This window comes from Lissotriton vulgaris, chromosome 6 (assembly GCF_964263255.1).
Source record: "Lissotriton vulgaris chromosome 6, aLisVul1.2, whole genome shotgun sequence".
Classification (NCBI taxonomy): domain Eukaryota; kingdom Metazoa; phylum Chordata; class Amphibia; order Caudata; family Salamandridae; genus Lissotriton; species Lissotriton vulgaris.
Genome location: NC_141694.1, coordinates 233,661,442 through 233,733,530, shown reverse-complemented (window position 1 = coordinate 233,733,530; position 72,089 = coordinate 233,661,442).

The window sequence follows — 72,089 nt, the reverse complement described above, 5'->3', positions numbered from 1 at the left end:
CAGGATGATCTTTTATTGCAGCAGTCCTCTTCCCCAAATACTTTTCAAAACACCAAGAAAGCTCCGGGTAAGAGCACAAAATCATTCTTAAGAAATATTTTTAGTAAAAAAAGTATTTATCCAAAAAATGTTTCAGTTCAGAAAAAGAAAAGCAATTTAAATGGAAAGGAAAGACCCATCAAAAATGTTACTGGTAGAGGAAGAGATAACTCTGTGCATGATAGTAGAAGGAAACAACAGTTTAGGGACATTCGAAAACGAATGTTCCGTAACAGGATAATAGTTAATTTATTAAAAAATATTAAGAAAGGCCAACAGAAAGTGGCATTTTATAAGAAGAAGAAAAATGTAGAGAAAATTATTGATCATGCTTTTGAAATTAAGCGAAAGTTGTTTATTTTGGTAATCAATAGAATTAGGAAACTAAGCAAGGTAATTTCTGATTTCAAAACAAAAAGTAGATGGAAGAGAGTAGTAAATCGTAGTAACTTTTGTGAAGTTTTTTCCGGAGAATGGATGCATAGTTCAAGTTGTGAGGCATTTTTTAATGAGGAGAGTTATTTTCAGGATAATGATTTGGTGTTTGCAGTTGACACAAGTGGTCGAGCTTATGAAGTGAAGGATGGTTGTCCAGTTGAAAAAGAAAAACTTGTGACAACAGAGACAGAAGAGGCGCTAAGTGATGAGGTTTTAGGAAGACGTCCTAAGGGTCCTGTGTACATTTGGAAGTGTAGTTCTATTTGCAGTGTGCGACAGGTTTCTATCAATTTGCTTTGTGATTTTATACGGACATTTAATAAGAAAAGTTTGAAGCAGAAAATGAAGTTGTTGCAAGATTTAGATCCTTGCAGAGTGAGACAAATGACAGGTTTGCGTGGTCATTCACTGGCTTGTCTTTCCAGGAGAGTATGCCAGAGTGTTTTTCATCATTTCAGGATGCTAGCAGTGCATCATAATAAAGTGAGAAAATTTGTGAGAATGTTGTATTATGCTAAGAGTCCAGCAATTAGGCTTAAACAATTATGTGCTGCTCTTTTGCATGGTTCTGAAATAGATGTGAAGAATATTTGTGAAGAAATTGAGTTTTGTTACTTTGGTAGTAAAGATGAGAATGTTCAAATTGACCCAGAAGTAGAGGGTAATGTTGAAGATAATGTACAGGTTTCCAGTACAGATAATTTTCAGAAGGAAATTGCCACGTTTCAGATTAAATCAAGTGAGAGGCCTAATTTCACTTGTGTATGTTGTCGACGCACTTATTATAAGAATCAGACTAAGTTAGTGGATTTATATGCAAAAAGTGAAAGGGAAAATAATAGTGAATGGAAGGATTTTGCCACATACTTGATGGTAGAAAATTATTTTGATTTGGGATCGGATCAACGTGTGTGTACTTATTGTTGTAATAAATTAAACCAAAACCAGATGCCTGCTAGGGCAGTTCATAATAATCTGGAATTGGTTGAGATTCCTTCTGAATTGAAGGATTTAAATACTTATGAATCTATTTTAATTCAAAGTATCCATCCCTGTCAGGCTATTGTAAGAATGGAGCCAAAGACAGGGAAGTTGCCTCCAGCAGATTTACAGAGAGGATTAAAGGGAAGAGTTGTTTATTTGCCTCTAGATTTGAACAAAAACATTAACGCAATTGGAGTAGAAAAAGTGGAAGAGGAACCTCTGGTTATCTAGGTTAATGGGGTTCCGACAAAGAATAAGAAAATATGGCAAGATTTAGTGGATGTTAGGAAAGTCAAAAAGGCAACATTGTATTTGAAGAAAAATAATAAGTACTATATAAATGTATATGTTGCAGAAGAGGAAGTAAGTGATGAAGAGGATAGCGATTTGTGTGCTGGCCAAATTGAGAAAGTAGAGGCCTCTAAAAGTGAAGAAATATATGAACATTATAGTGTTCATCCTTTGCATTCCAAGGAAGTCATGGGGAATGCTATTGAGTTGTTTCAAATGAAACAAGCCAAAGGGAGTCCCATTAGTGTTTGGGAGGAAAGTTTGGAAGCTCGGTGTTTCCCACAGCTATTTCCCACAGGTCGAGGAGGAAGATATGATGAGCGACCTCATCAAATTCCTGCGTCTGAATACCGGACTTTACGATTGTATGCAGAAGATCCTAGGTTTCGTCAATGCATTCCCTATTTGTTTCATCTCCTGTTTGAAAGCGATCTGTCTGGACTGTCATATGCAGTGAACCACATCTTAAAAAGTGGTATACAGATGCGAAACATCTCGGCAAGTGATTTTATGCATAAAGTCAATGTCCAAGACAGTATTTTGGATTCTCACTTAATTAATCTCATGGCGTGTCAGCGTGGTACTAATGAGTACTGGTACCGTCGTCATGGTGATTTAAAATATATGCTGAGGAACTTAGGAACTCCGACATGGTTCCTCACTCTGAGCTGTGCCGAGTATGGCTGGGAAGACTTACTTGAATTTCTACGAGAGGCAAATGGAAATATTGAAAACATTGAATTCAAGACACCTGGAGAACTGTGTTCTTTGGATCCAGTGAATGTATGCAGGTACTTCAATCATAGATTTGAAGCTATGATGTCTTTCATCACAAATAAGAAGAATCCACCTCTTGGAGAGGTGTTGGATTTCTTCTGGAGAAAGGAGTACCAAGCAAGAGGTGCTCCTCATATACATATGTTGTTGTGGATCAAGGATGCACCTAAATTTGGAACAGATCCGGATGACTTAGTGATGAATTTCATAGAACAGTATTCTACGTGTGCTGTTCCAAACGCAACGGAGAAGAAAAGCCTAAGAGAACAAGTTCTACGTTTCCAAAGCCATCGTTGTGGAAAGTATTGTCGTCGTAAATTCAGAAACAAGGACAAGTTCTACACCAAATGTCGTTTCAACTTTCCACGACCGGTGATTTCTAAAGGAAGAGTGAACAGTTTGATGTCTTCACTGCGACATAATGTGACGAGGAAATCACCCAAAAATACATACAATTTGAAAAGGAACGAAGAGTCCAAGTACATCAACGACTACAACCCAGTGATTTTGTCCATGTGGAATGCTAACATGGATATACAGTTTGTGGCTGACAACTGTATGGCTGTGGCTCGGTATGTGACATCTTACATCACCAAAAAAGAAAAGACAGAACTGAAGGATATGTGGGAGGACATTTCCCATGAAAAGAGCCTCAGCAAGAAGTTGTACAGTTTCAGTCTGAAGATGTTGTCGCATCGAGAAATCGGAGCTTACGAATGTTCTGATCGATTGTCTTCAGCAAGTCTCTATGCCAAATCCAGGAGTATCGTTTGGGCGAGTCTTGGTCTTGCTGCAACGCGAAATCGAGTTCTAAAACTTGTCCGGGAAATTGAGTATTTGGCAGAAAAGGAACCAAACAGTACCGACATTTTGAAGACCAACATGTTGGATACATATTATCCAAATCGAAGCAGTCACCTTGAGAATGTTTGTCTATATGAGGTTCTACAAAATTATATATTCAAGAGGAACATCAAAGAAGATATTGAGAAAGGAGTGTATGCTGTAATTGGAAGTAAGGGATGCCTGGTCAAGCAAAGAAAATGCCAATTAGTAAACCATCGAAAATTGAGTGGCGAATCTCCAGAAAGAAAGGAGTTTTTCTATTTAGCACTTTTGCAACTTTTCAAGCCTTGGCGTGCAGAAGAGGAACTGCTTGGAGATTTCCTCTGTTACGAAGACTCTTTCACTGCTGCTAAGGAGACCATAGAATGTCCTGCTTTTCCCAAATATCAAGAAATGTTAACTTTGGAAATTGAGCAGGAAGCAACGATTGCAGCCGAGATTGCCAGAGACAGTTCTCAGGACAGTCAGAGTTCTGTTTCATTGAGTCAAGATCCACTTGGAGGACCTATTATCGAAAATGAAGCTGCCACTGCTATGAATGAAGTGGAAAGAGCCATGGCACATGCTCAGGAGGATTCAGTTAACTTAGAAGACTTGGAAAAACAACTCAACGTTGAGCAGAGGAAAATATATGATGAAGTTACCAAGCAAATTGAGCATGGATTAAGTCATGAGAAGAAAGAGTGCTCATGTACATCGTTGAAGCCTGTCCGACTGTACGTGAGTGGAGAAGCGGGAACTGGAAAAAGTTTCCTCATTAAAGCAATTTCTTGTTATTTGCAGGAAAGGACTGAGTCATCGCTGTCTTGTGTTGTCACCGCTCCTACTGGACTGGCAGCACATAACATTAAAGGTATTACTTTGCATCGTCTACTGATGCTGCCAGTGGAGCATGACAACAAATTACAATACCACAAGTTATCTGGGGATGCTTGCTGTGAAGTTTCAAGAGTCTTGAGGAAAATGAAACTACTTATCATTGACGAAGTAAGCATGGTTTCCAATGTCATGCTTGCCTTTGTGCATTTGAGAATGCAAGAAGTACTTAAAACTGAATATGATGTGTTATTTGGTGGCAAACACATCATTGTTTTCGGAGATCTTCTGCAGCTGACACCAGTAAAAGGTCAACCTGTGTTCAAAATACTCACGCATGAAGATACCAGGAAGTGCCTAGGGAGCATTGGCAACGTCAATATATGGTTAAACTTCAATTATGCTGAACTGCATGAAAATATGCGTCAGGCGAAGGATGAAGATTACAAGAATATTCTACAAGATATTAGAATTGGAAAAGTGACCGAGCATGGAAAAGAAGCTTTAAATGCACAATTACTTTCAAATTTATATCCCGAACAAGAGATTGTGCCTGAGAATATTTTTCAGAAAATTACTGAGAAGAAATCCGGAATATGTTTGATGCCAACTCTTGCAGAATGTGCCATCTTCAACAACAAAATGTTGAATTTAGAAAAGCAAGAGATTGTGAAACTTGAAGCTATTGACAAAATAGAGCATATGGGATCAACAATTATTTTGTCTGAGAATTTGAAATCAAAATTTGATTCATTAGAGAAGACTATATCTAAAACAGCGGGTTTTGAAAAGACTTTGAATGTGTGTTTAAATTGCCGAATCATTTTGAGAAGGAATTTACATGTTGAAAGAGGTCTGGTAAATGGATCAATGGGTAATGTTGTTGATTTTGAGAAATACAGAAATAGAGATGGAATAGAATTTTTAAAAATTAAATTTGATGGCATTGAGGAAGTACAGCTAATTGGTTGTTGTTCTGCTAGGTTTTTGCTTGTTAAAGTCTTATATGTTCGCCGTAAACAGTTTCCTGTTTGCTTGGCATATGCGGTGACAATCCATAAATCGCAAGGTTTAAGTGTAGATAGTGCATTGGTGAATATTGGAAGTTCTGTGTTCAAGGAGGGTATGGCATATGTGGCATTGTCACGAGTTAGAACTTTATCGGGATTGTACTTGATTGACTGTGATGTCACAAACATTTGTGCGGATCTAGATTGTGTTAAGGAATACAATAGGTTAAGAAGAGAGTATGCGCCACATTTGCCTCAATATCCTTTGTTTGAGAAACGTGTGGTAGGCCGGATACATAGAAATATCAGTAATAGTAGGGAGGTTGTAGCAAAAAGACCAAAAGTCAATGAACCGAAAATTGTTAGCAGAAAGAAAGTGGATTCTGTTGAAGATGTTGTCGGTTTTCAATTTGAAAACAGTTCTGGTGTCAACTGCTATGCAAATGTAGTGGTTAATGTTCTCAATTCATTAGAGAGTTTAAAAGAACAGATTCTGTTGAATTCAGAACAAATTTTATGCTGTTTGTTGAATTCTGTTTTCGAGAAATGTAGCACTGATCGAACAAAAGTAGAAAGTGTGTCTGAAGTTCGTTATCTGTTAGATGAATGTTCAGGTCAAACAGACTTCTCTGAAAATAATCAGCAAGATTGTCAGGAGTTTTTAATGTATATGCTTGATGTATTGCAAGATGAGGGTGTAGATGTAGATCACCTGTTTGGGCTTTCTAATCAATGGCAGCATGACTGCGAGAACTGTACGGTATCAAGTACTACTAGTGTAGACTCAGAAAGATTTATATATTTAACTTTGCCAGACAGTAAATCAGTCTCCTTTAATAAGCTAGTAAATGCAGCGGATCACAACATGGAGTGTAGCCAATGTAAATCTGAAATGATGTCAACATTATTTATACGTAGATATGGCCAGTATGTCATTTTAATGATCCAACGATGTAGGCCTGATGGATCAAAATTGTCAACTTTCATAAAAAATTTTGTGGCTTCTCAGCTGTCAATATCAGGAAGGACTTTTGTAACTGTAGCAATTATCTATCACGAAGGTCCTTCAACAACATCAGGACATTATACAGCTTATTTAAAGTCTCGAAACGGCTGGTCATTCTGCAATGATTCCGTTGTAACTTTCAAAAAAAAATTGCCGTTTGACCTTAAAAATTCTTACCTGGTGTTTTTAAAACCAAAATTTTAAAGAAAGAATCTCGGGATTTCCTGTGAGGAATTGCAAAAGGTTCATCAAGTAGAGGGAATGTAAGTCTGCAATGCTGTGTAGATTATTGGTCCAAAATTTTTAATTATAATGTCAATTTAAAAATCCAACTATATAAACCTGATGCAAGTAAGTCTGCTTCATAGTAAGCAGTATCAGTGTCATAGGAAAAGGAGAACATGAGTGACAAAGAAGGGTAAGATATTAGTAGTCCAGGATTGTGAAAATAATCTTAAATGTTTTCTTTTTGTAGTTGCGAAAATAGAAAATGACGGGATTTGATTGGAAGAATTACAAGAGTTGTGAATCGCTGCAACATGATTTGGCCTAGTGGAAACATGTGGTAGAATGTGAGAAGTCTTTTCTTGTATGTAACATATTTTTCAAAACGATGGAGGTTTTCTTTCAGAAAGTGGCGGGCTGAAAATATTTATAGCACAACAGAGTGGACGCTGTTCATAGGACATCCTTCGACGTCATTGAAAGTAAGTTAATTTTAAGGAGTTTTGAATTCAGATTTCTTAGGTTGTATGGGTTTTTTAAACACAATCATTTTGATTGTGTTTTTTTTTCCCCGCTGTTACATGATGAATACCTTCAAGTCACTGATTTAAGTGAAATTTGATACATTCTGAGAACAGCAAAAATAAACCATTTAACATGTATAATTAATGTTCTGCTTTTTGTACTTATGATATACATTTAGAAATGTGAGGTAGATATGGAGAAACTGAGTCTTCTGTAAGTGTCAATTTTAATGCTTACAGTGCTGTACTTCTGGGTACTGTTTTTTTTTCAAAAAAAAGGAATAGGCCTCACCTCAAAGAAAGCTCTTGAAAGCACACATCTTATTTGCATCCTGAAACAATCATTTAAAATGTTAGACACAATTTTATGATGGCTTTACATCTTTTTTGCGCTGCTATTGCATCACTATTGTGAGACATCAGCAGTGCAAAAGAAGCACCATGTTCCAAAATAGGCCTTAGTTCATCAGCATGAAGATACTGTTTGTTTAAAATATATATCTTTAGGATTGTGTAGGGGACGTAGAGAAGCAGAGGCTTCTGTAAATGTCAAAGTTGTTGAAAAACTGTTTCTTCTTGAACCTTTTCCCTTTTCTTTTCTAATTTTTAAATACATGTTTTAATATTTTTGGAAATGTTTGTTCTCTCTTTTACAGATTGAAAGTATGAAAAAATAGTTTAAAAAGTTAACAAGAATTATAAGGTAAATGTTTTCTACTCTTTTTACCCGCAATGCACTGCTTATGATGTCACTGACCATGTCATGAATGATGTAATAAGAGGACATGACTTACTTCATTGGTAGGCCTTCACATGCATTATCTGCTCTGTATTCTTCAACAAGTGTAAAATTGATCTGTAACCCTGAGTAGGTCTCACCTTAAACAAACCTCAGGAGAGATCACACCTTATCGTCATCCTGAATTAATAAATAGATCTATTAAACAGTATCTCTGGTTTACTCCCTATAGCTGTCTTTCTTTTAACATTACTCTCTGTTTACTTCCCTTATACTAACTCTTCTTTTTTTAAAAAAAATATTTTTTTGGTTCGCTTCAAGTTCGCGAACCGGGCAGCGAACCGGAAAGCGAACCAAAAGAAATAGAGCTTGCCAGAGTGCTAAACATTCTAGCAATTTTATTTGAAAGGGGAGGTAGTTCTGAAAATAACTTTTTTTTATGTTTTTGTTTTATTTATTTATTTATTTATTTTTTCTGAACATTTTTTTTTTTTTGTATTTTTAGAACAGTTTTATGTTTTTTTTGTGTTTTTCATGGAGGGGAAACAACAAAAAACAGGCATTGAAAAGGGCTCAACAGGAGCAAAAAAAAATTACTGTTTGGGTGGGTTAGGGCAATTGTGGTTTTCCTACGCAATGTTGATTAATTTCACGCTCATGTTCCCACATGAGAGCAGAGCACCACAATATATGCAGGTAAACTTCATGTGTTTGAAGTTTTGCTGTATGTTTGGCACGGTTTCCTGTGCCTCTCTTCCTGTCAAAGAGATATTTGACGTTGACCTGGCCACAGGAGTTGTTGGGGGATTATCTTGCAGGTCACGCAACTCTGCCCGGCTGTAGTTTAGTGGATGCCACCTGGCCATATGGCGATGCATAGTATAGTTTCCCATACTATACTTTTTTTCAGTGCCTCTAGATAATCTGTATTTGCAAATGAGGCAGGTGGCATACTTCGCATTGACCTTCTTCTCCCCTCGAGGGATTGAAAAAAACTGCCATATGAAACTTGTTTTCCGTCGGGAAACACGGGGCAACTCCTGTATAAACTGTGGTTCATCTGTCTCCTCTTCCTCTAGGTCATCCTCTTCCTCCTCTCTGTTGGAGATGAATTGAGATGGTGGTCCTCTCTTCTCATGAGGAGGTGGAGGTGGTGGTGGGGGTCCACCAGCTGAAGCAAGGATAGAAGCCATTGCTGAACTACAGGAAAATGGTCTTTCTCTCACCAAGATGAAAGTCAGAGTGAGGAAAGAAGGAGGGGTTTTCATGATTTGGGAAAAGCAAAAGTTCTGAACCAATGAAAAGTGTTATTTTTAGGTCACATGACCTAGCCATACATCATTTGGAAACCAAAAGTGAAATGAACCAATGAAAAGTTTGATAAACAAGTCACATGACCTGTTCCGCTTACGTTACGCGGTGCGCGCCGCGTCCCGGATCGTTTCCGGTTCGCGGTCCGGAACACTTTCGGGAGCGCTAACGCGGCGCGTCATAAGACTCATTGCGCGACAATGATACGTCGCGCTTCCGCGACGCGTCACAGTTGCGCTAACGAAACGTTTACCGGTTCGCGGACTAGGTCGCAGCATCAAGATGACCTAACGGAAAACTTCCCGGTTCGCTTACCGGAAGCGAAGAAAAAAAATATTAAAAAAAAAATTATCAATAAACATCTAAAATATATTTTGGGATTTAAAGAAGAATACATTTTACAGCTACAGATGTTAGCTTTTAAAAAACCAATGAAATTCACAGAAAAAACCATAGGTTATAGACCATATATAGTTAGGAATTTGCATTTACAAAACCTTGAAAATTCACTGAAAAAACCATAGGTTATAGACCATATGTAGTTAGGGATTAGCATTTACAAAACCTTATTTTACTCGCATAAAACCATTGAAATTTCATATATAGTTAGTTGTGCTAACTATATATCGCGCACCCGCAATCCACTGCTGATGATGTCACATATTACATCATTCATGACATGGTCAGTGACATCACTGATGACATCACTGATGACATCTCAAATGACATCACTGATGACATCACTGATGACATCTCAAATGACATCACTGATGACATCTCAAATGACATCACTGATGACATCTCATTTGATATTACTGATCAAATCACTGATGATATCATTCATGTGATAATACGATGAACCTCTTCAGACTCTAATATAACCTTAGATACAATCAGTGTAAACAGACACTCACAGACTGTCACTCATCCATGGAGTTACTCACACACCTAGTCAGTCATGCAAAGAATCAATCACACCTCCATTTCCTCAACTATACAGTTATACACACCTTACTTATTCAAACATATACTAACACACATTTACTCTCTTATACAATCCCTGATACAAGTTCACAATGATCCATACAGCCACTCACACATTCACTGGCTCTCATGCACAGTTATTTATATATGTCAACTCTCACATGTACTGTGTTTTACATATGTACTTACTTTGACATGTAGCACTAAGATATCCATTCACTCACCAATAGACTCATGCACACAGTCAACCGCTCATACAGCTGTTTCCACATGCTCTTTTGAACCCATACATCTAGTGAATCCACTGCTCACACATCTATGCACAGAGTCATACACCTCCCAGCCACCCACACACACACTCAGTGTCCCATACAAATACTTGGGCAACCAATCAATAACCCATATAGTTACTCATATAGCTACTGATCAACACATGCAGCAGTTTACAGAACAACAGACATAATGATGCACAAATTAAGACAGTTTAGTCACTAACTCATGCACTCAGTGAGACACATTTAATCACTCACTCATACAGTCAGTCATGCACCTACTAAATCCTTCATCCAGACACTTATACATCCACTCATTCTTCAATATGTAAGACATATTTTAACTTTACAGAAACATACAGTCACTGGATAATGTCATCAGTGATGTCATCAGTGATGTCACTGACCATGTCATGAATGATGTAATATGTGACATCATCAGCAGTGGATTGCGGGTGCGCGATATATAGTTAGCGCAACTAACTATATATGAAATTTCAATGGTTTTATGCGAGTAAAATAAGGTTTTGTAAATGCTAATCCCTAACTATATATGGTCTATAACCTATGGTTTTTTCAGTGAATATATATATATATATATATATATATATATATATATATATATATATATATATGACCATGTCATGAATGATGTAATATGTGACATCATCAGCAGTGGATTGCGGGTGCGCGATATATAGTTAGCGCAACTAACTATATATGAAATTTCAATGGTTTTATGCGAGTAAAATAAGGTTTTGTAAATGCTAATCCCTAACTATATATGGTCTATAACCTATGGTTTTTTCAGTGAATATATATATATATATATATATATATATATATATATATATATATATATATATATATATATATATATATATATATATATATATATATATATATATTCACTGAAAAAACCATAGGTTATAGACCATATATAGTTAGGGATTAGCATTAGGGATTAGCATTTACAAAACCTTATTTTATTTGCACAAAGCCATTGAAATTCCATATATAGTTAGTTGCACTAACTATATTTCGCGCACCCGGAATCCACTGCTGATGATGTCACATATTACATCATTCATGACATGGTCAGTGACATCACTGATGACATCACTGTTGACATCTCAAATGACATCACTGATGACATCACTGATGACAACACCCAGTGACTATATGTTTCTGTAAAGTTAAAATATGTCTTACATATTGAAGAATGAGTGGATGTATAAGTGTCTGGATGAAGGATTTAGTAGGTGCATGACTGACTGTATGAGAGAATGATTAAATGTGTCTCACTGAGTGCATGGGTTAGTGACTAAAGTGTCTTAATTTGGCAATCATTATATATGTTATTCTGTAAACTGCTGCATGTTCAAATCAGTAGCTATATCAGTAACTATATGGGTTATTGAATGGTTGCCCAAGTATTTGTATGGGAGACTGAGTATGTGTGTGGGTGGCTGGGAGGTGTATGACTCTGTGCATAGATGTGTGAGCAGTTGATTCACTAGATGTATGGGTTCAAAAGTGCATGTGGAAACAGCTGTATGGGCGGTTGACTGTGTGCATGAGTGTATTGGTGAGTGAATGGATATCTCAGTGCTACATGTCAAAGTAAGTACATATGTAAAACACAGTCCATGTGAGAGTTGACATATATAAATAACTGAACATAAGAGCCAGTGAATGTGAGAGTGGCTGTATGGATCATTGTGAACTTGTATCAGGGATTGTATAAGAGAGTAAATATGTGTTAGTATATGTTTGAATAAGTAAGGTGTGTATAACTGTATAGTTGAGGAAATGGAGGTGTGATTGATTCTTTGCATGACTGACTAGGTGTGTGAGTAACTCCATGGATGTGTGACAGTCTGTGAGTGTCTGTTTACACTGAGTGTATCTAAGGTTATATTACAGTCTGAAGATGTTCATTGTATTATCACATAAATGATATCATCAGTGATGTCATCAATAATGTCGAATGAGATGTCAGTGATGTCATCAGTGATGTCATTTGAGATGTCATCAGTGATGTCATCAGTGATGTCATTTGAGATGTCAACAGTGATGTCATCAGTGATGTCACTGACCATGTCATGAATGATGTAATATGTGACATCATCAGCATTGGATTGCGGGTGCGCGATATATAGTTAGTGCAACTAACTATATATGGAATTTCAATGGTTTTGTGCAAATAAAATAAGGTTTTGTAAATGCTAATCCCTAACTATATATGGTCTATAACCCATGGTTTTTTCAGTGAATTTTCAAGGTTTTGTAAATGCTAATTCCTAACTATATATTCTCTATAACCTATGGTTTTTTCATTGCATTTCAATGTTTTTTTAAAAGCTAATATCTGTAGCTGTAAAATGTATTCTTCTTTAAATCTTAAAATATATTTTACATGTTTTTTATACATTTTTAAAAAAAAAAATTTTGTTTCGCTCCCAGTCCACGAACCGGTCAGCTTCCCGTTAGCTCAATTTAAAGCCGCGGCTCGGTCCGCGAACCGGTAAACGTTCCTTTAGCGTAACTGTTACGTTAGCATGACGTTTTGCGTTGTCGCGTAATACGTCATTGGACGCGCCAAGTTAGCGGACCCGGAAGCGGACCGGAAAGCGGAGCAAAACGCGAAACGTAAACACAGCAGGTCATGTGACTTGGTAATAACACTTTTCATTGGTTCATTTCACTTTTGGTTTCCTAATGATGTAATACTAGGTCATGTGATCTAAAATTAACACTTTTCATTGGTTTAGAACTTTTGCTTTTCCCAAATGATGAAAACCCCTCCTTCTTTCCCCACTCTGACTTTCATCTTGGTGAGAGAAAGACCCTTTTACATTCTAGAGAAATGGCTTCAATTGTTGCTTCAGCTATTGTTCCCCCACCACCACCTCCACCTCCTCAAGGGAAGAAAGGACCACCTGCTCAACCAATCTTTGAAGAAGAGGAAGATCAAGAAGAGGAGGAAGAGGAGGAAGAGCCTCAGTTTTTGCCAGAGGAGCCCAGGAGGTACAACAGAAAAGAAAACTTCATCTGGCAATTTTTTAAATTTCCAGCAGGGCAAAAAAAAGTCAATGCCAGATATGTCTTTTGCCGTATTTGCGACGATCGACTTTCAAGGGGGACGGACAAAAAATATAGCTTTGGAAATTATACGATGCACAGGCACATGAGTAGGTGGCACCCAAACAATTATAGTGCTGCCCAGCTTCGCGATGAACAGCAAAATCCCCCGGCAATGGCGAGAAGATCTGTCGTCCAAGAAGTATCGGGACCAGAGGCGAGGGAGGTGGTCCCGAACATTCAAATGGACATGGGGGAAGTAAAGCAAGTGTGCGTGCGGTGCAATCAATTAATATGCTACCGAGAAAGTAGCATTACTCTTATAATAAAAGCTATCAATAATCATGTTTGCCCGAAACGCCCCAAAAAATAAATTCTTCTTTTTTTCGTTGCTCCTGTTGAGCCCTCTTCAATGAATCATTTTTGTTTCCCCCCTCCCTCCCAAACAACAAAAAAATTACAAAATGTTCAGAAAAAACTAAAAAAATATAAAAAATGTTCAGAAAAATAATAAAAAAAATTTAAAACAACAAAAACCAAAAAAAAAAAGTTCTTTTCAGAACTACCTCCCCAATATAAAAAAAAATTGTAGAATTTTTGAAACTCTGCCAACCTCTATTTCTTTTAGTTCGCTCCCAGTTCGCACTCCGGTACGCGAACCAGGAGCGAACCAAAAACATTTTTTTAAAAAAAGAACAGTAAGTATAAGGGAAGGAAACAGACATTTATGTTACAAGAAAGACAGCTATAGGGAGTAAAGAAAAGATACTGTTACCCGCAATCCACTTCTGATCATGTCACATATTACAACATTCTTGACATGGTCAGTGACATCATCAGCAGGGGATTGCGAGTAACAGTATCTTTTGTTTACTTCCTATAGCTGTCTTTCTTGTAACATAAATGTCTGTTTCCTATCCTTATACTTACTGTTATTGTTTTAAAAATTTTTGGAGATCATTCAGAAACAGTAACATTAATAGAGACAGAATGAGTGAATAAGAATGAAGAAGTATGAGAAGAGAGGGACTGAGAAAAATACTGGAAGGAGTAGAATAATTAAGTAATAGAGAAAGGAATGAGAGAAGTAGCAAACGCAGGAAAGTAAGGATTAAAGAAATGAAGCAGTAGAACTAATAGATGTTAAATGTGATAGATTAAATGATTGATTCAGGATGACGATAAGGTGTGTCCTCTCCAAAAGTTTGTTTAAGGTGAGGCCTACTCAGGGTTGCATATCAAATTTATGCTTGTTGAAGAATACAGAGGAGATAATACATGTGAAGGCCTACCATTGAAGTAAAACATGTCCACTTCACTCTTGAACAACGGCCAGACTTCTTCTGTGTCCATAGACAGACCTAAAGTTCATCTGCACAATGTCATTCGTAAACTTAGAAAACACAAGTAATGTAATTGAAAAACGTGGAGTTTCTTTTGCTCATTTCACAATCACATCACCTGTGTTGCCTTTGCTTAGGTATCTCATAGTGCAGATGTAGTTCAGCATATGAAACAGTACGCAGAAGTGCAGCAGTGTATGCATTAATACATGTGAAGGCCTACCAATAAAGTAAGTCATGTCCACTTATTACATCATTCATGACATAGTCAGTGACATCATCAGCAGTGGATTGCGGGTTAAAAGAGTAGAAAACATTTACCTTATAATTCTTGTTAACTTTTTCAAATATTTTTTCATACTTTCAATCTGTAAAAGAGAGAAGAAACATTTCAAAAATATTAAAACATGTATTTAAAAATTTGAAAAGACAAGGGAAAAGGTTCAAGAAGAAACAGTTTTTCAATAACTTTGACATTTACAGAAGCCTCTGCTGCTATAAGTCCCCTACACAATCCTAAAGGTATATATTTTAAACAAACAGTATCTTGATGCTGATGAAGTGAGGCCTATTTTGGAACATGGTGCATCTTTTGCACTGCTGATGTCTCACAATAGTGATGCAATAGCAGCGCAAAAAAGATGTAAAGCCATCATAAAATTGTGTCTAACATTTTAAATGATTCTTTCAGGATACAAATATGGCCGAGATACCCGCCACCCCCTCTCAACACAATCCCCAAGGATGGGAAACCGGAAACAGTTCTGAACTTTTGGAAGACGGGAGGGAGTGACCCTCCCGGCCGTATTTATTAAAATATGAAACAAAATTAAAACATTAAAATAACAGTTTCATATTATGTACAATTTCATTACCACATTGCGATGTTTGGCTAACCTTAACATATTCACTAATACAAAGGTTCTCCTAGCCGAACTAACATCCTATAAAACATCTAACTTGAACTTTTGAAATTGTACATCCTAACGTTTAAGGGCCAAAGGCAAGGTCGAAACCGGTGTCAAGATCCCTAACCAGAAATATCCCCCTCACTTGTGAGGGGCGACCGCACAGAGGTGTACCTCGAGTGCAACTACCAATTTCCCTTGACTTGACGGGGGCCCCAATAAACTCGACGCCACTTAAAGGTCGTCCGAGGACTCGTGTGAGGAATCTAGAAGGTAGCGTAGACCCCCCCCCAAACCCCACACAATTTACCACATCTGCCGTCGCAGATGTCCTGGCCCCGGGAAATTCTCCGGGAGGGGGCTGTAGCCCCCCCTACCCAGGAAGGGGCCTTGACCGCCTTTCCTTTCCTTTCGGCGTCCCATCCTTAGAAGGGACCGCCTTCCCCGTTGAGGGGCCAATGGCCACCTCCTTCGAGCGCTCCCATCTGTAATGGGTGACGCCCACTCATAGGGATCTACCAATTAGTGCTCACCGATCATGACCTTACCGCCCGACAAAAATAAATACGACAGTTCTAAACTAAATGAATTCTAAACTAAATGACTAAATTTATTCAAAGACAGTTAAAAGCAATAATTTTATTAAAACATGCTACTGATCAACACTAGAGCCAGTTTATTTTATTTGCAAAACATACCACAAATTGACCATTCTTTATTGCATATTCAAGGTTATCATGATAATAATCCGACCTGTAAATAAAAGAGTTACCACATCAAACTTTATTCAAAACCACATGCTGTCTTCAGGGGCTGGTGGGTGGGTCAAAATTGGCTCTTCGTTCCGTCTCGAGCTCACGTGCAGCGAGGTGGTGCAGCTTCAGAGCACAGGAACAAGAGGCTGCTTCCTTGGCTTGTTGCTCCTTTTATCCGTCTTCGGGGCGGGCGTAAACCCGCCCCGGCCTGCCCCGAGGGCGTGGCCCGTCCGCGTCAGTGTCTAGGCCAGCCCACTCCAGGGCGGGAAAAAGGCGCGCCCCGGCTACGCCGCTTCGGGCATACCAGCCGAGACTCGCCTCCCGCCCAAGATGGCTTCCCGGGGGGATCGTGGTACTCCGCCATACGTTCGGGGGGACCGAATGGTCGCCCCTTTCCATAAGATGTGTCCTTTCAAGAGGTTTCTTTAAGGTGAGGTCTATTCAGTTTTTTAAAAAAAACAGTACCCAGAAATGCAGCACTGTAAGCATTAAAATTGACACTTACAGAAGACTCAGTTTCTCCATATCTACCTCACATTTCTAAATGTATATCATAAGTACAAAAAGTAGAACATTAATTATACATGTTAAATGGTTTATTTTTGCTGTTCTCAGAATGTATCAAATTTCACTTAAATCAGTGACTTGAAGGTATTCATCATGTAACAGCGGGGGAAAAAAAACACAATCAAAATGATTGTGTTTAAAAAACCCATACAACCTAAGAAATCTGAATTCAAAACTCCTTAAAATTAACTTACTTTCCATAACGTCGAAGGATGTCCTATGAACAGCATCCACTCTGTTGTGCTATAAATATTTTCTGCCCGCCACTTTCTGAAAGAAAACTTCCATCGTTTTGAAAAATATGTTACATACAATAAAAGACTTCTCACATTCTACCACATGTTTCCACTTGGCCAAATCATGTTGCAGCGATTTACAACTCTTGTAATTCTTGTAATCAAATCCCGTCATTTTCTATTTTCGCAACTTTCAAAAAGAAAACATTTAAGATTACTTTCACAATCCTGGACTACTAATATCTTACCCTTCTTGCTCACTCATGTTCTACTTTTCCTATGACACTGATACTGCTTACTATGAAGCAGACTTACTTGCATCAGGTTTATATAGTTGGATTTTTAAAATGACATTATAATTAAAAGTTTTGGACCAATAATCTAGACAGCATTGCAGACTTACATTCCCTCTACTTCATGAACCTTTTGCAATTCCTCAGAGGAAATCCCGAGATTCTTTCCTTAAAATTTTGGTTTTAAAAACACCAGGTAAGAATTTTTGATATTGACAGCTGAGAAGCAACACATTTTTTTATTAAAGTTGACAATTTTGATCCATCAGACCTACATCGTTGGATCATTAAAATGACATACTGGCCATATCTTCGAATAAATAATGTTGACATCATTTCAGATTTACATTGGCTACACTCCATGTTGTGATCCGCTGCATTTACTAGCTTATTAAAGGAGACTGATTTACTGTCTGGCAAAGTTAAATATATAAATCTTTCTGAGTCTACACTAGTAGTACTTGATACCATACAGTTCTCGCAGTCATGCTGCCATTGATAAGAAAGTCCAAACAGGTGATCTACATCTACACCCTCATCTTGTAATACATCAAGCATATACATTGAAAACTCCTGACAATCCTGCTGATTATTTTCAGAGAAGTCTGTTTGACCTGAACATTCATCTAACAGATAACGAACTTCAGACACACTTTCTACTTTTGTTCGATCAGTGCTACATTTCTCTAATACAGAATTCAACAAGCAGCATAAACTTTGTTCCGAATTGAACACAATCTGTTCTTTTAAAGTCTCTAGTGAAAAGAGAACATTAACCACTACATTTGCATAGCAGTTGACACCAGAACTGTTTTCAAATTGAAAACCGACAACATCTTGAACAGAATCCACTTTCTTTCTGCATACAATTTTCGGTTCATCGACTTTTGGGCTTTTTGCTACAACCTCCCTACTGTTACTGATATTTGTTCATTTCCGGCCTACCACACGTTTCTCAAACAAAGGTATTGAGGCAAATGTGGCGCATACTCTTTTCTTAACCTATTGTATTCCTTAACACAATCTAGATCCGCACAAATGTTTGTGACATCACAGTCAATCAGGTACAATCCCAATAAAGTTCTAACTCGTGACAATGCCACATATGCCATACCCTCCTTGAACACAGAACTGCCAATATTCACCAATGCAGTATCTACACTTAAACCTTGCGATTTATGGATTGTCACCGCATATGCCAAGCAAACAGGAAACTGTTTACGGCGAACATATAAATCTTTAACAAGCAAAAACCTAGCAGAACAACGACCAATTAGCTGTACTTCCTCAATGCCATCAAATTTAATTTTTAAAAATTCAATACCATCTCTACTTCTGTATTTCTCAAAATCAACAACATTACCCATTGATCCACTTACCAGACCTCTTTCAACATGTAAATTCCTTCTCAAAATGATTCGGCAATTTAAACACACATTCAAAGTCTTTTCAAAACCCGCTGTTTTAGATATAGTCTTCTCTAATGAATCCAATTTTGATTTCAAATTCTCAGACAAAATAATTGTTGATCCCATATGCTCTATTTTGTCAATAGCTTCAAGTTTCACAATCTCTTGCTTTTCTAAATTCAACATTTTGTTGTTGAAGATGGCACATTCTGCAAGAGTTGGCATCAAACATATTCCGGATTTCTTCTCAGTAATTTTCTGAAAAATATTCTCAGGCACAATCTCTTGTTCGGGATATAAATTTGACAGTAATCGTGCATTTAAAGCTTCTTTCCCATGCTCGGTCACTTTTCCAATTCTAATATCTTGTAGAATATTCTTGTAATCTTCATCCTTCGCCTGACGCATATTTTCATGCAGTTCAGCATAATTGAAATTTAAAAATATATTAACGTTTCCAATGCTCCCTAGGCACTTCCTGGTATCTTCATGCGTGAGTATTTTGAACACAGGTTGTCCTTTCACTGGTGTCAGCTGCAGAAGATCTCCAAAAACAATGATGTGTTTGCCACCAAATAACACATCATATTCAGTTTTAAGAACTTCTTGCATTCTCAAATGCACAAAGGCAAGCATGACATTGGAAACCATGTTTACTTCATCAATGATAAGAAGTTTCATTTTCCTCAAGATTCTTGAAACTTCACAACAAGCATCTCCAGATAACTTGTGGTATTGTAATTTGTTGTCATGCTCCACCGGCAGCATCAGTAGACGATGCAAAGTAATCCCTTTAATGTTATGTGCTGCCAATCCAGTAGGAGCAGTAACAACACAAGACAACGATGTCTCAGTCCTTTCCTGCAAATAACAAGAAATTGCTTTAATGAGGAAACTTTTTCCAGTTCCCGCTTCTCCACTCACGTACAGTCGGACAGGCTTCAACGATGTACATGAGCACTCTTTCTTCTCATGACTTAATCCATGTTCAATTTGCTTGGTAACTTCATCATATATTTTCCTCTGCTCAACGTTGAGTTGTTTTTCCAAGTCTTCTAAGTTAACTGCATCCTCCTGAGCATGTGCCATGGCTCTTTCCACTTCATTCATAGCAGTGGCAGCTTCATTTTCGATAATAGGTCCTCCTAGTGGATCCTGACTCAATGAAACAGAACTCTGACTGTCCTGAGAACTGTCTCTGGCAATCTCAGCTGCAATCGTTGCTTCCTGCTCAATTTCCAAAGTCAACATTTCTTGATATTTGGGAAAAGCAGGACATTCTATGGTCTCCTTAGCAGCAGTGAAAGAGTCTTCGTAACAGAGGAAATCTCCAAGCAGTTCCTCTTCTGCACGCCAAGGCTTGAAAAGTTGCAAAAGTGCTAAATAGAAGAACTCTTTTTTTTCTGGAGATTCGCCACTCAATTTTCGATGGTTTCACTAATTGGCATTTTCTTTGCTTGACCAGACATCCCTCACTTCCAATTACAGCATACACTCCTTTCTCAATATCTTCTTTGATATTCCTCTTGAATATATAATTTTGTAGAACCTCATATAGACAAACATTCTCAAGGTGACTGCTTCGATTTGGATAATATGTATCCAACATGTTGGTCTTCAAAATGTCGGTACTGTTTGATTCCTTTTCTGCCAAATACTCAATTTCCCGGACAGGTTTTAGAACTCGATTTCGCGTTGCAGCAAGACCAAGACTCGCCCAAACGATACTCCTGGATTTGGCATAGAGACTTGCTGAAGACAACCGGTCACAACATTCATAAGCTCCGATTTCTTGATGCGACAACATCTTCAGACTGAAACTGTACAACTTCTTGCTGAGGCTCTTTTCATGGGAAATGTCCTCCCACATATCCTTCAATTCTGTCTTTTCTTTTTTGGTGATGTAAGATGTCACATACCGAGCCACAGCCATACAGTTGTCAGCCACAAACTGTATATCCATGTTAGCATTCCACATGGACAAAATCACTGGGTTGTAGTCGTTGATGTACATGGACTCTTCGTTCCTTTTCAAATTGTATGTATTTTTGGGTGATTTCCTCGTCACATTATGTCGCAGCGAAGACATCAAACTGTTCACTCTTCCTTTAGAAATCACCGGTCGTGGAAAGTTGAAACAACATTTGGTGTAGAACTTGTCCTTGTTTCTGAATTTACGACGACAGTACTTTCCACAACGATGGCTTTGGAAACGTAGAACTTGTTCTCTTAGGCTTTTCTTCTCCGTTGCGTTTGGAACAGCACACGTAGAATACTGTTCTATGAAATTCATCACTAAGTCATCCGGATCTGTTCCAAATTTAGGTGCATCCTTGATCCACAACAACATATGTATATGAGGAGCACCTCTTGCTTGGTACTCCTTTCTCCAGAAGAAATCTAACACCTCTCCAAGAGGTGGATTCTTCTTATTTGTGATGAAAGACATCATAGCTTCAAATCTATGATTGAAGTACCTGCATACGCTCACTGGATCCAAAGAACACAGTTCTCCAGGTGTCTTGAATTCAATGTTTTCAATATTTCCATTTGCCTCTCGTAGAAATTCAAGTAAGTCTTCCCAGCCATACTCGGCACAGCTCAGAGTAAGGAACCATGTTGGAGTTCCTAAGTTCCTCAGCATACATTTTAAATCACCATGACGACGGTACCAGTACTCATTAGTACCACGCTGACACGCCATGAGATTAATTAAGTGAGAATCCAAAATACTGTCTTGGACATTGACTTTATGCATAAAATCACTTGCCGAGATGTTTCGCATCTGTATACCACTTTTTAAGATGTGGTTCACTGCATATGACAGTCCAGACAGATCGCTTTCAAACAGGAGATGAAACAAATAGGGAATGCATTGACGAAAGCTAGGATCTTCTGCATACAATCGTAAAGTCCGGTATTCAGATGCAGGAATTTGATGAGGTCGCTCATCATATCTTCCTCCTCGACCTGTGGGAAATAGCTGTGGGAAACACCGAGCTTCCAAACTTTCCTCGCAAACACTAATGGGACTCCCTTTGGCTTGTTTCATTTGAAACAACTCAATTGCATTCCCCATGACTTCCTTGGAATGCAAAGGATGAACACTATAATGTTCATATATTTCTTCACTTTTAGAGGCCTCTACTTTCTCAATTTGGCCAGCACACAAATCGCTATCCTCTTCATCACTTACTTCCTCTTCTGCAACATATACATTTATATAGTACTTATTATTTTTCTTCAAATACAATGTTGCCTTTTTGACTTTCCTAACATCCACTAAATCTTGCCATATTTTCTTATTCTTTGTCAGAACACCATTAACCAAGATAACCAAAGGTTCCTCTTCCACTTTTTCTACTCCAATTGTGTTAATGTTTTTGTTCAAATCTAGAGGCAAATAAACAACTCTTCCCTTTAATCCTCTCTGTAAATCTGCTGGAGGCAACTTCCCTGTCTTTGGCTCCATTCTTACAATAGCCTGAAAGGGATGGATACTTTGAATCAAAATAGATTCATAAGTATTTAAATCCTTCAATTCAGAAGGAATCTCAACCAATTCAAGATTATTATGAACCGCCCTAGCAGGCATCTGGTTTTTGTTTAATTTGTTACAACAATAAGTACACACACGTTGATCCGATCCCAAATTAAAAGAATTTTCTACCATCAAGTATGTGGCAAAATCCTTCCATTCCCTATTATTTTCCCTTTCACTTTTTGCATATAAATCCACTAACTTAGTCTGATTCTTATAATAAGTGCGTCGACAACACACACAAGTGAAATTAGGCCTCTTACTTGATTTCATCTGAAACGTGGCAATTTCCTTCTGAAAATTATCTGTACTGGAAACCTGTACATTATCTTCAACATTACCCTCTACTTCTGGGTCAATTTGAACATTCTCATCTTTACTACCAAAGTAACAAAACTCAATTTCTTCACAAATATTCTTCACATCTATTTCAGAACCATGCAAAAGAGCAGCACATAATTGTTTAAGCATAATTGCTGGACTCTTAGCATAATACAACATTCTCACTAATTTTCTCACTTTATTATGATGCACTGCTAGCATCCTGAAATGATGAAAAACACTCTGGCATACTCTCCTGGAAAGACAAGCCAGTGAATGACCACACAAACCTGTCATTTGTCTCACTCTGCAAGGATCTAAATCTTGCAACAACTTCATTTTCTGCTTCAAACTTTTCTTATTAAATGTCGGTATAAAATCACAAAGCAAATTGATGGAAACCTGTCGCACACTGCAAATAGAACTACACTTCCAAATGTACACAGGACCCTTAGGACGTCTTCCTAAAACCTCATCACTTAGCGCCTCTTCTGTCTCTGTTGTCACAAGTTTTTCTTTTTCAACTGGACAACCATCCTTCACTTCATAAGCTCGACCACTGGTGTCAACTGCAAACACCAAATCATTATCCTGAAAATAACTCTCCTCATTAAAAAATGCCTCACAACTTGAACTATGCATCCATTCTCTGGAAAAAACTTCACAAAAGTTACTACGATTTACTACTCTCTTCCATCTACTTTTTGTTTTGAAATCAGACATTACCTTACTTAGTTTCCTAATTCTATTGATTACCAAAATAAACAACTTTCGCTTAATTTCAAAAGCATGATCAATAATTTTCTCTACATTTTTCTTCTTCTTATAAAATGCCACTTTCTGTTGGCCTTTCTTAATATTTTTTAATAAATTAACTATTATCCTATTGCGGAACATTCGTTTTCGAATGTCCCTAAACTGTTGTTTCCTTCTACTATCATGCACAGAGTTATCTCTTGCTCTACCAGTAACATTTTTGATTGGTCTTTCCTTACCATTTAAATTGCTTTTCTTTTTCTGAACTGAAACATTTTTTGGATAAATACTTTTTTTACTACAAATATTTCTTAAGAATGATTTCGTGCTCTTACCCGGAGCTTTCTTGGTGATTTCAAAAGTATTTTGGGAAGAGGACTGCTGCAATAAAAGATCATCCTGCTGTCTTTGACGTTTTCTAGCCTTTCTAATTCGATTTTTAGTTGGCATTTTTCAAATTTAGAAAAGATCTGCAGTTGAATCTGTGGAAAAATATAATAAAAAATGTTATTAACCACTATTACCAAACAGTAAATGAATAACAGTCATCAAAAACTTAACGCCCTACTTATTATTTAACATAGCAAATCTTTTGCACCAGCACTGCGTCACGAAAATGACACACCGTGGTACAAAACAGGCATACAACAATCATAAATCTCTCCCTAACATTTTAAATGATTAATTCAGGATGATGATAAGGTGTGGCCTATCTAAAGGTTTGTTTAGGCCCAGATCTTTGGACTGGGGTGAATGTGTGTCATTGATCCACATTCGGTCCATCACCTGTTTTGTTTGTTTGAGGTGAGGCCAACACATGGTTGCAGATAAGATTTTCACTTGTTGAAGAAAGGAAATGACTAAAAATGTCCTTAAGACACATGAAAGCGTTTTTTTGAATGCCCTTGCACCATTTTTGGGACATTATTAACATGGCTATTTAACTCCCATAATCAAAATCTAAATTTGCCAACCACAGGTGGGAGCGTATTTACAAGAAACTTTCCCCATGAGGAACGCTTTCCATTTAAAAAGGGTAAAATAACATTATAGACACTCAAATGCCTTATAAATATGACCCAAAACAACCTATGAAGCTCTAGCAGTACATATCCAGAAATGTAATTGATTTCAAAAAATCGTTTTTAAAAATAACATATAAATCAATTGTATACCTGCATTCAAGAGGAAATGAATGAAAATGTCCTTGAGACACATGAAAGCGTTTTTTAGAATGCCCTTACACCATTTTTGGGACATTATTAACATGCCTATGTAACTCCCATAATCAGAATCTAAATTTGCCAACCGCAAGTGGGAGCGTATTTACAAGAAACTTGCACCATGAGGAACGCTTTCCATTTAAAAAGGAAAAATAACATCATAGACACTCATATGCCTTATAAATATGACCCAAAACAACCTATGAAGCTCTAGCAGTACATATCCAGAAATGTAATTGATTTCAAAAAATCGTTTTTAAACACAGCATATAAATCAATTGTATACCTGCATTCAAGAGGAAATGAATGAAAATGTCCTTGAGACACATGAAAGCGTTTTTTGGAATGCCCTAGCACCATTTTTGGGACATTATTAACATGGCTATGTAACTCCCATAATCAAAATCTAAATTTGCCAACCGCAAGCGGGAGCGTATTTACAAGAAACTTGCACCATGAGGAACGCTTTCCATTAAAAAAGGACAAATAACATCATAGACACTCATATGCCTTATAAATATGACCCAAAACAACCTATGAAGCTCTAGCAGTACATATCCAGAAATGTAATTGATTTCAAAAAATCATTTTTAAACACAGCATATAAATCAATTGTATACCTGCATTCAAGAGGAAATGAATGAAAATGTCTTTGAGACACATGAAAGCGTTTTTTGGAATGCCCTAGCTCCATTTTTGGGACATTATTAACATGGCTATGTAACTCCCATAATCAAAATAAAATTTGCCAAGCACAGGTGGGAGCGTATTTACAAGAAACTTGCCCCATGAGGAACGCTTTCCATTTAAAAAGGGAAAAATAACATCATAGACACTCAAATGCCTTATAAATATGACCCAAAACAACCTATGAAGCTCTAGCAGTACATATCCTGAAATGTAATTGTTTTCAAAAATCGTTTTTAAAAACAACATATCTGTTTCAGCTTACATAAGAGACCATGGAATGGGCTCCATGTACAACAATAACTTGTGTTACTGCATGCCAGAATGCTACACCGAATATGCAATTAAAATTTAAAACCAAAATCTATTTGTATATCACTAGAGACAACGTCACATTTTGAAAACACAGCTTTCTTCATCATTTTCTCCTTAAATCATACTATTCTCTATCTAAATTAAATAAATCTTTTCTCACCTTAGCAAATACTTTTTGAGTTTTGAAAACAGTCTCAGAAATACACCAAATTGTCTTCAGCAGAAGAAAGAGGATGCACTCCAGAGGCTGCAGCTATTGAAAGCACAGAAATACAGATATTCATTTCACATATCTCTCATATTAGCCAATCATAACTCTTCCCTCACTTTTTTCAAATCAAAACCCTTCCCCCCTCTGCCCTCTCTGCCTTTTTTCCATAGCAACCACCTCCTGGAAGACCTCTCATATTTGCAAATTCACACAACAATGTTTCAATTGAACTCTGAACTCTCAGTGCACCTGCGTATCCAGTGCAATCTTTCATTAAATGTTTCTTCCTTGACCATTCAAATTACATCTTTCAAAGAACACATCCATGCACCCTAACTTTCTGTTTTCAGAAATGGAAATGCACCAATCACTGCTAATAAATCATTAGCACTGGAAATCCACAGTTTTTTTTCTTTACAAACTCCTACTGTTTCAACTGCCCTTTCATTACCACACTTCATCTGACTGCAGCACAACCTTCTCCCACGATGTTTAAGGTCTGGATTGTTGGACATAGTCCACTGGGCTCAAAGGTATGCTGAGAACAGAAATTTACCTAACCTCAATTTACAAGATGTGGAAATTAAATGGTTGGGCCAAAGAGGATTAAAATGTCACCAATTGATACCATTGGTGAAAACCTTTATGCATTTGCCAAAACCTGACCTGTTAATAGTGCACTGTGGAGGTAATGATTTGGGCACTTTGACTGGGGTAGGTCTGGAAATGCTTTTAAAGGACACCTTTGAGCAATTAATGGCACTTTTTCCTCAAACTGCCTTGGTATATTCCAATATATGCCAAAGACAGAAATGGAGGTGGTCCAAACAATTTTGTCCACAAATTGAGAAAGCGAGGAAGCATGTAAACAAATCTGTTTCAGCTTACATGAGAGACCATGGAATGGGCTCCTTGTACAACAATAACTTGCGTTACTACATGCAAGATATCTACAGAGGAGATGGAGTTCACTTCTCAGATGAGGGCAACAGAATTTTCATTCTGAATTTAAGACTGTGCATTGGTACCTACTTATAAGTACCTAAATGTACCATAAACCCAAAAGCTCTTCTCAGAGCTACCCTTCATCTGATCACTCACAATTATTATTTTTCTCTAACTTTTTTCTGTAATTTTCAACAAACTACGCTCAAAGAGCGCTACCCGGTACGCGATTTGAAGCTAACCGCGCAAAATTTAAAAAAAAATGTTTTTTCTCCGCACATATGGTCCTCCTCAGCCACCCTCAGAAAACCTAGGGGGTCAAAATACTTGTACCGAGCCCCCTTCTACCCATTCTGAACATTATTTGCCCTCCATTTTATATCTTAATTCGACCGAAACACAAAATGGTGGACTCCCGTAACGCTCCTAGTTCGCGGACCGGACCGCTTCCCGGAAAGCGGTCCAAAAATAAAGGTGGGAAAGTAATTCACAGAAAAACGACTGGAGACACTCTCACCAAATATAGATTAGCTTATACTACATAACAATCCCTTTCATTTTCACAAATTTGATTGAAATTCCATTTAGCCATTAAGTCTGTAGACCTCTCTAAATACCGTGAGGTAAATTACTTCACAAAACACATCTGAAGTGTTGGAATTGACAACCAATGAAAATGTTACTATCATTTTCTACTTATATTACCTGACATTTGATTGGTTATATACCTGAATATATATAAAGGAAGAGAAGAAAACACAGCCATTTTGACTACTACTTCTTGTTGTACATCACATTTGAATAGCTACCAAACACTTCAACTTGTTTGTGAAGGTAAGTTGTTATTTTTAAAACTGAAGTATATAGTGCACTATAACTTAATATGGTAGACTTTTTCTGATAGATATACACTATCCCTCTGTAGTAGTTATGGATTTAGATAGACTTCTCTGTTATAGTTATGAATGGAATTAGGCTTGTCTCGGTTAAATCACATACACTTTTTTATAGTCCTATTTCCACTCTGATACTATACACTGCCAAAAGATAAATTCACTGATAAAAACTGCCTATCTAAAATTAATCCCAACAGTGCCCTATCTATACTAATATATATTTTTTTAATCATAATTTCAGGCAAAATGGAAGGCGAGCAACAAGTTAAATTTACAATTGTACTGGAGGAGAGCAGCCAAGAAAAAATTGATGATTTTATGGATCAAAGTAGAGACCAGGAACTACTACAATGTGTTGAAGCAGTGGATAACCTGCTTAAAAATGAGGACATGTTACACCCTATATTCAATTTTGAAATTTCTGACAGTGAAATGTTAGAAAGTTTAATGAATTATGAAACACAATCAAAATAAAAAAAATACTTTAAAAATAAAGAAAACAAAAAAACAACAAAAACAACAAACAATTAACATACAGTATTAGAAAAGTCTATCATTCTATTATCCTTATAGTACGCTGCCCAGAACGCTTTCCGGTTCGCGTACTAGGCGCTCACCACGCAAAAAAAAAAAAAAATTTTTTTTTTGCCCTGCTGGGACCTTTTACAACCTCCACATAAAACCTAGGGGGTCAACGAGGATCTACTATGCCCCCTTATGGTAATTTCCCCCTTTGTTTTGGCCTCCTCTTGTCTCTCGATCCTACCGAGAGACAAGATGGCGGCCGCTCCGGACTGTTTAGAATGTTGACAGACACCGAAGAGCCAATCAGCTTCGCATCGCAAAGTTCCGTTACGCGAAAAGTACGCGAACCGGAACGCTACCCGGAGCGCTGTTACAGATATATATCTTATTTTAAACGTTAATATCTCAAAATCCACTGGAGCACATATATTGAGACCTAGCAAAGGCACATCGGGCTACCAGTCCCTACAATTTTGCAAAGTTTCGTGCAAATCCATTCAGCCGTTCGGGCTAAAAGTGAGGCCAACCGCCCTATGGAAATTAACATGGGAAAAACGCGTTTTGGGACCCCCCTGTTTTCTCGGCCCCCCCTTGCCAAACCCCCCCCATATTTTCAGGGGCTGCTCAGAAACAAAATGTGCCATTTTCCTGAAAATTTCAGCCGATTCCGTCCACAAACGCCAAAGTTATTAGACATAGAATTTTCAGAAATCCCATAGGGAAAAAATCCTAACTATATATACCTACTGGCGACCGCCAGTAGGTAATATATATATATATATATATATATATATACATATATATATATATATATAATATATATATATATATATATATATATATATATATATATATATATATATATATATATATATATATATATACTGCTTCTGATAAGGATCACGTTTCTCAGCTTTATGTAGAGCATTTTAAGCTTGTATATGACACCAGCTATTCTATTTCTCACTCAAGTATAGCTCAATATTTTAAGGATATTAGAATACCACGTCTGGGAGGCCTACAGTAATGAGAGCTTTCCAGATGAATTTTACAAAAGTTTCGCTGTTGAATTATTGCCTTTCCTGATTAAATTATTTAATTATATTAAACATGGGTGGAAATGTTCATCCTATTTTAAGGAATTGTTGGAAATGGCCCTTTACAAGGTTATTCCCAAACATTTAGGGCCAGATGTAGGTCGGCAAATACCGGTCGGTAACGGCCGATTTCGGCCATTACCGACCGGTATTTACAAATGGAGATGTAGGGGCCTTAAAATGTACAGAATTGGTATATTTACCGAATCGGTAAAGTTTACGATTCGGTAAAATACCGATTCTGTAAATTTGCCGAATCAGTAAATAAATATGTAGGTGGCACAGAAAACACTGCCTCAGGCCCTTACCAATTCGTTATTTACCATGTAATTCTATTGCATGGTAAATAACGAATACCTGTGTACCTGCACATATGTGCATGTACACCTGTGCCATGTGGCACACAGACATGCCCTAAGGGCATGTCTGTGTGTCACATGGCACACACGTTAAAATCAGGGGTGCAACAGGGTGTCAAAATGACACCCTGTCACCCTTGCAAAATCGATAATTGACATTGATTCCTATGGGCCTACAGGCCCATAGGAATCAATGGCAAATACAGATTCGGATATACCGAATCGCTAATTACCGAATCTTACCGATTCAGTATTTTTACAGAATTGTTTACCTACATAGCAATTACCGAATAGTAAATACCGCATCAGTAAAATTCGGTATTTACCATTCGGTAATTTGCTATTACCTACATCTAGGCCTTAGCTTCTTCCTCCTTTGTTTTTCCTGACATGTGGTTGTTGGCTATAGGACTCTGGGCACTTTAACACTGCTGATGAGTGCTAAAGTGCATATGCTCTCTGTGTAAAATGTTATTGTGATTGGTTATCCACAATTGGCTTATTTGTTTTACCAGTAGGTCCCTAGTAAAGTGCACTGAGTGAGCCAGGGCTGGTAATTCAAATGTTACTAGTGGGCCTTCAGCACTGATTGGGCCACCCACATGAGTATCCCCAAAGAGGTGTCTCAGGCCTGCCACCACAGTGCCTGTGTGCAGTATGCTAACTGCCATATCGACCAGGCCAGTGTACCCACGTGCCAGGCTTTACTCTTCCCTTTTCCTACACCTTGGGCACCCTTATGGTAGGCCCAAGTGCCCCCCTGGGCAGGGTGCAGTGTATGTAAAAGGTAGGACATGTACTAGTGTGGGTAACATGTCCTGATAGTGAAATACCGCCAATTTGTTTTTCACCATTGAAAGGCTATCTTGCCCATAGGACAGAATGGGGAATGCTGTGTACCATGTTTACCTGCATATCTTCCCATAGAAGCAAGATAGAAAATTGGAATCTGGTAACCCTGAACTCAGAATTTAATAACACATCTTTTAGGAAGGATGTTGTTTAAAATTTGTGTTTAAAAATAGCACTTGTAGAAAGTGGCTATTTTCTTGTTCAACCTTTCTGTGTGCCTCTGCCTGTTTGTGGATTGACAGGGGCTGGGGTGGCTCCTGGAGTGTGGGTGAGTCAGCACTAGGCTGAATAGACTTATCTGCATTTGGAGTGGTGGGAGGAGTAGCACCTGGGTCTGAATTGGGCAGTGCCTGCCTTCCAAAATGCTGGCTCCACCTCCTTTGGTGAGTCCGATGACCTTGGCCCACCCTGGCAAAGAAATAAGTTGTGCATTGGCAGAGTGCACCCAGAACTGGTTTGGACTGGGTCCAGGGCCCCTCACACAGAGAGAACAAAGACTTTTGGGGTATAAATATGAGAGCTGAAACCCCTGAAAGATAAACTACTTCATGATCAAGAGGAATCCCTCCCACATACGATCAGCTGAAGAGGCTGAGGAGAAGGGAGAAGTACTGCCCTTGCTGTGTGTCTGAGGTTGGCCTATAGTTTGCTGTTTCTACTGAGGAGAGGACTAAAGGACTTTGCTGTGTGCAGTGTCTCCTGCTTGAAGAAGGACTTTGCTGTGTGCCGTGTCCCTTTGAAGAAAAGTTTCCAAGGGCCTGAGAAGAGCTGTCCTCCTGTTTCTGAAGTCCCAGGCACAAAAGGACTTCACCTCCAGCTTCCTTGAACTTCCTTTCTGAGAGTTCCAGTCTGCCAGGATGGCCTGTACCAGTACGTGAGGCCTCCTTGCTGAAGAGAGCTAGAAGCGCAAAGCAACAAGAGAAGCGTGATGCTGCCGCAGCAGCCGCTGTAGCGTAATCGAGGAAGCATGTCGCCGATGTTCGCTGTCACATCACTGGAGAACCGTGCCGCCGCACAGAGGGTGCCATCACATCACCTGAGAAGCATGTTGCAGGGCCGTCTAATCATTGAGGAAGTGAGCCACTGCTGATCACTATCACATCACCGGAGAAGATTGTTGCAGGGCCGTCGCATCGTTGAGATGGTGCACTGCTGCTGATCACCGCCGCAACACCAGCGTGTCGCAGTCACCGAGAGTATCGTCACTTCACCGGGAAAGCATGTTGCAGGGCCTGACATGGCTCAGAAAGTTACCGAGTGTGCCACATGGTCCTCAGGCATGCACACATCACCTCCACATTGTCGGATCGCAACATAGACGCCATTTTCTTGTATCGCACTGGTTCGTCTCAACGCATCAAGGCGCCATCTTGTCGCATCGGAACTGGGGCGCAATAAGAATCAATGCATTGCCTTCTCTGTGACCCTTTGGTTTGTTTTGTGCTACACATCCTAGGTACTTCATAAGTAAAGTGTCGCATTTTATCATCTATAAGTTTAGTTTTGCACCAATCTTTCTAAAGATATTCTACTGAGTTTTTGTATGTTGGATTTTTGTTGTTTTGGTCATGTCTAGTTTAGATAAAAATATTGTATTTTTCTAAACTAGTGTGGTATCCATTTCTGGTGGTTTCACTGTGTTACTGTGAGTGTTGGTACACATACTTTACACACTGCCTTTGGGATAAGCCTGTCTATTCATGCCAAGCTACCAAGGGGGCGAGCAGGTGTTATCTAAAGTGTGTATCCTCCTTACCCTGAATAGAATCAAGGGTCCCTATTTGGACAAAGGTACCTACCTCTGCCAACTAGAGACCCCCAGTTCTAAAAAAAATCAACTATTGTTAGTTTTTTAAAAAAGGGCAAGGGTCCTTAAGATGTAAATTCACGCAGGCCTTTTAGTTTGCTCAACACGTATTGTAAGCTTTTCATGAAACTATGGGAAACACACATCACTCTGCTTGCCCAGATTTTAATACACAGGGATCCAACAGGATTTGTGGTAGTTCAACTGATGACTGGGAATACTGCCTTTTTGCTCCAGGCAATTAATTTCTTCTCATTTAAATAGACAAAGACGGTAGGTATTTTGGTAGATGTGGAGAAAGCATTTGATATGGTTAACTGGGATGCGTTATTCTTTGGTCTGGAAGGATATATATTTCCTTTGCACTTCATTCGAATGTTATCAAAGGGGCTCCCTTCTAACAGGCACTGTGGCAATAAATATTGGGACCCGTGGGGGTGCTCCCTCTTGCGAATTTTATTTATATTTTTATAGAACATCTTGCAATCACAATTACGGCTTCCCACGCAATCAAAGCCCCTCTCTCAGGTATCCATCAACCAGTCATTTGTTAAGCGCACTACATACCCATGAGGTTCTTAAGGCACTAGGGGGGAGGTGGGGCTGCTACTGATCGAACAGCAATGTCTTTAGTATTCTCCTGAAGGTCAGCAGGTCTTGGGTCTGTCGTAAGCTCAGTGGGAAGGTGTTCCATATCTTGGCGGCGAGGTGGGCGAAGGATCTCCCACTGGTGGTTGTTCTTCGGATGCGCGGGATGGTGGCGAGTGAGAGGTTGGCGGAGCGTAGCTGGCTGTCGGGGCTGTAGAAGGAGAGCCGTGTTTTGAGATAGGCTGGGCCAGTCTTGTGGAGTGCCTTGTGTGCATGGATGAGGAGCTTGAAGGATATCCTCTTTTTGATGGGGAGCCAGTGCAGGTTTCTCAGGTGGGGGGTGATGTAGCCGTGTCGTGGTACATAGAGGATCAGTCATGCCGAGGCGTTTTGGATGCATTGTAGTCAATTGATTAGCTTGGTCAGGGCTCCCGCATAGAGGGCGTTTCCGTAGTCGAGTCTGCTGCTAACGAGAGCCTGGGTGACTATCTTTCTTGTATCTGTCAGGATCCCCCTGTAGATCTTGCGGAGCATGCGGAGGGTATTGAAGCAGGAGAAGGAGACGGCATTGACTTGCTTGGTCATTGAGAGCGTTGAGTCGAGGATGATTCCGAGGTTGCATGCGTGGCCGGTGAGGGTCGGGGCTGCCCCCAGTGCCGTTCGCCACCAGGAGTTGTCCCAGGCTGACGGGTTGGAGCTGAGTATGAGGACCTCCATCTTGTCCGAGTTCAGGTTCAGACGGCTGATCTTCATCCAGTTGGCGACGGCTTCATTCCTTCATGAAGGTTGGCTTTGGCGGTGATGGGGTACTTGGTGAGGGAGAGGATCAGTAGGAGATTATGTTCAGGTCGTGCTGTCGGGCGACGTGTGCGACAGGGCCAAGTAAATGTTGATCAGTGTCGGGCTGAGGGAGGATCCTTGGGGTACGCCACAGATGATCTTGGAGGCTTTGGCACAGAACCGGGGGAGGCGGATGCTCTGGGTTCTGCCAGAGTGGAAGGAGGTGGTCCATTCTAGAGCCTTGTCTTGGATCCCTGCGGTGTGGAAGTGTGCGCGTAGTGTGAGGTGGCAGACGATGTTGAAGGCAGCGGGGAGGTTTAGGATTATGAGTGATTATGAGTGCTGCAGTCTACCTTTGTCTAACAGGGTCCTGATGTCGTCGGTGGCGGAAATGAGGGCGGTCTCGGTGCTGTGGTTGCTGCGGAACCCTGACTGGGAAGAGTCCAGGATTCTGTTTGCTTCGAGGTATCGGGTTAGCTGTCTGTTAACGATTTTCTCGGTGACCTTGGCCGGGAAGGTGAGCAGAGAGGTGGGTCAGAAGTTCTTGAGGTCTCATGGGTCTGCCTCTGGTGTTTTGACTAGTGTGTTTCCAGCTCTCAGGGAAGGTCACGCTCTCAAGGGAGAGATTGATGATGTTACGTAGGTGGGGTGCCATGGAACTGCTTGCCTTGTTGAAGACGTGGTGCGGGAATGGGTCTGACGGAGAGTCGGAGTGATTGTGCTCATGGTCTTGATGGTGTCATCAACTCTCATGCTGGTCCAGGCTAGCAAGGGGATGTGGTCGATGGTGTTGGGAGGGTCTGTTGTGTTGCTGTCTGTTAGGACTATCTGGGTGATGAAGCTGTCATGGATGTCTGCTCTCTTGCGGTGGAAGAAGGTGGTGAGGGAGTCGCACAGAGCTTGCAAAGGCGGGATGTTGTGGGAGTTGGAGCTGGGGTTGGAGAGTTCCTACACAATGTTGAAGAGCTCCTTGCTGTCATGTGCATTATTGTTGAGGTGGTCTTTGAAGGAGGTCGTCTTGGCAGCCCTGATGAGGTTGTGCTGGTTGCGGACGGCGTCCTTGTGTGCTGCGTGGCTATCCAGAGTTTTGTTCACTGTGCCATTTCTTCTCTTGTTTCTGGCAGGCTTACTTGGAATCTAGGAGTTCTGGGGTGAACCAGCTGGCCCCCTCTCTGTGGGGGGGTTTCTTCAGCCATGCAAGGGTGTTGGCGCAGTCCTCGATCTAGCGTCTTAGGTTGTGGGCAGCGACGTCGGTGTTGGAGGGTTTGGTGGGTGGGCTGAGAGCGAGGTTTGCATAGAGTTGGTCTTCAGTGATTTTGCTCCAGCGGCAGTGGGGGATCTGTTGGGTGCAGTGGGTTTCTGGAAGGTGAAGTGGATGCAGCGGTGGTCCATCCAGAGGAGTTCGGTGGTGTGGCTGATGGAGACATGTGGGCTTGAGGAGAAGCCGGGGTCGAGCATGTGGCTGGCGGAGTGGGTGGGTGTTGTGACGAGTTGCCTCAGTTCGAGGTTTGCAAGGTTGTCGATCAGGGTGGTGGAGTTACTGCTGTTGTTCTCAAGGTGAAAGTTCAGGTCTCCGAGGAGGATGTAGTCGGTGGAGGTCAAGGCGTGCATGCTGATGAAGTCGGCGATAGAGTCGCTAAACTTGGGGCGGGGTCCGCGGGATTCGTAGACGAGGGGGCCTCTGAGGTTGAAGTTGGGGCTAGTGTGGATCTGGAAATGCATGTGTTCGGCGCGTCATCGGTGCTAGTCGAGAGCCTGATGCTGTTCTTGTGGACGATGGCGATTTGTCCTTGTGGGACACCCCCGCGCCGCACGGCCACCAGCTGCTGCGTGTGCTCCAGTGCCTGCCTCTGCCTCAGCGCCGGCCTCGCTGCCGCCTGATCGCTCCCCTTGGTTTTGACCTACATTTGTGCTTGTTTCTCTGTGTGCCGTATGAGCGTTTGTTGTTCTGTTTTTCCTCCGTTTTTGTCCTGCATTTGTGCCTGTTTATTTTCGCCGTTTTTCTTCGTGTTTTGCCCTCCATCGCTGCATTTGTGCTTGTTTATTTTCGCCGTTTTTCTTCGTGTTTTGCCCTCCATCGCTGCATTTGTGCTTATCTCCTTCCTGTTTGCCCGCCTACCTCGCCGCCCCCCGCTCTCCCTCCCCGCTCCCGCTTCCCGCCACCGCCATTAGCCCCGCCCCTTTCTCTTCTGTTCCCTCCCCGCTCCCGCCTCCCAGCTGCTCCGCCCACCCGCGCACTTCGCCTTTAAATGGCGACCGTGCGAACGCGCAGCGGTCACGCGCAGCGGTCACGCGCAGCGGGCGCGCCGATTGTGCGCCGAAGGCGCGCCAAAGGTAAGCCCGTCTGCGCCCGTCCGCGACCGGATCGCGTCCAGCGCCAGGACCCCTGGACCCCGAAGACCCCGACCGACCCGCCTGACGTACTCCGCCGCCACCCTCACCGCACTCAACACCGGCCGACTCCCAGAATGCCATCAAGCCACTCCACGACGTACCCACGGACCGTTCAGCTGCCACGCCTGCAAGTTCTCCTGCATCCGGACCAGCCTCGCACCAGCACCCGCCAAGTCGAACACCAGCAGCACCCACCTCAAGTGCATTCTGCTCAACACCCGCTCCGTCCACAGACACGCCATCGAACTCTGGAACCTTCTAGACGCCACAGCCCCTGACGTTGCCTTCCTCACGGAGACCTGGATGAACGCCTCCTCAGCTCCCGACATCGCCATCGCTATCCCAGAGGGCTACAAGATCGTCCGGAGGGACCGAAACGCCAACCAGATGGGAGGAGGCATCGCCATCGTCCACAGGAGCACCATCCGTCTCACGACCAGCACCGACAACACCCTGACCAGCGCCGAACACCTGCATTTCCAGATCCACACCAACCCGAACACCACCCTCAAAGGCACCCTGATCTACCGACCCCCGGGACCACGCACGCAATTCAGCGAGGACATCGCCGACTTCGTCAGCCCGCATGCCCTCCCCTCCGCTGACTACATCCTCCTGGGAGACCTCAACTTCCATCTGGAGAACAACAACGACCGCAACACCAGCACCCTGCTCGACAACCTCGCCAACCTGGGACTCAAGCAACTGGTGTCCACCCCCACCCACCTCGCCGGACACACACTCGACGCAGTCTTCTCTTCCAGCACAGACATCAACTTCAGCCACGCCACTGAGCTTCAATGGACGGACCACAGCTGCGTCCACTTCACCTTCAAGAGAACGACGACCCACCACCACCAGAAACAGACCGCCCGCAGAAGCTGGAACAAGATCACAGCAGACCAGCTCGCCACCTCCCTGAGCCAGCACCCTCCTGCCAGCTCAGCGAACCCCAGCCAGGCCGCCGACAACCTCACGAAGTGGATCAGCAACTGCGCGGACGAACTCGCCCCACTGAGGACCCCGCCTAGCAGACCCGGCAGCAAGAAGGCCCCATGGTTCACCGACGAACTCAAGAGCTCCAAGAAGAACTGCCGAGCCCTCGAGAAAGTCTGGAGAAGGGAACCGACACCGGACAACAGGACCTCCTTCAAACTTGCCACCCGGAAACACCACCAGCTGATCCGCGCCGCCAAGAAAACAGCTTTCAAGGACCGGCTGGACAACAACGCACACAACTGCAAGGAACTCTTCAACATCGTGAAAGAGCTTTCCAACCCCAGCGCAGGAAACAACAACATCATCCCATCGCAAGACCTCTGCAACTCCCTCGCTTCATACTTCCACAACAAGATCGCGGACATACACAACAGCTTCAACAACCAACCAACGCACACCATGACCGAACAACCACCCCCCCCCCACCACCACCCTCCACGCCTGGACCCCGATCAGCACCGAAGACACCATCCGCACAATGAACTCCATCCACTCCGGATCACCGACCGACCCCTGCCCTCACCACGTCTTCAACAAGGCCGACGCTGTCATCGCACCCCACCTGCGAGACATCATCAACACATCCTTCGACACCGCCACCTTCCCCGAGAGCTGGAAGCACGCCGAACTCAGCGCTCTACTCAAGAAACCCACAGCGGACCCCACCGAACTCAAGAATTACCGCCCCATCTCGCTCCTCCCGTTTCCAGCCAAAGTCATCGAGAAGACCGTCAACAAGCAGATGGCCGCCTTCCTCGAGACGAACGGATCCCTCGACCCCTCACAGTCCGGCTTCCGAGCCAACCACAGCACCGAGACCGCTCTCATCGCCGCCACCGATGACATCCGAGCCCTGATGGACAATGGAGAAACAGCGGCCCTCATCCTCCTAGACCTCTCCGCGGCATTCGACACGGTCTGCCACCGCACCCTAGTACGGCGCCTCAGCAACATCGGCATCCAGGACAAGGCGCTGGAATGGATCACCTCCTTCCTCGACGGAAGAACACAGAGAGTCCGCCTACCACCGTACAAGTCAGAGGCCTCCGAAGTCATCTGCGGCGTCCCCCAAGGATCATCTCTGAGCCCCACCCTCTTCAACGTCTACATGAGCCCCTTCGCGGCCATCGTACGCAAACACAACCTCAGCATAATCTCCTACGCCGACGACACCCAGCTGATCCTCTCCCTGACCAACGACCCCGCCGCCGCCAGAGCCAACCTGCACGAAGGGATGAAAGAGGTAGCCGAGTTGATGACGACCAGCCGCCTGAAACTGAACTCGGACAAGACGGAGGTCCTCATCCTGGGCTCCTCACCCTCCGCCTGGGACGACTCCTGGTGGCCTCCCGCCCTGGGCACCGCACCCAAACCGACAGACCATGCACGAAACCTGGGCGTCATCCTGGACTCCTCCCTCTCCATGACCAGGCAAGTCAACAACGTCTCCTCGGCGTGCTTCAACATCCTACGCATGCTACGGAAGATCTTCGGTGGATCCCCACCGAGACCAGAAAGACCGTCACCCAGGCCCTCGTCACCAGCCGGCTGGACTACGGCAATGCCCTCTACGCCGGCACCACCGCCAAGCTCCAGAAGAGACTCCAGCGGATCCAGAACGCCTCAGCCAGACTCATCCTCGACATCCCACGAACCAGCCACATCTCCGGACATCTGAGAGACCTTCACTGGCTCCCCGTCAACAAAAGAATCACCTTCCGCCTCCTCACCCACGCACACAAAGCCCTACACGACCAAGGCCCGAGCTACCTCAACAGCCGAGTCAACTTCTACGCTCCCAAACGCCACCTCCGATCAGCCAACCACGCCCTCGCCGCCGTCCCCGCATCCGAAGAGCGACTACAGGAGGAAGGTCCTTCTCCTACCTGGCCGCCAAGACCTGGAACTCCCTCCCGACCGACCTGCGCCTGACCCAAGACCACCTCTCCTTCAGGAAGAAGCTGAAGACCTGGCTGTTCGAGCAGTAGCGGCACCCCCCCCCCCCAGCGCCTTGAGACCCTACGGGTATGTAGCGCGCTTTATAAGTGTCACTGATTGATTGATTGATTGAGGTTGGTGCGGTCTCTGAAGGTGATCTTGTAGCCGTCCGGGATGGCTATGGAGATGTTGCGTGCGGAGGAGTTGTTCAACCAGGTCTCTGTCAGGAAGGCGACGTCCAGGGAGGTTGTGTTGAGCAGGTCCCAGAGCTCAACAGTTTGTTTGCGTGCGGAGCGGATATTCAGTAGAATGCTTCGGCGGTGGTGGAGATCTTTCTTGGAGGCTGGTTCGTCGGCTCTGTGGCTGGTGTAGCTGCAGTTTTGGCGGATGATAGGACCGTGTGTGCATTTCGGGGCGGCCTTGAAGCACTTGTGGGTCCGTCCGCGGTTCAGAAGGTGCAGACTGCTGGGGTCGTAGTGGTGGCGGTCGTCATGGCGGGTGCGGAGGTCAGGGCTTCTGGCGCTGGGCGCAGTCCAGGCGCAGACGGGCGCAGATGGACTTTCCGCGTGCCAGCAGCATGACCGCACAGCGGCCGGCATGTATGGGGAGGTGGGAGTGAGGACCAGCTGGGAGAAGGGAGGCGGGGGTAGCGAATGGGCACTCAGGGGGTGGAGCCATAGGGGACGCAGCGGCATGGGCGGTGAGGGGTGACGAAGGAAACAGAAGGCAAAAGGGCACAAAAATTGGGGGGGAAACAAGTGGCACAGAGGGCAGGAAGGTCACAAAAGGGCAAAAAGGTCACAAGAATACAGGGGGAAACGAGTGGCACAGAATGCAAAAAGGTCACAAGAAGGGCAAAAAGGTCACAAAAAACAGGGGAAACGAGTGGCACAGAAGGCAGAAAGGTCCCAAGAAAGGGCAGGAAGGTCACAAAAAACGGGGGTAAACGAGTGGCACGGAGGCAGAACAGTCACAGGATAGGGCAGTAAGGTCACAAAAAAAAGAGGGGAACGAGTGGCACAGAGGGCACAAAGGTCATAAGAAAGGACAGAAAGGTCACTCAAATGCAGGGGCAGCTAAGCAACAGAAGGCAAAAACGGGCAGAGAGACACGGGGCCGCGAGGGGAGCAGAAGAAAAAACCAGGCAGAGAGACACGGGGGCAGCAAGGGGAGCAGAAGGGAAACTGGGCAGAGAGACACGGGGGCAGCGAGGGGAACAGAGGCAGAGAACGGGCACAGACCACGTACAGGCAGCTGGGGAGACAGACAACAGCAGTCACAGACACAACAATGAAAATGCAGTCACTACAACCGGAGCAATGAAAGAAAACATAGGCAATAAAATGGAGGAAGAGCAAACATACGGCCTACCACTGGCCACCAGGGATGAGGTGCAAGTGGTAGCCTTCGAGTGGAGGAGGGCCTCCAACTTCCTCAGCAGCGGCAGCTGGGGCAGGGACACACAGGCGGTGCTGTGCAGAGGGGGAGCGACCTACCTGGAAAGGTCAAGGGTCAGGTATGACAAAGCTAAAAATGTTTACGGACAATGTTATTCTTTATTTGAATCCAGAAAAGGATAATACTTTGCATGTCTTAGAGGAATTTGATTTTTTTAGGGTTTTTGGGGGATATAAGATCACAACAAAAAAAACAGAAGTTTTGGTCTTCAATTCTTCTGTCGATGGTTTCCCGCCCATTTTACATCCATAAGCCCGAGACAAGCTGCTGATTCGTTATTTAAGGGTTTATATCACCCAAGAATATTCCTAGCTTTTTCAATCAAATTATCTTCCAATGTTTTATCAAATTGAGGGGCAGCTTGATAAATGGACTTTGCTTCCTTTGACCTTGGTTGGCAGAGTAGCTCTTATAAAGATTTCTGTTCATACTATGTTGCTGTTCCTTTTTTTCCAATGTCCCCATTAAAGTGAGCAGCAGCTAGTTTGCTGATTTGGATGTGCTTTTATGTGGTTCATCTGGAACTGCAAAGCACCCAGGGTTAAATAGTCTTTCCTACGGTTGAGTACCTTACAAAGTGGGTTGGTTTTTCCAAATTTTCAGAGTTATTATCAGGCAGCCCTTTTAGATTTATGCGCAAGGGTTCTGGATGCCAGAGCTATGATTGATTCCATTTTTCTTGATAAAATGATGCCAGATTTTGGCACTCAACTGACAGCTTTTATTAAAGTTCCTCAATTTCCCCTAAAAATAGATATAAGGTTTCATTAGATGTAAGTATTATTATCTTGAGTACATATATCGTTCTCATAATGTTTCCTCAGGATGGATGTTTCTTGCACTTCAGGAATTAGTGCATATGGATTTAACCTTCTGCCTGGCTTAAATTAGTCTTTGGGGCCATTCTGGGTTCAGAGAGTTAGGGCATTTTCTTCTTCAAGGTAGATGGATGACATGACTTGAGATTGTTGCTCAGTGTGGTGAAGGCCAGCCGTAACTTTTTCTGGGTTATCATCAGATTCTTTCTTTTTCAATGGGTCAACACTTCGGTCCTAGTTTAGTTATCCATTCTGTACTTCGAGCCTTAGGTCTAGGGTGATTGGGATAGGAATTTGGTATCAGCTAATGTGAAATTTAGAGGGGCAATCCAATATTATTAGGAATATTTTAGATAAAATCTGTATAACAACACGTTGCCATTTTTCAAGGGGGCGATTGGCAGACCATATCACTGTTAGGACATAAGTCGTTGAGAGTGGCGAACTTTAAAAGGATGTCATTCCTTTCTCATTGGATAGCAAAACACACAAGATGCAAATCAGTCTTGACCCTGTGCCTCATGGGAACAGTCCAGACCAAACTGCCAAGCCATGTCCTCTCTGGACCGGAATCAAGCATCCTAGAACCGGTTTCTGGCTTTCAGCCTTCATCAGCCAGGATAGCTTGACTCCAGTGGCGTAAGGAGCACAGGACCCACCTCTGGGCATGCCCTTCCCACATAGGGTGAACAGCAAAACACACAAGATGATGGACAGAATGTGGCACAATGGCAAAACATTCGCCCCCATTCACAGATCTGGGTTTAATCCATTGTTATTTTGCTCACCAACCCACCCCAGTTCAGACATGGCCATATGCAAATCAGTCTTGACCCTGTGCCTCATGGAAACAGTCCAGACCGAACTACCAAGCCATGTCTTCCCTGGACTGGGATCAAGCACCCTAAGACTGGTTTCTGGCTATCAGCCTTCATCAGCCAGGATACCTTGACTTCAGTGGCGAAGTGAGCACGGTACCCACGTCTGGGCATACCCTTCCCACATAGAGTGTACAGCAAAGCACACAAGATGATGGATGGAATGTTGCACAATGGCAAAACATTTACCCCCAGTCACAGATCTGGGTTTAGTCCATTGTTATTTTGCTCACCAACCACCCCAGTTCAAACATGGCCATATGCAAATCAGTATTGACCCTGTGCCTCATGGGAACAGTCCAGATCAAACTGGCAAGTCATGTCTTCCCTGGACCAGAATCAAGCATCCTAGGACCAGTTTCTGGCTATCAGCCTTCATCAGCCAGGATAGCTTGACTCCAGTGGCGTAGTGAGCTCGGGATCCACGTCTGGACATAACCTTACCGCAAAGGGTGAACAGCAAAACACACAAGATGATGGACGAATGTTGCACAATGGCAAAACATTCACCCCAGTCTCAGATCTGGCTTTAATCCAACGCTATTTTGCTCACCAAGCCACCCCAGTACAGGCATGGCCATATGCAAATCAGTCTTGACCCTGTGCCTCATGGGACCAGTCCAAACCAAACTGCCAAGCCATGTCTTCCCAGGACCAGAATCAAGCTTCATAGGACCGGTTTTTGGCAATCAGCCTTCATCAGCCAGGATAGCTTGACTCCAGTGGCGTAGTGAGCACAGGACCCATGTCTAGGCATACTCTTCCCACATAGGGTGAACAGCAAAACACACAAGATGATGGACAGAATGTTGCACAATGGCAAAACATACACCCCCAGTCACAGATCTGGGTTTTTATTCATCGTTAATTTTCTCACCAAGCCACCCCATTTCAGACATGGCCATATGCAAATCAGTCTTGACCCTGTGCCTTTTAGGAACAGTCCAGACCAAACTACCAAACCATGTCTTCCCTTTACCGGAATCAAGCATCCTAGGACTGGTTTCTGGCTATCAGCCTTCATCAGCCAGGATAGCTTGACTCCATTAGCGTAGTGAGCATGGGACCCACGTCTGGGCATACCCTTACCACATAGGGTGAACAGCAAAACCCACAAGATGATGGACGAATGTTGCACAATGGCAAAACATTCACCCCCAGTTAGAGATCTGGGTTTAATCCAATGCTGTTTTGCTCACCAAGCAACCCCAGTACAGACGTGGCCATATGCAAATCAGTCTTGACCCTGTGCCTCGTGGGAACAGTCCAGACCAAACTGCTAAGCCATGTCTTCCCTGGACCAGAATCAAGCATCCTAGGACCGTTTTCTGGCTATCAGCCTTCATCAGCCAGGATAGCTTGACTCCAGTGGCGTAGTGAGCACAGGACCCATGTCTAGGCATACCCTTCCAACAAAGGGTGAACAGCTAAACACACAAGATAATGGACGGAATGTTGCACAATGGCAAAACATTCACCCCCAGTCACAGATCTGGGTTTTAATACATCAGTATTTTGCTCAACAAGCCACCCCATTTCAGACATGGCCATAATCAAATCAGTCTTGACCCTGTGCCTCATGGGAACAGTCCAGACAAAACTACCAAGCCATGTCTTCCCTGGACCCGGATCAAGCATACTAGGACTAGTTTCTGGCTATCAGCCTTCATCAGCCAGGATAGCTTGATCCCAGTGGCGTAGTGAGCACGGGACCCACGTCTGGGCATACCCTTCCCACATAGGGTGTCCAGCAAAACACACAAGATGATGGACAGAATGTTGCACAATGGCAAAACATTTACCCCAGTCACAGATCTGGGTTTAATCCATCATTATTTTGCTCACCAACCACCCCAGTTCAGACATGGCCATATGCAAATCAGTCTTGACCCTGTGCTTCATGGGAACAGTCCAGGCAAAACTACCAAGCCATGTCTTCCCTGGACCCGGATCATGCATCCTAGGACTGGTTTCTGGCTATCAGCCTTCATCAGCCAGGATAGCTTGACCCCAGTGGTGTAGTGAGCACGGGACCCATGTCTGGGCATACCCTTCCCACATAGGGTGTACAGCAAAACACACAAGATGATGGATGGAATGTTGCACAATGGCAAAACATTTACCCCACTCACAGATCTGGGTGTAATCCATCATTATTTTGCTCACCAACCACCTCAGTTCAGACATGGCCATATGCAAATCAGTCTTGACCCTGTGCCTCATGGGAACAGTCCAGGCCAAACTGCCAAGCTATGTCTTCCCTGGACCGGAATCAAGCATCCTAGGACTGTTGTCTGGCAATCAGCCTTCATCAGCCAGGATAGCTTGACTCAAGTGGCGTTGTGAGCACAGGACCCACATCTGGGCATACCCTTCCCACGTAGGGTGTACAGCAAAACACACAAGATGATGGACGGAATGTTGCACAAGGGCAAAACATTTACCCCAGTCACAGATCTAAGTGTAATCCATCGTTATTATGCTCACCAACCACCCCAGTTCAGACATGGCAATATGCAAATCAGTCTTGACCCTGTGCCTCATGGGAACAGACCAGACAAAACTGCCAAGCCATGTCTTCCCTGTACCGGAATCAAGCACCCTAGGACCGGTTTCTGGCTATCAGCCTCAATAAGCCAGGATAGCTTGACTCCAGTGGCATAGTGAGCACAGGACCCACACCTGGGCATACCCTTTGCACAAAGGGTGAACAGAAAAACACACAAGATGATGGACGGTATGTTGCACAATGGCAACAAATTCACCCCAAGTCACAGATCTGGGTTTAATCCATCGTTATTTTGCTCACCAAGCCACCCCAATTCAGACATGGCCATATGCAAATCAGTCTTGACTCTGTACCTCATGGGAACAGTCCGGACCAAACTGCCAAGCCATGTCTTCCCTGGACCGGAATTAAGCATCCTAGGACTGGTTTCTGGCTATCAGCCTTCATCAGCCAGGATAGCTTGACTTCAGTGGCTTAGTGAGCACAGGACCCACGTCTGGGCATACCCTTCCCACATAGGGTGAACAGCAAAACACACAAGATGATGGTCGGAATGTTGCACAATGGCAACATTATTTACCCCCAGTCACAGATCTGTGTTTAATCCATCGTTATTTTGCTCACCAAGCCACCTCATTTCCCGACATGGCCATATGCAAATCAGTGTTGACCCTGTACCTCATGGGAACAGTCCGGACCAAACTGCCAAGCCATGTCTTCGCTGGACAGGAATTAAGCATCCTAGGACTGGTTCTGGCTATCAGCCTTCATCCGCCTGGATAGCTTGACTTTAGTGGCTTAGTGAGCACAGGACCCAAGTCTGGGCATACCCTTCCCACATAGGGTGAACAATAAAACACACAAGCTGATGGACAGAATGTTGCACAATGGCAAAACATAAATCCCCAGTCACAGATCTGGGTTTAATCCATTGTTATTTTGCTCACCAAGCCACCCCAGTTCAGGCATGGCCATATGCAAATTAGTCTTGACCCCGTGCCTCATGGGAACAGTCCAGACCAAACTGCCAAGCCATGTCTTCCCTGGACCGGAATCAAGCATCCTAGGACCGGTTTCTGGCTATCAGCCTTCATCAGCCAGGATAGCTTGACTCCAGTGGCATAGTGAGCACGGGACCCACGTCTGGGCATATCCTTACCACGTAGGGTGAACAGCAAAAAACCCAAGATGATGGACGGAATGTTGCACAATGGCAAAACATTCACCCCAGTCACAGATCTGGGTTTATTCCATCGTTAATTTGCTCAACAAGCCATCCCAGTTCAGACATGGCCATATGCAAATCAGTCTTGACCCTGTGCCTCATGGGAACAGTCCAGACCAAACTGCCAAACCATGTCTTCTCTGGACCGAAATCAAGCATTCTGGGACCGGTTTCTGGCTAGCACCCTTCATCAGGCAGGATAGCTTGACCCCAGAGGCGTAGTGAGCATGGGACCCACGCCTGGGCATACCCTTCCCACATAGGTTGTACAGAAAAACACAAAATACGATGGACGGAATGTTGCACAATGGCAAAACATTCACCCCCAGTCACAGATCTGGTTTTAATCCATCGTTATTTTGCTCAACAAGCCACCCCAGTTCAGCCTTCTTCAGATGCAGATCAGTCTTGACGCCGTGTCTCATGGGAAAAGTCCAGACCAAACTGCCAAGCCATGTCTTACCTTTACCAGAATCAAGCATCCTAGGACTGGTTTCTGACTATCAGCCTTCATCAGCCAGGATAGCGTTACTCCAGTGGCGTAGTGAGCAAGGGACACACCTCTGGGCATACCCTTCTCAAATAGGGTGAACAGCAAAATGCACAAGACAATGGATGGAATGTTGCACAATGGCAAAACATTCACCCCCAGTCACAAATCTGGGTTCAATCCTTCGTTATTTTGTTCACTATGCCACCCCAGTTCAGACATGTCCATATGCAAATCAGTCTTGACCCTGTACCTCATGGGAACAGTCTGGACCAAACTGCCAAGCCATGTCTTCCCTGGACCGGAATCAAGCATCCTAGGACTGGTTTCTGGCTATCAGCCTTCTTAAGCCAGGATAGCTTGACTTCAGTGGCTTAGTGAGCACGGGACCCACGTCTGGGCATACCCTTCCCACATAGGGTGAACAGCAAAACATACAAGATGATGGATGGAATGTTGCACAATGGCAAAACATTCACCCCCAGTCACAGATCTGGGTTTAATCCATCATTATTTTGCTCACCAAGCCACCCCAGTTCTAACATGGCCATATGCAAGTCAGACTTGACCCTGTGCCTCATGGAAACAGTCCAGACCAAACTGCCAAGCCATGTCTTCCCTGGACCGGAATCAAGCAGTCTCAGACCGGTTTCTGGCTAGCAGCCTTCATCAGCCAGGATAGCTTGACTCCAGTGGCATAATGAGCATGGGACCCACGCCTGGGCATACCCTTCCCACATAGGGTGTACAGGAAAACACATAACATGATAGACTGATTGTGGCAAAATGGCAAAACATTAACCCCCAGTCACATATATGGGTGTAATCCATCGTTATTTTGCTCACCAAGCCACCCCAGTTCAGGCATGACCATATGCAAATCAGTCTTGACCCTGTGCCTCATGGGAACAGTCCAGACCAAACTGCCAAGCCATGTCTTCCCAGGACCGGAATCAAGCATCCTAGGACTGGTTTCTGGCGATCACTGTTTGGAGGACAATCCACATTTCAGAGGACTTCCTAAATACCATGCAGGCCTTTCTTTGAGGCACCGGCATTCATCGAGGGGTACCTGTTCTCTGTCCCACAGGCTCTACATTTCTAAACAAATTCTAGGCATAGTGCAGCGAGCACTAGTACCCTTTTTTAAGACCTACCAGCCAAGCACAAATTTCCCCCTCTGTTACTGGGGCTCCCTCGTGATGCTGAGGTTAATCCCTGGTAGCTACCGCACATGACCTTCGTGCACTTTCTGATATGCACTCTGTGACTTTGCTTATGCTCTTTTATCTTTGCAACAATGGGCAATTTTAGGGAAATGGATTATAGCTAAAAATGATTTGTGGTATTCACAAGAAGCGTGACATTATATATGGGGTACCACTGGCCATACACTGTAAGGATACTGCAAGCCACCGAGGAGTTCCGTGACCTGGTAGAGGGACGAGGCCGAAGGGCGACTTCCTTTATAAGGTTGTGGAGCCCGGAGCCCACCTGCAAGTGAAAGGCTAAGAGTCGTCAGACTATTAGGATCCGCAAGGATAAAGATCAGGTATTTTCTAGTGACATACCTACTTTTATCCAGATGTAATTATTGCACATTTATAATTTAAAATTAACTTCAAATCTATATCACATAGTTATGATTACCTGCGGACATTCGTTTGCAAAGGGTAAAGGAATAACCCAGACACGCTTCATTACAGCTCATATAATCACTGCCCTTTTGCAGTGCTTCTGTTTATTGATCATCGAATGGTTCCAGCCTATAAGCAATGTATTTCTTCAGTTCTAAATCGGCTTGACAAAGTACATGAAGTCAAAAGTTATTGTCCGGAGAACAGTAAAGATCATTTGAAGCAAGATTGCCTTCAGAAAAGATCATTCACAAACTGATTCCACGGATCAACGCAAAATGGCGAAAGACAAATGTATATTCCAGTTTTCATTATCTCAGTGCACAAGTCGTTAAGCCTTGTGAGGGGTAAGTAAAATTCAGCAGAACAAGGTCTTTCCCTTTCATCTCGAGAACGCACCAATGTTGTGAGGCCAGCCCACTGCTGCAAAGCATTGAAAAGAGAGTAAAGATTCAGCAAGTGGAAGATGTCACAGCTTCCATTGCACGTGAGCCAGCTGGTGTCATGGGGCAGCTGAGGGTGGTCTCGTGCACTGATTCACGCCCCCATTCACACTACCACGTTAGGTCACTGTGACCAGGTGAAGGTGCAGAATGAGCAGCAAGCAAGCTCCTACTCTCGTTTCACACAACCCCAGATGAAGGGTCGATGTAGACCCGCAATGCATTGGGTGCTGAAAAGAGTTTGAAAAAATAAGAATGAATTAGTGATGGATTTTCTTTGTTTAAAGAAAAGAAGAGAAAACAATTCTTGACTTAAAGAAGGATTTAATGAAGTTTGAACATGCTGATAAGTCTCATTTGTTCCAACATAAACTTGTTTTAAAGAAGGAATTTGAACCTTTTGGATTCATAGTTCAAGTGCGCACATTCACCGGGGACTGGCAGGCCTGACAGGATCCTTCTGCATCCTACGTAGGCCCTGTCTGACACAAGGCAACGGATGTAGCAGCACCAAATTACTATTGGAAGAAACAGAAAAGAATGAATAAATCAAGTGTGCACCTAGAATCAATATACCAGCTGAAGGTGCTCATCTTTAAAACCTTCACAAAGATCAATGAAAAACGTTGTCTCTTTATATAGTTTGCAAAACCTTTTGTTCCGAGATATACGCATGAAAATTGTCAATTGTACAATAAAGTGATGTCGATCATATGTTTCATGAATCGTTCTGTAGAAGATAATTATACCTTTAGGAAGCCATGTTGCATTCTACTGCACAATTTGATTGTGAATGGATGCACTCCACCAAAAAAGTGCAACTTTAAATTCTGCTTTCATTTTTCGACACGGAAATATGGCTGAAAAAAACAAGTGTATCATCTTTGGCTAGGTATGGGTATGCTTTATTAGATGGAGGAAAAAAGGTTGTGCTGTCGTAAATCGTTTTGCTTTAATGAAGGGTAAAATGTAGGAAAAGCACAAACTGTGCTGGCTAAGCAAGAACTCTTCGTATTCATCTAATTCAGGTCATTGCTCCTGAAAAAGGAGCTCATTGCAAGTTCTGATACCAATAGAATATGGCTGTAATTAGATTGTCCGGGTTCTATTTTGCTTGCTTGAACAGGCTGCTGATTCCATAATGTGAAAAAGAGAATCTCTGAGGAATGGTTTGGGGCTGTCATGATCTAAATGCATTATCACGCTTACAGACGTATTAGATAGATAGAAGGAAATTAACCTGAGGCCAGGCCTCACAAACGATGAAATACACAGTATTTTTCAGGAAGTATGTCATAGCTGGGAGCAGGGAGGGGTGGGTGCAGAGTCTGGCATCTAGCTATGCCCTGAGGCCAACCACTGCTGCACAAGGCCTAAGGTCATATGCAGCAGGAATTAACTGTAGGTTGAGGGGCACAGATTTTTGGTCTGTGGCACATAATTAAAAACTCACAAATTACTGAAAAAAATCAAAGGTTAAAGAGGCATTTTGGTTAATTTTGTTATGCTTAAATAAACCCTCAGACATTCAAGTATAAAACCTCTTGTAAAGTGTTTTTCTAGGACCCACATATAGGACTACATTGTTTGCCTAAAGAGAACACCACTGTTCTCTAGCAGATTTAGAGTAGATCAAAAAGACTAAAAAATGAGGGCCAGAATTTTGGGCCGTGCCATCTCTCCCTCTCCTACAATCTTGGCGAGGAAACATAAAAAAAGAGTATTTCCCTGGTAAGTGTAGCTATATGGGGAATTTAAACAGACACATAGGGCAGGGCTAGCCAGGCTCATTGGAGGACTCAACTCCTTGGAGCTCTGGCAGGTGATGTCTTCATAGGCCGCTGGTGGCAGGAGATGGATGAGAAAGAGTCAAGCAAGGTCTAACAGTGTAACACAAAATGATGTCCCCCTGCAAAATGTAATGAGGGGCTCCTTAGTCTCTGATATCTCACAGATCCACATCTGTGTCTGCTGTATTGGACTGATAGTACTTCTTATTAGCATACATTGACTCAAGGTGATCTCCTTTCTTAGATAGATTTTTGTCGTTGCTCTTCCAATGTGACTCCCGACCCAATATCAAAAAATTACAACTCTTCTATCAGGAAATACCTACTAATGTTCCTTCACAACATCCTTCTAAAAGTAATTTTTTTAAGGGATAGTCTTTATGAGTAATTCTATATAGTTTTACATATCTAAATTTGCATAAGAGCATAAGAGCGACTTGATAAGAACACTTGTATTAGACAAAAGACCTCTGTAGGTGCACCTTTTCTAGAGCAATCATTGTTGCAAAATTTTATTATGAAAAAAGTCAATTTGTGGTCGTGGTAAATATCTAAAGGTCATAGGAAATCTATAATTTAGCTGCCAAAATTGTTGCAAATGTCCAAAACAAAATTTGGTTAATCTAATAACACAAAGGGCCTAATTACGGTTGTGGTCTAACTACCAGCTACTGCTGCAGTCTGACTGATGCATTACAATGGATGCAGTCGGATGCAGCAGTCAGTGGGATAGACCAACGCTTTCCGACAGGCTCAAGGAGCCTGTTGGGCAGTTGGAAACTCACCATAATCCCTTAAGGACGGCGTTTCCACCATCAGGATTATGATGTAGGTTTCCAAAAACCAAACCATGTTGGTCTTTCCAACAGGGAAATGCTGTCGGAAGTGACATTGGGGGCCTCTAGCACGGTCCCTGTCCCCTGTATTTGAGCCTGGGAGGTACCTATGGTACCCTCTACACAGCCCTGCACAGTGTGGAAGGTACCCTAAGGTGTCTGCCACATCTTGCCAGGATGTTCACAAACTTCCATTTTTCATTGGGAGCTTGAGCTGGGACAATTTCAGCCCATCACACATGCCCCCATAGACTAATGGAAGTTTCCAATTGCACTATGTGCGGTTGCATGAAAATTGGGATATCAGAACAGCCAATGGTCGGCGGCTCCTTCACCCGCAACTGTTTCAGTGCGATGCAAGTCCGACCAACATCGTAATTAGGCCCATGATATTTACACACCTTGTGGCACAAGGCTTTGCATGTGGAAACATCAGTAATATTGCAAAAAAAGATTCCAAGATTTCACGTCTATCACTCTGCAAGAAACCTAATCTCTGGTTCAGAGTTTTGCCAATGTCATTTTAGAGTGTTTCAGCAGGAGACCATCAGAGTTCACAAACAAATCACCATTGTAGATCCAGATGTTGTGTGACCAGAACCTATTCTGAAAGATTTTCAAGCATTTTTGGCAAGAAGTACTAAAGGGTTTTACACTTCCAAAGCCTGTGGTGAACAGTATACTGGGTATTGTAAATGCAAAACCACAGTTACAATGTCCTTTATGAGTCACACATTGATTTGAGCCTTAAAATGTACACATTGTGAATTCTTGCATTTCTTAAGGGAAATGGGACATGAAAAAGATTAGTTTTCTTTTCTTAGCAGGTTGGACTCAACCATAGCTCTTAATGGGAGTTCTTAAATAAAGCAAGACTGGATATGCAGGGACCTAGATATGTGATATATTAAAAATACCTCAAGGTACACCCACATTATTATTTTATTCTGAGGGTACTTGGGGTAAAGGTTTAATATCAATTGAGTTGAGGGTTCTTTTGAAAAAATATTGTTGAAATATACCCTCACCTTTCTGCCAACATGTTTCAGACCTCACCTAGAGCCCAATCGGGTCTGGGGCCTTCGTCAGAGCTGTCTAACTAGTGCCCCTGACTATTTATTCAAGTACACTGTATGTGCACAAAGTAAGGCATAGTGATCTCACTTCTCTTATTACCTTTATTTACTTAGAGGATTGTCCTCTTAGTTTATTCATTTGGGGTTACACGGTATGTGCAAGCTGGTGAGTCTTGTAGTGCCACATTCATCAAAAATCTCGCACCTCCGCCTTGCTTTCATCTTGCCGCTACCTCCGCTGCCAGATCTTTGACGAATGAAGGACGTTGCATCCTGGATGAGCAGCAGTTGCCTGAAGCTCAACTTGGAGAAGACAGAGGTCCTCATCCTCGGACCCTAGCCCTCCGCGTGGGATAACACCTGGTGGCCTACCGCCCTCAGAAGCCTCCCCACCCCCATAAACCACACCCAAACCCTTGGCATTGTACTCAATTCCTCCCTCTCCATGACCCGACAGGTCAACACCATCACCTCCAGCTGTTTCAACACCCTCTGCATCCTCCGAAAGACCATCAAATGGATTCCCCTTTAATCAAGGAAAACCGTCACCCACGCACTCATAACCAGCAAACTGGACGACAGGAACGCCCTTTCTGCCAGAATCTACAAGTCTCTCCTCCACAAACTCCAGACCATATGGAACACCGCGGCCAGACCTGTCTTTGGCATCCCTCGACACAAACACATCACCCAAAACCTGCGCAACCTCCACTGGCTCCTCGTCGAGAAGAGAGTCACTTTCAAGTTACTCACACACGCCTACAAATGCCTCCAGAACAGCAGACCGAAGTACCTCAAAAAGAGAATCTCCTTTCACGTACCCAAGAGAAATCTCCGATCTGCCAACCTCGCACCAGCCGAAACCCCGCATATCTGCAGAGCCAGAGCAGGTGGACAAGTCTTCTCCTACATCACATCCAAGACCTGGAACAAGCTCCCAATCAACATCAGATGAACCCCCTCCCTGAACATCTTCAGGAAGACACGTAAGACATGGCTCTTCAACTGAGTGGAGCTGATCTGCCCCCCCCCCAGCGCCTTGAGACCCTCATGGGTGACTAGCACACCTACAATTCCCCTGATTGATTGATTGATTGATGGTGCTGTCTTGGCAGTCAGCCCCTCTCCTCTATCAGTGGGGAAGTGATGCAGCAAACGTTGTTGGCAAGTGGGCTGTGGGATCATGTGGCCTGATGGGTACCTGAAAGTGGGGGGTCTATGCTGGATCCCAGCCTATTGCTGTTTGTGGATGACCCCCACCTGCCCCTTTTTGAGATTAGCCTTGGTACCCATACCTGACCCGGGGTGGGGGTTCGTGCTATCCGGTCCCTTATCTTATTCCAGGGTATGAACGAGGTTCCTGGACCTGCGGGATGGTCCATCTTTAACCTGGGTTGTGGCCTGTCAGACCCACTGCCACTGTCAGGATGGTGACCCCATGTTCCTCCTTCTTGAGTGGCACTTGGCCCCCTGGGTGAGGCTGTGAGGCCTGGACCAATACAGACATGGGGTGCTCTGCGATTTGGTCGATGGAACAAGGCTAGCAGCTGGGGCCCCCTGACACGCCCTGAATTTCTTTTAGCATCAAACACTATTAACCCTCATCTGGTATAGGAGGAACTGGTAATGAAAACTCAGTGCAACAGCAATGATCCTACAGTGCTTCAGGCAAATATGTTACACATAGATTATCTTATGCCACAGGTCCTATTGCATTATTTTTTGGGATCATTACTGCCTCCTTGTATTCGTGATTTGAATTGTTGCCACTCGGCTATGTAGTGTGCTATGCTGTGCTGTGCTTATATGCTTAATGTGCAATCCCCGAAAACACAGCAGATTATATTAACTTCCTAGTTAGCCTTTATCCATGCTCCCATTATGCCAAAGCACATCTCTTGATGTTAAAGTCTGTCGCTCCTGTACCTGCTTCTATTTGATTTGAAACACATGTAATTACCTGGATCTTGTTTTTCCACACAATCAATATGTAATGGCATCTGCCCCATGTGTAACTTTTGTGTCCGCTATCTTCTATGTAAAGTGGTATGATGCCTTTGGGCCAAGTTCACACTCTATAAAACTCCATAAATAAATAAATACTTACAAATTTAAGGCACTGGTTTCCCTCTGCTGCCCTGGGTGTTGCAGTGCTAGGTTGAGCATTCCAAGACTGACACCGGACTGGGTTGTGGCCGGCCCAGATCTCTCTTGCCAATGAGTGGGGCTTGCTCCCTCCTGGTCTGTCGTGGCTTGGCTTCGGCTGAGGCACTTTGATTAATGGCTGAGTCAGCTGGATTTATGTGGGGTAGAGAGATTGCAAGATTTAGTCTCAGTAACAGGGGACACCAACTCTAAAAACAACTGTGTCTTCCTGCATGGAAAATGTGGCCAGATGGATGACTCGCAACAAGCTAAGATCCAACTAGGACAAAACAGAACTAATGTTCCTAGGCAACAAGTTAACACCGCAAATCACAATGAAGTTGCCGAAAGAACTAGGACACCCCTGGGGCATAAGAACCCCATAAAAACCTAGGAGTGTGGTTAGACTGCAACCTCACAATGGAGTCCCAAGCCAGGAAACTAGCGGCAACTTGTTTCGGAATCCTGAGGATGCTCAGAAAAATCTTGGACCTCATCCTAGAAGAGGCTCAGAGAACCGTAGTACAGGCGCTGGTGGTCTCACGTCTTACAGAAACTCTCTCTTCCTGGACTCACCTAAATATGTGCTGAATAGAATACAGGTGGTACAAAATGCGGCAGCCAGATTACTTAGAAACACACCAAGACACGATTTGGCATGAAAGGATCTGAAATTGCCCCATTGGCTGCCAGTGCAGGCCAGGATTAAGTTTGAATGCTGTGCAAAGGGAAACGGTCCGACCTTACCAAGAACCCTGATCACTCCCTATACACCAGAAAGAGCCCTAAGCTCTTCCTCAGAACACCTGGCAAAAAACACCAGGATTAGGAGAGCAAGATGCATAGGAAGATCATTCACGCAGATCTAAGACACACCTTGGACGAGTTGGCCTTCAGAAAGAAATGGAAACCCTGTTTTTTCTCAAGCTGAGCCCCGGATCATGCTCATTCCTGTTTCATAGTGCTGGGAAGCCTGTGGCAGCCTTGTGCTCTATAAAACTCACAAACATAAACATGATGTCTTCCTGTGTGGGTGGTCAGGTATACAAGTCACACCTGAATCTCCTGTTCTTTTTGCAGTTCTCATTTATCCTCCTTTAACAGCACAATTAACAACTCTGAGTCACATTGTGAGCAGCTTGGTATGTGCATCATTTCTTGACTGGATCTTAGTACTGGAGAATACTGCTTTAAGTAAGCCCTAAATCAAATATTGTTAGAGAGGTGGTGTAGTAATATCACGTTTCACTGCTGTGCATTGCTGAAGAACACAGCTTCCTAGTCCTGCTATACTGTTTGTGCATTGGAACAGCTGTGCATGTGGCCATAATACAATGCTGAGACTAAACAGATTTGAATATATCTCTTAGTCTTCCTGTATAGTTGGGTTTTGATTGGTGGAGATTTCACAGACAATATATATCCCCATGGGGGCAAAGGGTACCATGGGAAAAGTAGATCAAGGCAGGATGGATTGCATTTTGACAAAAAACAAACTGGACACCCAGGTAGACAACCCCCAGTTGTGGATGAAGGATCCAGCCAGAGACATTGCTGATTTATTGAGAGAGATAAAAAACAGCATCTACTCTGTTAATGGAAAAATAGACTCTCTGACATCAAGGGTGAATCGCATTCAGGAGTGTGTGGACCAGCAAGACACTATACTATTGCATGTAGATATGAATATGTTTGAGCTTGAGGACTTGTATATGCAAACTTATGACTCACTATATGAGAACAAATTTGAACTGAGTGAAGTACAAGCGAAGAATGTTGACATGGAGGGTTGATTTAGGCAAAACAATGTTCCCATAATGGGGATTGTGGAGACAACCAATATTACAAACACATAACTATTTATGGAAGAGTTGCTAAGTTCTCAGATCAGTTGTGAAGACTTCATTATAGCCTTCATTATTGTAAGAGAATATTCACCTCTGGCCCGTAAACTCCAACCAGTGCAGAACCGAAGACCAATAATAGTGAGACTCCTTAGCTAAAGGGATGGTGATCAAATATTTCGATTGAACAGAGCTAACTCTAATTTGCAGTTTTCTGGATCCTCCATCTCGTTTTATGCTGATTTCACCACCAATGTGTAGAAAGCCAGGTGCTGCTTCGTAGAAGCCTAAAAGGCCCTAGTAACAAGGTTGATCAAATATTCCATTATCTCCTCAGCTAAACTAAGAGTGGAGCAGAATGGTAAGATGTATTTATTCAGCCAACCTATGCTGTATTTGAATTTCTAAAGCCTCGCCAATAGGTAGGCATTCCTGTTTTCAGTTTCTATTTTACGGTCAATTCTGGTGGGGTTCTTCAGTGTTTTCAATACTTTTAAAAATCAGTGGTTATCATTGGTTACACATTTTCGAGCCATTAAAAACAACAGAAACAGTGTTTTTCTGATGTTTATGGAATGTTTCGCTTTTAGTTATTGCTTGCTTTCTACACTGACAGTGCATGTGTATAGACAGCATGTGTTAAGGGTATATGACACAATACCATACTTCTTTAGTGAGTCTTTGGTCATGCACGCTTGCTCTGTACTTCCTATGTGAACGTTTATCTTTGAAAAGGCCCTCTCAACATTGGCACTTGAAACGTGCAATGCCAAAACAGCCAGTACACAATGACATAGCTTTCCATGCCAATACTAGTGCACCTGAAGATTGTTATTCTCTAGAACATATTCTGCAACATATGCGTTGATTTGGGTGCATATGCCTTCAGTTATTGAAGCAGTCAAAAATGAAGCAGTCAAAAATGAAGCAGAACTTTTCAAAGCCTGGAGAAAATGCACAAGGAATCTAGAACTTGTGCAGAGTACCTCAGTGAGGCTTCATTAACTTTAAATGCAATGGTTGGTGAAGGGACATTTCTATACATCATTGCAAGCATTTTCCTATAGACTGTAAAATATAATTTCCGGAATAGCTCCTCAACATTTCTTTGCTTACCAAGTGGCAAAAATTCTAGCATGTTGCAGTGCCAAAGTCACTAAAACTGAAGCCCAGCCTACTGTCAAGAAGATGTTTCACATCTACACCAATTACACTGAACACTTGGTACACAAGGGTGGTTTCAGACACTAGTATTTTGATTATGCCCACTACAGCAATCATGTTTCCTGTGAAAGCCTAAGTATGCAGTAGAGTGTACTTTTTCACATCATTATCAATATGTGACCAAAGATCATCAAATTTCTTGCCTTTGGCATCATCACTAAGCAATAATTCTGTAAACGGTTGCCACATGGATAATATAGCATTCACAGCCTCTAGGACTGAGAACCACCGGCTAAATGACACAGTTAGGAAGACTTTATCGTTGATGCCACACAAAGCACAAAATGAGAAATATTGGGATTTTAGTTCCTGGGTATTTTGAAACAGTGCACCAGAATGGACTACAAAGTCAATAGTATTCTTCATTAACTCTGAAGATTGTAAAGATGCATTCAGCATACCATCTAGCAAGTGACAAATATCTTTTACAGGGAAGCACTTCAGCTCAGCTATCGATTTTGACAGGTCATCATACAACTTTTTCATATAAGTAGCTTTAATATCATTTCAATCTTTATTAAACTTGGTAGGAACCTTTTGGCAGCAGTATTCCAAGTGACACTACATTACATGTTTACCAAACATCTGGTGTCATGTTTTCACCACTATCTCAGATGCTTGGTGACAACACTCTTTTCACATATTCCTGTCACTGCACCTTGCATTGAATGTTTAAAACCTGGGATGTTTAGCAATTCACCTACAATCAATACTGACTCGCTAGAAAAGGGGGCGGATGTATCCAAGGATTTCACCTATTCTCTGTCCGTGGTAAATGTGATGAATTATTGGGAAAGAGTCTTATGAAACCAGCCATTTTACCGATCAGTGAAATCAAATGTAGTCAAAATATCAAATATGATTTTGATATTTCCTGATTCTCTACAGTTTATAAAATAACTACATAAGACCTAAAACATGCTCCTAAACACTGCATCTTTAAGCCAAACACCACAAAACTGAAAAAAGCAGAACGTAGAAGAAACAATAATTTAATGACATCCCTAAACAACAAAACTCAAGCAGAATGTTAGCACAGTCTTTCTTGCTGCTGAATTGTTTAACAAAATTACATTGTCAAGTCAAGTCAAGTCATAGGATTTGTATAGCGCACTACATACCCAGAGGGTTTCAAGGCGCTTAGGAAGGGGAGGATGATTACTTGTCAAATATCCACGTTTTTAGTTGCTTTCTGAACGCTAGGTGGCTCTGGGTAAGTCGAAGGTATGCGGGGAGTGAGTTCCATGTTTTAGCAGCCAGGTATGAAAAGGATCTGCCTCCCATGGTGGTCTTGTTGATGCGAGGTACAGTGGCGAGGGCTTGGTTGGAAGAGCGTAGTTGGCGGGAGGGGGTGTAGAAGGACAGTGGTGAGTTGAGGCAGTCTGGTCCGATGTCGTAGAGTGATTTGTGTGCGTGGGTAAGCAGTCGGAAAGTGATCCTCTTATTGACGGGTAGCCAGTGGAGGTCTTTAAGGTGATCAGAGATGTGTTCGTTGCGTGGGAGGTCTAATATGAGCCTGGCTGAGGCGTTTTGGATTCGTTGGAGTTTCTTCTGGAGTTTTGCGGTAGTACCCGCGTAGAGGGTGTTTCCGTAGTCCAGTCGGCTTGTGACCAGAGCGTGGGTGACTGTTTTCCTTGTATCGGAGGGGATCCAGCGAAATGTTTTTCTGAGCATGCGAAGAATGTTGAAGCAGGAAGAGGATACGGCGCTGACTTGTCTGTTCATTGAGAGTGAAGAATCCAGGATGACGCCTAGGTTCCGTGCGTGGTCTGTCGGGATGGGTGCTTTTCCGAGGGCTTCCGGCCACCAGGAGTCGTCCCATGCAGAGGGGGATGTACCTAAGATGAGGACTTCTGTTTTGTCTGAGTTCAGTTTCAGACGGCTTTGTTTCATCCATTCGGCAACTTCTTTGATTCCTTCGTGTAGGTTAGTTTTGGCGGTGCTGGGGTCATTGGTGAGAGAGAGGATCGGTTGAGTGTCGTCCGCGTAGGAGATGATGTTGAGGTTGTGTTGGCATGCGATGGCCGCGAGGGGGCTCATGTATACGTTGAAGAGGGTGGGACTGAGTGAGGATCCTTGTGGTACGCCGCAGATGACTTCAGAGGCCTCGGACTTGAATGGAGGAAGGCGGACTCTCTGGGTTCTTCCGGTGAGGAACGAGGTGATCCATTCAAGTGCTTTACCTTGGATTCCGATGTTATAGAGGCGTTGTAGGAGGGTGCTGTGGCAGACTGTGTCAAAGGCTGCGGAGAGGTCGAGGAGGATGAGGGCGACTGTGTCTCCATTGTCTAGTAGCGTTCGAATGTCGTCTGTTGCTGCGATGAGGGCGGTCTCAGTGCTGTGTTTTGCTCGGAAGCCAGATTGTGAGGGGTCGAGGGATTTGTTGGCTTCGAGGAAGGTGGCGAGCTGGTTGTTGACAGCTTTCTCGATGACTTTGGCCGGGAATGGGAGAAGCGAGATGGGGCGGTAATTTTTGAGTTCGGTGGGGTCCGCTGTTGGTTTTTTCAGAAGGGCGGTGAGTTCAGCGTGTTTCCAGTCTTCCGGGAAGGTGGCGGAGTTGAAGGAGCAGTTGATGACGTCTCGGAGGTGCGGAGCTATGATGGTGTCTGCTTTGTTGAAGATGTGGTGAGGGCATGGATCTGTGGGGGATCCTGAGTGGATTGAATTCATCAGGCGGATGGTGTCCTCAGTGGAGATTGGGTTCCAGTCGTTGAGAATGTTCATGGGGGGAAGATGATCAGCAAATGGTAGGGTGGGTTGATTTCCGGGTTGGTTGTCAAAGCTGTTGTGGATGTCTGCAATCTTGTTGTGGAAAAATGATGCTAGGGAGTCGCAGAGGGTTTGAGAGGGGGTGATGTCGTTGGAGTTGGCCGAGGGATTGGAAAATTCCTTGACGATGTTGAAAAGTTCCTTGCTGTTGTGGGCGTTGTTGTCAAGTCGGTCCTTGAATGCTGTTTTCTTGGCTTTTCGGATCAGTTGGTGGTGAGTGCGGGTGGCGTTTTTGAAGGCGACCTTGGTGCTGGTGGTTGGGTCTTTTTTCCAGGCCTTTTCAAGGGAGCTGCAGAGTTTCTTGGACTTCTTGAGATCATCGTTGAACCATGAGGCCTTCTTGCTGCCAGGTTTGCTTTGCCGTTTTTTCAGTGGTGCTAAGGTGTCGGCGGTGTTGGATAACCATAGGGTGAGGTTAGCGGCGGCTTCGTTGGCGTTAGAAGAGGGGGCTGGGGAGTTTTGAAGGAGCGATGCGGAGATTTGGTCCGTGGTGATTTTGTTCCAGTTTCTTTGCAGGGTAGGTTGGAGGTGGATGTTGGGTTTTGGTTTGTTGTAGGTGAAGTGAACGCAGCTGTGGTCAGTCCAGAGGAGGTCCGTGGTGTGGCCGAAGGAGACATGATTGCTGGATGTGAAGATAGGGTTGAGTGTGTGACCTGCGATGTGGGTGGGGGAAGTGACTAGTTGTTTAAGTCCGAGGTTGGCAAGGTTGTCCACGAGGGTGGCGGTGTTGCGGTCGTTGATATTTTCAAGGTGAAAGTTGAGGTCTCCCAGAAGGATGTATTCTTTGGAGGGGAGTGCGTGTGGAGTGATGAAGTCCGTGATGTCTTCACTGAATTTTGCGCGGGGTCCTGGTGGTCGGTAGAGGAGGGTGCCTCTGAGTGTGGTCTTGGGGTCGATGTGGATCTGGAAGTGAAGGTGTTCGGAGTTGGCGAGGTTGGCGTCAGAGCTGGTTGAGATGCGGATGGATTTCTTATGGACGATAGCGATTCCTCCTCCTGTGTGGCTGGTTCGGTCTTTGCGAGTGATCTTATAGTCTTCAGGGATGGCAATGGTGATGTCTGGTGCAGAGGAAGCGTTCATCCATGTTTCCGTAAGGAAGGCGATGTCCGGAGAAAGGGTGTCTAGTAGATTCCATAGGTCAATGGCGTGCCTGTGGACCGATCGGGTGTTGAGAAGGATGCATTGTAAGTGGTTGGGGTTGGGAGTCTGATGTGTGGTTGTAGCGGGGATGTTGTCGGTGCCGCTGAATTTGCAGGAGTAGCATGAGAAAGGTCCATGGGTGCGTCCAGGAGCGGCTTGAACGCAGTTGGGGGCGCGACCGGGGTTAAGGGCTAGGAGGGCGGCGGCATCGTAGGTAATGCGGGAGGGCTGGGCCGCGCGAGGGGCAGGGGATCTGGCGCTGGGCGCGGTCCAGGCGCGGACGGGCGTAGACGGGCTTACCTTTGGCGCACCTTCGGCGTGTACGTAGCGCGTGGACGCTGCGCGTGGGGGCATTGGCCTTAAATGGGTGGGGGGAGGGGCGAGGGCGTCTCAGCTGGGAGGCGGGGCGGGTCCACGAGGCCGAAAACAACAAATAAACAAAATGGAGGCGGAGGGGGGAGAACAGACGCGCAAACCGACCAATATGCAAAATGACCAAAAAGCAAATGCAGCAATAGCGGCGAGCAGCAGGCTAAACGCGGGCAATTTGAAATAAACAGATGACAAATATGTAAATGCAGCAATAGCGGCGAGCAGCAGGCTAAACGCGGGCTATTTGAAATAAACAGATGACAAATAAGTAAATGCAGCTAAGCGGCGAGCAGCAGGCTAAACGCGGGCAATGTCAAATAAACACAAGTAATTCCAGAAAGGAAATGCAAGTCCAACGATACCAGGTGCCGGTAGGGGACACTGGGAGCGACCACTCTGCTCGAGTGAGAGGAGCGAGTCACGGCGCTTTTGGGTAGGAGAGCGCTGTTCTATTCAGTGGGAGGGCGTCTCAGCTGGGAGGCGGGGCGGGTCCACGAGGCCGAAAACAACAAATAAACAAAATGGAGGCGGAGGGGGGAGAACAGACGCGCAAACCGACCAATATGCAAAATGACCAAAAAGCAAATGCAGCAATAGCGGCGAGCAGCAGGCTAAACGCGGGCAATTTGAAATAAACAGATGACAAATATGTAAATGCAGCAATAGCGGCGAGCAGCAGGCTAAACGCGGGCTATTTGAAATAAACAGATGACAAATAAGTAAATGCAGCTAAGCGGCGAGCAGCAGGCTAAACGCGGGCAATGTCAAAAAACACAAGTAATTCCAGAAAGGAAATGCAAGTCCAACGATACCAGGTGCCGGTAGGGGACACTGGGAGCGACCACTCTGCTCGAGTGAGAGGAGCGAGTCACGGCGCTTTTGGGTAGGAGAGCGCTGTTCTATTCAGTGGGAGGGCGTCTCAGCTGGGAGGCGGGGCGGGTCCACGAGGCCGAAAACAACAAATAAACAAAATGGAGGCGGAGGGGGAGAACAGACGCGCAAACCGACCAATATGCAAAATGACCAAAAAGCAAATGCAGCAATAGCGGCGAGCAGCAGGCTAAACGCGGGCAATTTGAAATAAACAGATGACAAATATGTAAATGCAGCAATAGCGGCGAGCAGCAGGCTAAACGCGGGCTATTTGAAATAAACAGATGACAAATAGGTAAATGCAGCTAAGCGGCGAGCAGCAGGCTAAACGCGGGCAATGTCAAATAAACACAAGTAATTCCAGAAAGGAAATGCAAGTCCAACGATACCAGGTGCCGGTAGGGGACACTGGGAGCGACCACTCTGCTCGAGTGAGAGTATTGGCCCCTTCGGCAAGAAACAAAAATTTCTCTTTCACTCTGCTATTTCAATGTTTGTGGTTGTGAATTTGTTTTTTTCAGTGTTTATATTTATACACTGGTGATGGCTATTTTCCTTTTTGTGGGTTTTATCAGTTATTATAGGTTTAAACCTAAAACCTGATAGGCATAAAAAAAACAGATCGGGTCCTGGAATCCCTGCTTCATCTAAGAACAGTTGCACATGGGGTGCTTCCAATTTAAGTGATATTAATTTATGTATGTTCCAGATATGAATCCTGTGTCCAATATTGATTTTTTTAATCTGAAGAAATGAACTGTTATGTACACAATACTCTATACTTTCATTGGGTGTTGTTCATAGGTTCAACCTGGTATGGAGCTGTGTTGTCGTCTTTCGTTTTTAACACCTTAGCCGCAGCCATTATTATGCTGCAGTGCGGCAGTTCCACGGAGTGGGTGGGGCCGCGTCGGCCGTTGGCCGTTCGCAGCACCAGCAAGGTAGTGCTCGAGACAGCCAACGGCTGACGGGAGCACAGAAAGGGTTAATGGTGTCTTGGTCCTGTGGATTAGTATTATATATGAAACATTCACCAAGACTCAAGTATTTGACATCATCAGACTCCTCTTGTAAGGTATTAGGTAATTTAAGCTAAATGTCATGATACTTTGTCAATGTGAATTTATTAGAACTAAACGTGGTAATACTCAGCATAGCACTGACTGGGAAACATGGTCAGGTATGGGCTTTTCTGGCCTGAGCTGGAGTGTGCCCAGTGGTAGGGCACACCCTCAATGTTGATTAAGGTTGTTGAAGGGGAATGTTTCTTTTGTTATTAAGGGCATTGGCTGACAATTGGAGTTTGTATAGGTTCGGGACAGTGGAGGGAGTGTTTGTTAGAAGGAAACTGTGGTTTTAGTTGTGGAAATTATTTTGGACTAGTAGGTGAGTGTTATGACAGGATGTTTGATAAAAGGATGAGTAGCAATGGCTAGGGTCCATCTCTCCCTGGGCTCATTATGTTTTTTTTTGTCATGCTGTCTCGTGTTCAAGCCTTAGAGGTTGTTACCAAGGCCAGTGTTCCAAATGCAAATGGGAGAGGATGAAGCCTTATTGCTAGAGTGGTTGACCTTGAAACTGGGGAACCATGTTTGAGTCTCGGCAACGACGCTCAACATCCCGTGATTCTGAGCAAATCCCTTAATCTCCCCGTGCCTAACAAAAATGAATGTATCCATCTATAACGAAACTGGTGGTAAAGCACTCTGATACCTGATATCTTTTGGTCAAGATCGTGCTAAATAAAACTCTAAAAAAATGACTTGCACCCTAGATGGATCCAGTGGGCCTCTTTCTTGAAAGCTATTGATGTTGGATTATATTTTTGACCTTATTTGAGATGATAGGAAAATCTCCAGTATGAATAGGCATATCCCATGTCTAGTGAAATTTTGCCTCTATCTGAGTATGCTTTCATAATCTATACTGATGGTTCAGCCCAGCCTGCAGTGGGTATAAAGTACAAGTACTCATTTGCATTTGCTGCAGTTAAGGTTGTCATGAAAGATGGTGTATTTCATGCACAAAAAACATATACAGAAACTTTAGGTGAACGTGCCACTCAGCTGGCTGAATTGAAAGCTCTGGTTCTGGCTTTGCAGAATACAGATTCAGAATCTCTCAGACTTATAGTGTGTAATTCTAATTACTGTATCCATGCATTTAATGATAATTTACCTGATCGGTGCCTGCATGGATGCACGCTGACCCCTGCTGGCTATTACATGTCAGCAGCCAACAGTTCAGATAGATGACATGCAGCCTTTCTAATTTAGAGGGCAAGTGGGCGGAGACACCTCTGGTTACATTCTTTTACTATCATTCAAAATTAGCTGCTAGGAGAGTATTTCCTGATGAACATAACTCTCCTCTGGAGTTCACATTGCTTACTATATACATACTTTGAGCAGTGATGTACTGACCCATCTTTTTGTGACACTGTGAGGTGAATAACTGTATGTCAAAACCTCCAATCATGCCAGGTTAGATTGGAGGGAGGAGTTGGGAGGTCAGCACTCTGATAAATCTTGGTCCTATTCCTGTGCCCATATCAATAATACATCATTCAACAATAGGAACACATTGATTCAATTTATTATTATACATAGTTTTCAATCACTGCACAACATATTGCTAGGTTCACCTTGCACAGTGTGTTTAACTGCAACAAATATGCCATGCATGTAGTGTTGTTCTGTCGCACCATAGCTAAGTACATGTCAGAGGTATTTGAACCATGATTGGGATGTTGCTGCCTCTCTTGCTCTATTGCTGGGAGCCACAATGGAATTTAATGCGACAGTTTGATGCTTTGCCACCATGGCCATACTACTAGCTAAGAGGAAAGTTCCCACAACATGGATGCAGGAGCGAGTCCCTTAATGCAAGCGATGAATTCGAGATATGGTTTATTGTAGAAATCAGGTGGAACATATGCTGCTGATCTACACCCAAAAGCTAGGCTCAGAGACTTTTAGAACCTGCTCTGTGGTTTATTTGTCACAACAGAAGAGTATTGATAGTTGGCGTGAAATTTGGTAGGAGCTACATGCTGTATCAAACAATGTCGTTGTTGATGACTGTATTTGCCAACAATGTTATTGAGTGTTTTTCAAAAGATTAGCTAGAACTAAGTGAAGCTGTATTTATATACAGATTAACGTACCTCTCAGGATAGTGAATCAAGAATGATTTTATGCAATATCATTGCTATCTGTTATACTATGTTATAATGGTGAAAAAACCTTTAATAAAAAAAATACTGTGACATAAAGCAAATCAAGAATGCTTTCATTGACGGGCAGTAGCTGCTCCTCTCCACAATTATTGTCAATTGACAAGTTTAAGTGAGAGGTAGTTGCCCTTTGTGGACAAGAGGTGTGCACTGTAGACAATCAGCTTTTCTCAGCAATTCTATAGATCAAAACTTGTCAATTGACAAAATATAATTATGGGACTGTGTTCCCTGAAGCCACTTTCTGCCACGGTGACTAGGCAGTAAAGAGCAACAGTTAGGCAGTACATATAATCATAACAAACAAAAAAATGATTCTCCGGCTCTCCGAATTTGGAACTATAAATCTAGTTTATTTTTTACTTCTCTGGCATTTTATAGAAATTCTGCAGCATTGCCCCTATTGTTTAATCTGCACTGAAAGGCTTGCGTGTGTTTTTTGCACCTTACTTCCCTGTGTTACTTTTTATAAGAATATTTTGTAAATGTTTAAAAGGTTAGCATTTGCCAAACTATGCCTTCTTACTTTGTGTCATAGTCCACTATAAATGTCACTATTCGGATTCTGGCGCCTGTGGCAGCCTAACAGCGGGGGCAGAACTCAGGACCACACGACCCAGAATACTGTGAGGCCACCGGCGAGAGCAGCAGCCCCTCCCCCTTGACACCGGGGAATTATTTCAGCTCCTCGCGGGAGATGCTTCGGATTCCGGCGCTTGTGGCAGCCTAACAGCAGGGGCAGGACGCAGGACCACACGGCCCAGAATACTGTGAGGCCACCAGCGAGAGCAGCAGCGTCTCCCCCTTGTCACCGGGGGATTATTTCAGCGCCTTGCGCCTCCCGTTTCGTGGGAGTTGCTTCGGATTCCTGCGCTTGTGGCAGCCTAACAGCGGGGGCAGGACGCAGGACAACACGGCCCAGAATACTGTGAGGCCACCGGCGAGAGCAGCAGCCCCTCCCCCTTGACATCGGCAGGGTCATAATCAGAAGGCCCACCCCGCCCCGCGGGACGCGAGCGTGCGCCGGGCTATGCCCAGGGAAAGGGCGGGCCATCTGTGGCCATCAGGGGCCAGAAGAGGCCGAGCCATCCCTCCTGGTGCTGTGTTTAAAGGTCAATATATCCAGCAATCAGGGTAAAACTGCCTTTTCTAAAAAAGTACTGGTGCCTCACCATTAGTTCTACATAAAGCATATTTGGGGAATATGTCCACAATGAGCAAACGGAAGAGGGTAGCCTCATAAGGGCTGAATCGATGCTCACACATGAGATCCAGGCAACCGAGAGACGGTTACCTTTAGACCTTGTTGGGCCCCATTCACCTTTGTCAATCGGGGGCACAAATGACTCACCTCTGTCGGACATTTTGAGAGCCACCCCTATGCCCCTGAGCCCGGACATAGAGGTTTTAAATATCCCACTTGCTCCCTCCCTGAATATCCAGGATTCACATGCCCCAGCCAGTAATACTCGAGGCAAGACAATCCGATAACAGATTCCGACTGTTTCAGCACTGGGCGGGAAGAAAAATGCAGCCAAACCCAATGAGGTTGAATATAGTTCTAAGCTAACTGATCCTATCACAGACGCCCGAGTAACAACGTTGGAGGGGTAGACAATGGGCCACTGGGGCTAGGGTCTCTAATTCTATCTCGACCTAGACTGAACTCCCCCCTGCCTTCGGCTCTATAGCAACGGACATGGGCATTGAAATTTTGGACACCTTAATGGAAGCTTTTGAATCTAGATTGGATGATTTAATGGGGGTCTTTGCTAAAAAACTCGATGGCCTATGGAAAGAAATGTCTAAAATAAATGATGTAGCAGCAAATATAAAAAGGGTTGAAGAAGGTATAATCGTGTTACAACCCATGCTGTCTGGCCGTATAACTGGCGACAAGCTCCGGCCCCCTTTATGTGTAGCCGCCACTACGATACCACCCCAAGTAATGCCAGGTATCACACGCGGGGATGGGGGGCCACATTGTTTCCTGATAAAGACGCCATTAACACCAGCAAAAGTGTTAGGTTGTAACCAGGGAGCGTTCAAAATAATACATGTAAGGAAAATATAAATCCAAGCAGATCGCCTAAGCAGTCCCAGAGGCCAATTGATGATAGAAATGAAGCTATTCAAGCTTCTAGCGAGTCAAACGCCATTGATAATCCGGATGTTTTAGATCTCCCACCAGCCTCAGCACCATACTTGCTGGTTCTAAGTGGTGTCCCTGCACTGAAGAAGGGGCAGAGGGAGTCTTGGTTTGATTTACGAAGAAAATCCGTGGACTGGCTTTATAAGCATAAATAATTTGACCCATACAGAAGGGAGGATATAATCATGGCCAGAAGAGTAGGATGGGTACACCAATCAAATAAATGCATTAAAATTTCAGAAGGCCCCAGCAGGTTTGCCATCTTTTGTCCATTACTGATGAAACTTTGAATCCTCCCACTAGTATTAGTGCCCTCCCGTTGGGCTATTTCTATAAACGACCACCCACCTTCAACAGAGGCCTGAGGGCAGCTATACCCTTGACCAATAATTATCAAGTTCTCAGTAGCTTAGACCTCCAAGACTGACCATTACAGCTCTTAGTTTCTGCGATTAATAGCAATATGCCAGCAGTAAACACACTGAAGGCACCAAATTGTGCCCACGGGAAGAAAGACCTGGTAAATAGAGATAACGAAGCTAGTTTGAGCGTACTGAGCTGGAATGTGGCAGGTTTACGGTCAAAACTAGACAATAATGAATGGGTAAAATTAATAAGGGAATATGATATCCTCATGTTCCAGGAAACCTGGGCCACTGAAGATTTATATATCGAGGGTTACCACTGTTTCAGTGTACCATCAGAAATACCCCAGATGGGAAGACCATTGGGAGGTCTAGTTATGGGATTTAAGGTGGCAGCTGGGGGAAGGTTTAAAATAATTTCAACTCACAACCTACATTTTCAGGCTGTATTGTATAAAAGAGGAATCCAATTTTATATGTTACATTTTTACAATAATGATTTCCAGTCAGTTCCAAACAAAAGCTTCATAAAGCTTTTTAATTTCATCTCAGATTTAGATAACCAATCTGATAAGGGAGTCCCTTTGGGAATTTTAGTAGGAGGCGATTTTAATGCTAATATCAACGAACTAGGATCAGCAAAGGACATATCCTCTTTTGTACAACCCTCGCTTAGTAGAGGTAATGAACTTAAAAGGCTGACAAAATCCTATAATCTATCTAATGTTATGAACCTGGCTGCAGGTTCTGACATGATAAATTATCCAACATATAGCGGAAGGGGTGTAGCTCCACAATAGATTATATTTTTGTATGCCCCCTAATTGAAAAATAGTTGACCTCTGCTGTAGTCTTACCTTCCGACTTCGGATATCATAACCCCAATAAAATAATATTACATACAACCCGACTGCCCTTTTTTCAGACCGAATGTGGGGCGGCTAATTTATCGGTCTCGAATGATAATTTAAGATTACGCTGGAAGGGGGCTGATAATTCAGAAATTTTTAGGACATTGGTAAAGAGCAATATGCCACTCATTGATTCCTGTCTTTCTCTCGAATCCCCATCATTGCAGATAATTGGGGACTTCGGGAAGATTTGCTGGATGGTTACAACTATTTTATCTAAACCTCCTAAAAAGGTGGCATCTATCCCCAGATGGTTCAACCACGATTGTTTTGAGGTGAACAGGAACCTACGTAGGGCCCTAACTACCACTCCAAGATGTCCCATGACAGTCAAATGGGCAAGAGATGAATATAAGGTGGCTATCAAAAATAGGAAGAATGAAGTTTTGAATGAACGTTGGGTCAAATTGTCTGATGCAGCTATCCTAAAAAATTGTAATATCTTTTGAGCGGCAGTGAGAGAAGTACGCTCTATTGGTCAGTCAATGACGCCTATTAGCTGCAATATAACTAGCGACGCTTGGGTGGATCATTTTTCAAATATTTACTCTGCTCCATCTTCAAGTAACTTAATTCCTATCCTAGGCAATCCAACACCTATAGACATCAGCATCTCAGAGGTAACTGAAGCAATTAACCAAAGTCGAGGCAATAAGTGCCAGGCCCTGATGGGCTGCCTATAGACTTAATTAAGTGGAACCCGTTTTTTTGGGCACCCCTGCTTCTGAATATTTTTAAAACCTTGACGTTGGCAAAGATACCTGATACATGGGCCACAAGTATAATAGTCCTGATTTTTAAGAAGGGAGACAGATCACTCCCATGCAATTACTGCCCCATCTCCGTAATAGATAACACCCTCAAAATTTTAGGTAGAGTCCTCTATAATAAAATTATGGACTGGACAGAAGCTAATGATATCTTAGATCCCTGTCAGCTGGGTTTCAGGGGAAAGGTAGGAACCAAGGAACAATGCCTGAACCTGAACCTAATTATTAGCAAATATGCTATCGCCAAAAATCCCTGGTCTATATGGCTTTTATGGATTTGTCGACAGCCTTTGACCTAGTTAAGAGGTAAAAGCTGTGGGTAATCCTCTTGGAGGGGGGTCTGGATGAAACCTTGGTGAATTTTCTGGCATTTTTGCACAGAGACCTTAAGGCCCAAGTAAGAATCGGGGTGGGTGGAGAGGTCTCGGGTTTCATTGATATAGGCAGGGGGTCAGACAAGGATGCATGTTGGCCCCCCTGCTTTTTATCATATATATCAATGGCCTGACTGCATCTTTGAAATTGGCCACCCAAGATGTCCCATACATTAACAAAGAACCCATCCCTGTGCTGCTTTATGCAGACGGTGCAGTTCTTATAGGCCATACAGCTAATTCACTGCACCTCCTTGTCCAAAATGTTAATAGTTACATGAAAAATGTAGACCTGCGGGTACATTTAAAAAAATCATTTTTAAAGAGCAGCGGCCCGGGTAAGCATGTTTTACGTCCGATTACTATTGATGGTCATAAGATGACCTCGGTAAAATCTTTTGTTTACTTGGGATTGGCCTTTGATGCGAACAGCTCCTGGAGTGAGCATATAGCTCACGCCAGGAGCAAGTTCTCAAAGGCCAACAATTAGATTTTAAGTATACCTCGCCCTAAGACTACAAGCGCACTTTTAGCCGTACAGAAAATCTATAAACTTCAGTGTACCCCGGTGGCCACATACGGCGCTGAGATCTGGGGAACAGCCAACTGCTTATCTATACAGCAGGAAGAGAATAGGTTCTGCAGGAAACTATTGAATGTGCCAATCTCAACCTCCCAATATGTATGTCACAAAGAGCTTAACATCAATTTTATAACCAATTTCATTCGAGCACGCCCGGCACTTATGTGGATTGCAGTATGGAAGAACGAAGCAGCTTCCTTGACACAGTCGATCATCAAGGACTGCTTACGTTGGGCTAAGTGCTTAGATATCCCATGGCTGAGTGGTGTGCTGGGTAGCTTGCCCAGTATAAATATGGAAAGCATCTTTTGGGATTCCACACTTGCAGCCTCGGTTGCAAAAAAAAATGCAGAACACTCTGTACTCCCTATATAAGACCGAGCGGGAGGAGGCAGAGGTTAGGAAGACAACTGTGCGCACCTATATGGCTATTGAACGGTACAGTCACCCACTCCACACATATCTGTCTTTACCCATGAGCCGTTGGGAGACGAGTTTGTTGTTTCATCTGAGAGCCGGCACAATTCGCTTTGCACTCTGCTTCCCACTTGGCTACAGCCCAAATTTTTACTTTAACTTGTGCCCATGTGACGGGATGAGTAAACAGTTTTTATGCTCTTATTTTACCAAAAAAAGACCAATCTGTCTGGAGGTAGCATATCGATCAATGATAGAATTAGATGATGTTGATCTTATTTTTCACACAAGCACTTTTCTAAAATCCGCAGTAAGGGCGAGAAGATCCATGATGAACCCTTGACATTGTTACAAAAATATCCTGTAAATGGTTCTTCTTTTATATGTATTGACGCGCTGTATAGCTTTGCACAGGTCACTTTAGCATCTGTATATTGGATATTTTAATTTAATCTTTGGTTACTTGCTGTGATGTATTTGTTGTGTGTGCTTTCATGGGTACTATTGTATCCGAATAAAGTTGAACTGACTGTATGACAATGTGTGATTCTTCATAAACAACAGAATTTGTAAAAATAAGGTGAGTAATTATGGGAGTAATTTGTAATAAACAGGTAGCCAGTCTTTGTCCAATTTATGTCTTCTTTGCAAAAATTGGCCTTAA